The following is a 60,915-nucleotide window of genomic DNA, read 5'->3' as shown; positions in this document are numbered from 1 at the left end:
TACGGCAGTGTGAAAATTGCATACAGCAAGCTAGAACAACTTTTTAGGAAGGTACAAATCGGTTTTATCATCTCTCTTTACCAAACTTTACCCAAATTAAATACATTGTACGGGTTGGGTCGCACAGAGGGTTGATTAGATGTAAATTGCTTTGAAACACCTGCATGAACGATAACCATAAGGAGTGCCTAACAACCTATTCGGGTTATCATCCCAACAATATGTGGTACGGTGGCATGATTTGTGGTATCGTTCGTGTATCGTGCTTCCCCCACCCTTTATTAGGGCCGCTGACGCACATTACACGCTCTTTCGTGCTCCGGCTGATTGAATGGATGACGGAGTTTGACGTCACACTCCTTCAGACGTTTAGGCGGCGGGAGGGCGAGAGGGATGGCTGTTCAGTACACGGAGAAAATTTTACAAATGTATTTCTAATAGGTAAATCACAGTTTAAAACTCACTAATAATCTCTTTCAATCTCTTTTAATTTCTTTTTCATTGACGGTGTGATGTAATCGATGCGTCTTGATGGTTAGAAAGAACCGGAACAGCAAAGTTTAAAAGTAGAATGGATTTTATTTAACGACTAGCTTGAGTGGAGTCTTGAACAGGAATGAATAGTTTTTCACCGTTGTTTATTTAAGAAAACTTAGGTTGCTAGGGGTGACGTTCGGTCTCCAAGGAGGTGATCAGCACACTGCGTTACCGATTTACTCCAACACCCCCCCTGAATCGGTCAGTCCTAGGAGGGTCCTCAGTTCGCGGAAACGTCCAGGTTCCAGGGGCTTGGTGAACGTGTCCGCTATTTGGTTTGCTGTATCAATTGCTTCGATTTGAAGTCTTCCTTGTGCCACATGGTCGCGCAAAAAATGGTGCTTTACATCGATGTGCTTGACACGCTTGCTTTCGGTGTTTGTGGCCATTGCAATGCACCCACGGTTGTCTTCGTACACCTTGAATGCCGTGTCCGGTCGAACTTGCTTCAGGTCTTCAAGGATTTCGTGCAGCCACAGCCCTTCGGAGGCCGCGGCACTTAAAGCTGCATACTCGGCTTCACACGACGACAGTGCAACGGTTTGTTGCTTGCGGCTTGCCCAAGACACGGTGTTCCCAAAGACCTTAAAGACGAAGCCACTAACGGATTTCCTATCCTCAGCATCCGATGCCCAGTCAGCGTCTGCGTACCCGACAAGTGCCTCGGCGTCGTCGTTTTGCTTGTACTGGAGCTTCAAGTTCTTCGTTCCCTTCACGTAACGGACCACTCTCTTCAGGGCTTGCCAGTGGGCCTCATCAGGTTGAACTTGGAAGCGCCCTAGGTATCCAACAGCGTAGCATATGTCCGGTCGAACACACAGCATCGTATACATCAGGCTGCCCAGCAATTGACGGTATGGATGCGACACAGGATTCGCAGCTTGTGGTGGCAGGAAACAGCCTTTCTCCATTGGGGTTTTGACATGGTTACAGTCTTGCATGCCGAACTTCGTCAGCACACGGTCCACAGCAGCTTCTTGCGCCAGGTACATGCATCCGGTGGCGCGGTCGTATCGGATCTTCATTCCAAGGAAATGATTAACCACGCCGCAATCCGTCATCTGGAGCTTCTTGGAAAGAGCACGCTTGATCTCCTTCACCAGGTCCAGTCGATCGCCAGCAATGAGCAAATCGTCCACGTAGATGATTATGTATACCCCCCCCCCTCGATCGTCGATCCTGGTATATAGACAGTAATCATGCCGGGAACGGGTAAAGCCTAAATCCATTAGAAGGTCGTTCAGCTTGTTGTTCCAACAGCGGGGGCTTTGCTTGAGTCCGTACAGCGATCGATCCAGCTTGCAAACGAAGTTCGGCGGTGCTGCAACTCCTTCGGGTATGGCCATGTAGACGTCTTCTTCAAGCTCACCGTAGAGGAATGCGGTCTTCACATCGAGTTGGTGAACGTGCATCCTTCGGTGGGTTGCTACAGCAAGAACGGTTCGTATCGTGGCTAACTTTGCTACGGGGGAATATGTTTCGTTGTAGTCGACTCCGGGCTTCTGTTGGAATCCCTTCGCCACCAAGCGCGCCTTGTAACGGATCGGTTCGCCATGCTCGTCCGGCTTGATTCGGAAGACCCATTTCGATTTGAGCGGAACCACACCAGCAGGGCATCTCACCAATCGCCAAGCATGGTTGTCCGCTAGCGACTGCAGTTCCTCACGGACCGCTTGCTGCCAAAGAGCTTCGTCGGCTCGTCCAGCGATCTCCTTGTACGCCTCCAGGACATCGAAGATCGAACGCTCGGCCTCATCTCGTCCAACGGAACCGTCAAATAGTACATCGGAAACGTTATGGGGAACATCTGCAGAATGGGATTGCGCGGCAGTGAAAATTTTTCCAACCAGAAATTCTTTCAACTTACCGGGGAGTCTGCGCTCCCGTTCGCTGCGCCTCGGGGTTTCCATTTCGAGGTTTGAACCACGGTCTAGTTGCGAAGGGAGCGCTCCGGTTTCTTCAACACCGTCGTCTTCAACCTCGCCTTCTTCATCATCAGTCAGGATGTCGTCATGTTGAGCCACCAGCGGCTCATCGGGTTGAACGGACTGTTCAGGGGTTTGCACGTCTTCCTCATCTTGATCCTCGAACTCGTACGGAGCAACAACCAAAGGAGTTTCGTCACGGATCTGGGTGGCAAACGGAAAACTGTTTTCATCGAACTTGACATCTCTGGCTAGGAATAACTGCTTCTTCTCTTTGTTCCACAGGCGGTAGGCGTTCGGCGCATAGCCGATCATCACAGCAGGCTTGCTTTTCGGATCCAGTTTCTTCCTCTGTGCCGTGGACACCCAAGCAAATGCTTTACAGCCGAACACACGTAGTTTACTAACGTCCGGCTTGTGACCAGTCCACATTTCCGCAGGAGTCTTCCAATCAGATACCGCGGTGGTTGGACTTCTGTTCGTCAGGTATACCGCCGCTAGAACCGCTTCATTCCACAGATTCTTCGGAGTTTGGGCTTCAATCAGCATCGCACGCACCTTTTCGACGATTGTCCGATTGAACCGTTCGGACACTCCATTCTGCTGTGGTGTGTACGCTGCGGTTGGCTCGACTTGGATCCCCTTGGAAACGTACCAATCACGCTGGTCATTGGAGCAATACTCGCGCCCTTGGTCGACAGTCAGCTTCGAAATCGAATGTCCCAGAGCGGCACTCGCCATGGCCTCGTACTCTCGAAACTTCTGGAACACCTCGGACTTCTTCTTGATGGGATATACTACTGCAAAGTCCGTGTAATCATCAATAAAGGTGACGAAGTACCGAGAATCATCCCAAGCCGCTGGTGTAATTGGACCGCACACATCGGAGTGCACTCGTTCTAGAGGTCTTGTAGCACGGACTCTAGTACCCGTGAATGGTTCTCGGCACTGCTTTCCGAGAACACAAACATCACAAAAATCCAATTTATCTGGTTTCTCGGGAATACCTGTTACCATGCCATGCTTCGCGAGTGTCTGCAAACTCTTGCTCCCCAAATGAGTTAGTCGACGATGTCACAGGTTACCAGTCACAGCTCCACACATGTTGGCCGCCACCGTATCGACACGGAGATCGAGCTCGTAAAAATCGCCCCGCATGGGACATCTCGCAATCAGGTCACGACCTTGCTTCATGATCGCTTCCTTTTTCGTGAATGTGACATCAAGATCCGCTTTTGCCATCTTCTTCACAGATAGCAAGTTCGCTCGAAGATCTGGTACGAAGAGGACGTTCTTCAAGCTGATATAGTTACCTTCCTTGTTGACGCCGTTGATCGTGCCACTGTGCCGGGAAATCAGGGATTGATCATCCTTCGCCACGTTTATGACGACAGGGTGCTTCAGCTTCGTGAGGTCGGCGAAACAGTGCTTCACATTCACAAGGTGGTCCGAGGCTCCGGAATCCAGCTTAAAGGAAACTGCTCCCTCGTCCTTTGTTTGGGAGCATCTCCCGGTCATAAAAGCCACCGCCTTACCTCCAGCAGCAGCGTTAGCTTCAGCGCGCCCATTTGTCTTCAACTTCACACGACAGTCCTTGGCCTTGTGCCCTTTCTTCTGGCAACGGTTACACTTTCCGGTGAACTTACCAGGCTTCTGCTTCGATCCTTGGAATGCTGCAGGTTTCTCTTGGCAGGAATCCGCTGCCCGGTCGGTTTTCTTGAGCTCCTCGGCAAGAAGGCGCTCGCGAACAACATCCAATTTTAGGTTTTCCTCACCTAGATTTTCCAGTGCCGTAACCAACGGATCGAACGACTCGGGAAGGGTAGCAAACAGCTGGGACACAATATCGTTCTCTTCAAGCTTCGCTCCGGCCAGCTTCAGTTGTCGGATCAGCTCTTCGAAGGTTTTCAGGTGATCTTTCACAGACGAACCTTCCATCATTCGTAGCTTCGCAAGTTGCTTCCTGACGAATGTCTGCGACGAGACGGACTTCTTGGCGTAGGCGGATTCAAGGCTCATCCACATCTCCTTGGACGTCTTCTTGTCCCGCACCAAATGCAGCAAATCGTCATGAACAAATGACGTCAGCAGGAACGCCGCCTTACCGTCATCTTCCTGGAACTTCGTGAGCTCGGCCGCTTCCATCGGAGGATCCTTCTTGATGATATCCAACAGCTTCACGGACTTCAGATACTTCTCCACTCGAAATTGCCAATTGTCGAAACCGGTGCCCGAGAACTGCGGGATCCCGTGGACCAAATCCTTGCGTGAGTCGCCCATAACCTCTTGATGGTTAGAAAGAACCGGAACAGCAAAGTTTAAAAGTAGAATGGATTTTATTTAACGACTAGCTTGTTCATTATAGCTTGAGTGGAGTCTTGAACAGGAATGAATAGTTTTTCACCGTTGTTTATTTAAGAAAACTTAGGTTGCTAGGGGTGACGTTCGGTCTCCAAGGAGGTGATCAGCACACTGCGTTACCGATTTACTCCAACAATGCGCTATGTGACGAGAGCGCAAACCAAACGAGGCTATTTTTCAACGATACGATAATAACTTATGCGCTTTTCACACAAAACCTACCCAACCCTTTCCTTTCTACAATCCCTGAGCAGCTGGTTTACCATAAGTATACCTCGCAGAACATTGTGTAGTACTAGAATTTCGACTAGAATGGGGTACGTTAATCGTTTGGGAGCAATAGACTAGTCAAGTAGTGAGCCAATTTAAAATCGTTAGTTTCGTATTGATTGTTGGTATAACGATTTAAAATTGGCTCACTACTTGACTCGCCTATTGGTCCCAAGCAAATCGATTAACGTACCCCATTCTAGTCGAAATTCTAGTACTACACAATGTTTGTTTTGATTCGCTATGAAAGTTTGACAGATAAAATGTGGGGTTAGTGGGTTTTCCTATGTTTCGAGGGGTGAATCGATTAGCTTGGGACCGAAGAGAGTACCAGAGCTGAGCCAAAAAGTTGAGCACGTTTCTTCGGGACCTTCTAGTCTTATACCCCGTTCACATTACAGCGTATATCATGTAATATAGGCTGTCTGGCAATGAGCACTCATACATCTAGTTTTCACTGGAAATCCTATGTATGAGTGCTCATTACAAGACAGCCTATATTACATGATATAAGCCATAGTCTGTCCGGGGTATTACAGAACCCAATTAGAGTTCAAGTTTTCATTATTATTAAAGCACATTATTGGATAAATGTAGAAAGGAAAAATCAGCCCTACACGCTTATAATCCCAGTTACAATAATGTTACCCAGGCAAAAAAAAATCTTTGGAAAATGAAGGCCTTCACAAACATTGAAACACCAATTTACATGCTTGCAAATTCTGAAGGCAAAGGAGCTCTGTAATGATTTTAATGTATCATTTTAGTAATAAAATAGTGAATCGGAATTTGTTTGTTCGAAAGAGAAACTTTCGTTCAAAGAATAACAACCTTAAAGTGTACTACCGAAGACAAAGCGGTGACGAGCCTCAGCGCTGTTTATCGATGGAGAAATTTAATTTTCCCATTTTCTTCTTCTCTGCTCTGCGGTGTATCTGGGTGTGCCAGGTGATTCCAAAGCATCGGTCGAATTTCTCGCCACACTCGAGGCACTCATTCATCGGGAACCACCTCCGGCAGATTCGGCATTCTATGCGAACGGAAAACTTTTGACCCTTTGCTGCTTTGTAAACTTCCTTGCTATGTTCCTGCTCCAGGTGCTCCCGTATACGGTCTGGATCATCGAGGTTTCGTTGAAAACAGATTTGACACTCGGTCGTTACAAATAGCTGCGGATGTTTTTTGCTCTTTTTTAAATTATGGGTTAATACGTGTTGTTTGATCAAATCATGATTAGCGCATAGTTTATCGCAATTATCGCATGCATATATGTGGGTGAATTGGTTTTTAGCACCATTTAGTATCCTGGCCGCTCTTACACTGTATCCTCTGTAGGTGGTGGTTTTAATGAATCGCTTCAAAAAACTATTATGATAGATCCTTCGGGGGACACATTTATGTTCATAGTTATGGATTGCCGATGATTTTTGCAAGGTCCTTGGCGTGACTAGCGGTGGTGCTGGATCTGCATCTTTATAATGTACGATTTTCAGTGATTCATGTTGAATCACAGATGAACCGACATTTGATTCTTCGATACTAACAGCCTCATCCTCGGAATCATCAACGCAAATTGTAGCAATTCCCTTTTGGTTTGGTAAGACCTGCTCGATTGCATCACCCGGAACGACATCACTTGTATGAACGGGTTCTGGATCGACTTCTTCACTCTCATCATCATCCACAACAATGGTTTCGATCGGATCATCTTCTACCGACGAAGGATAGCTGTCCATATCGATATTTTGATGTTCATTGTCCGTCAGATCTAACTCTTCCTGCTTGATTTGAATAGGCTGTTCCGGAGGCTCAGCCTCAATCTCCTCCTGACTAATAGCAATCGCAGGCAACTCCAGGGTGTAATTTGGAGCAATGTCTTCTAAATCCAACTCTTCCTGCTTGATATGAACGGGCGGTTCCGAAGGCTCCGCTTTTATCTCCTGTTTAATTGTAACCCATTCGAAGTTGGGAGCAACATTGTTTGCGGGGTCTGGCTCTAGTTTTACTTCGATAATATATGGATTTAAGTCGTCGAAATCTTCAGCTTCCAATCCCCATTGGTATTCGTTTTCAATCTTGATCTGTGCGACAATTTCCTCTCGGGGAGCAGCTGTGGTGCACTGTAATATTTGATCACATGAACCGTTACGATCTGGAATTGTTTGTTCGATTGGCTTGGTGGAACCGATGCGCTTGTGAACCGGATTCCGGGATGATTTCTTGGGACGATACTGACGCGGATTTGGTGGACGATGTTGCTTTAGGAATAGAGGTTCGCTGGTTTAGATTTCTTGATTAGGAAAAATGACTAGTAACTTACTAATTCATCGTTGGTTGATGTTTTACTTTTGGTTTTGGAGGACTTTTTTCTCATACTGGAAACATTGAAACATAGACGAAACAATACAAAAATCACTATACAATTTCAAAACAATCACTATTTTTTTTTGCCTGTTGAGTCGGTCTACCAATGTTGTTGTTTTAGTCGTGGGCTGCATACTGTGTACACGGTGTTTCGCGAAAACCCATTAATGGGTATAAAAATACCCATTTCCGCTAAAAGTTCCTCTCCTCATTTAATGGGTAAACTATACCATGCGAATAGTTTATTCTGCACTGATAAATTAAACTATTCCCATTTTGCTTGAAATTTAATCAATTTGACATTAAACTCAGTTTAATCATAATGATTAAAAATTAATACTCTCTTTTTAAAAAATAGACATTTGATGGAGTTGGTTGGAAATGCTAACATGAAGCTTTAGTGTGATAATTTATTAGCTAGAGAATGATCTTTTAGAAGAGGGTAGGTCGATAGTTCCGTTAGAGTACGGCAGTATGAAAATTGAATAGAAGTTAAAAATGAGCGAAGTTCCATTAATGCGACAGTTTTTAAAGTTAGACGCACATCTTTTGCCTAACCCGTACGATGTACGCGGAGACTTGAAGTATGTCTCCAAGTCTACAGGCAAAAAATGTGCGTCCTTCTTTTGCTCATAAACTGGCTGCGGCTGTGGAATAGTTCTAGCGACGTTTTCATCACTACCTAAAGCCCCACGTTGCGAGAGCATTTCCAGTCCATGGTGTGTTATAATGCAATTCTTCTTTACCCAACTATTGTGTTGCTCCTCTCGTCATGACCAACTTGGTCATCTCAGAGAGAAGGCAGTAGGGTGGTTGTTGCGTGCTGTACCATCATCAGCATTGTTGACGGCTACTCCCTCTGAAAATCGCTAACTTCGCGTATAAAGTAACATAAAAAACACTTTGAATGTAACAACTCAAGGCCCACTCTAGAACCTACATTTCGTATTTAGATCTCTAAGTGAACTGCTGGTCTGAGCGAGGGTCTGAGTTCCCTGGTACACAGCAAAAAAAATGTAATATCGATCAATTCATTGGACGTAATTTTGTTCGCAAAATCGATGTACATCGTACAACGTTATATTACACAACCGATGGATTGACCTGGTTGCAGCAGTTTGGATGTAATATTCAACAACTTTTTTTTTTCTGTGTAACGGGATAACATTATAGTCGGTATATTCATAGTCTGGCGACCTATCAAAAAGCGGAACCATTTCAATATATTGTAGACCAACAATTGTAAAGGTACTTTCAACTTTTATAAACAAAACGTTGATTATTCTTTCCTCGACAATCGAAGGTAAATTAGCATCATCGGATAGGGCAGGGCTGGTAGCGTGTCACTTTTTAGTGACTTGGTCACTTTTTTCAAGCCAATCACTAAAAAGTCTCCTTTTTTAAGGCCAAGTCACTAAAGTCACTTTTTCTTGTAATCAGTCACTATTTTCAACTTTTTTAGCGTGAATTTATTTCAAGATTGATGCTTTGTGACGTATCTTTGATCGTCTTTCTCTGTCTACTGGGTTTTTACTCGATTTTCTAAATAAAATTACCTGAGTTTTCCTGTTTTTTTCCCCAGAACTTTAACGGATAAGTTCCAGGCTTGTAATAAGAAAGCTATGTTTTAAATGCGTTAGAAATATGCTTTTTTTGGTTGATCGAAAATAACACAAATTAACCAGTTTTATAGAAACAGCTTTACAATGAAATGCATTTAATGTTGAAGTTTAACGCTTAACTTTAACGTTTAACTTAATTTCTCACTTTCAAAAAGTTATAATAACTTACTTAATTTGAGTAAGTCCAAGATCTAAAAATATTCAATGTCTTGAAGTTTCGTATTCCATGTACAAGTTCTAGATATTAAAAATTCTCAAAGTGCCAGAATTATAGAAAAAAGAAGAAGATTTATTTCATGTTTGTAATAAACTTTATGCATGATTAGAGATCTTCATGGCAGTCCCATTAACTTCACAACAATTGTAGGAACTTTTGAGAAGCTCGGATGAATGAAAGGAAATGCTGAGAATTTCAGTGAAGCTCCATAAATTGTTAGAACATAAGGGAAGTTAACTCGCTGAAAATATGGGGAACTTACTGGAAGCCTTAAGAACCTCAAAGCTGTTCTTTTAGCATCCAAAAATGTTCAGGAACTTTTATGAAGTTCCTAGAATGTCAGAGAACTTCACAAGTGTCAAGCGAACCTGAAAAATATAGAAAACTTGAGGGGTATTGGGCAAATGTTTAATAAGTTCTAAGCACATTAGAAAAGCTAGATCTAGAGATCTTTGGGGAATTTCAGAACTTAAGAGCAGTTAACGTAGCTTTAGTCCAGACTTTTGGAGCAGTTTAATGATGTATAATCGTAAATTATACAAATTCAGCATAGTTCCATGATGTGGTGAAAAAAAATCGAGAACCCTTAAGATGTTCCGAGAATTTCCTAAAAGTACAGAGACCTTCAGAAAATTTATGAAAACTTCAGGAATATTTCAGAAACTTCACAGAAGTCCACAAAATTTCAAGGAAATTTAAAGGTGTTTACGGGAATTCAATTTTTTGCCGATCAGAACCGAGATCTTCAATAGAATTGAGAGCTTTCAGGGAGCATCGAGAACATCAAAAAAGATCAGAGAATCAAAGGGCAGTTCAAATAATTTAGTTTCGAGAAACTCAGGGAATTTCCGAAAACTTCAGCAAAGCTCCGAGAGAATTTCTGGAACGTGATAAAAATTATATAAACATCCGGAAAACGTGAGAGTATTTTCAGGGTGAAGAAGAACTTAAAAAATGCAAAAAATTACCTAAGTTGATAAGAGAACATCAACAAAGTTCCATTAATTAAAGAAAAATTTGAGAACTTTTAGCAAGCAGCGATATCTTCAAGACATTTCAGAGAACTTCTAATAAATTTAGGTGTTTTTTTCATAGTTTCATGATATTCAGTTTCGAGTTTCGAGTACTTCGAGGACGATCAGATAGCTTCAGAATAATCCCATTAACTTAAGAAAATATGCAGCGACTTACAAGGAGTTCCATAGAATTCTATGATTAATCCAAAAACGTCAGAAGCGTCAGGGAATTAAGAAAACATATCAGAAATTTTCCGGATTATTAAACAAATTTAGAGAATTTCAGATAAGCATAGACAAGTTCAGGGAAAATGAGGGAGCGTTTAAAATGGTTATAATACTAAAGGAAAAAATTGCCGAAACTTCAAGGCATATCAAGGAAAATAATTTCAGTAATGTTGCGGGTTCTTAAAAAATACTGATAAATTCAGAACAGGCTAGAGAACTTTAAAGAAATTCAGTAATCGTTAAGGCAGTTTTAATAACACCAGGACAGTCTAGGCTATTGAAGAAGTTTTAAATTAGTGTCGATATTTTAATATATAAGTGAAAATCATAGAACTATATTAATTATTTCATTCTAATTCCATGAAAATTGCGGGAGCACCAAAGTTCCAGAAATTTAGAAAAAACTCCGAAAACTTTACAGAAGGACAGTGGTCTTCAGAAACATTTCGAGAACTTCTTAGAAATCTATCAAGCTTAAGAAGAGATCCGCAAACTTTTTTATGAACATTACCAAAATTCGGGAGCATCAAAAAATTGGAAGAATCTTATTAGTGGGAAATTTAAAGCAGTTCCCAGTTTTTCAGATTCTTAGGACCGTTCAATCAAATTCAGCGCAGTACAACAAGCTGCATGAGAACTGCCAAAACTTTAGAGAAGTTTTGAGAATTTCAGAAAAGAACAGAGAACCTCAGAGCAGTTCCGTTAACATTAAAGAAGTCACATAAATTTTAAAGAAGAAGAGAGAACTTCAGCAAATAGTTAAACCTTCAGAGGAGATCCATGATCGTAAGAAAAATTGGGGAAACTTTAGGAATTCCTAAAAAGTTAAGGGAAGTTTGAGAATTTGATGAGAAGTATTGTGAACATCAGGCTAGTTTCTCAAACTACAAAAGAACTTTAAGGCAGTTTAATTAAATTCAAGAAAAAATTGGGAACTTTCAAGTAATTCTGAGGACCTCTGAATAGTCCATTCCATATTCAATGGAGATTTCCATTGAAATATTCCTCAAAATTTCGATGCAGCTATCTTTCGATTTTTTTTTGTTTTCGTCGAAAATTACATTGAAATTCTCCACAATTTTGGAAAGGTTCTCCCTAGGGTTCTCCAAATATTCATTGAATTCATTTCCGATTTCTTTTTGAATCTCACTCCTTCCCTTGGCATTCTACTTATATTGAAAGTCTCCTAAGAATTCATTGGCATTTCTTCTCACAAATACCTTTGATTTCTTCTCATAATTTGTTTGGCAAACTCTCCTGAACTTAATTTCTGAATTCCTTTGAAGATGTCCTGGAGTTATTCTCAGATTTCTTGCAATCCTCTTTTCAGTATTTTAATACAAATTCCAAGGATTTATGCTCTGGATTCGTTTTCTACCACTAACTTTATGAATACCCTTGGAATTTTCGACTACTACTACGACTACTTTTCTTCTCTTAGGTCACTTTTTTAGTCACTATTTTAACAACTATAAGTCACTATTTGGTCACTTATTTCTTCAATATTGTCGCTAAAATCACTATTTTTGAAAGCAGAGATCGCTACCAGCCCTGATAGGGGAAACTTTCCACAACCTAAAGATAGCATTAGTTTGTGTAGGTGAGCCTGTAGTCACGAGAAAACGGTTTCCGAAATTTTATTCGCAAGCTGATGTGCTCTTTTCTGTTGTTGGTCGTGATTTGCTCGATTGGTTCCGCTATTTGACAGCTCAATTGATTCCAGAAATTCTATCCGCCAGACTATGAATATAGCGACTACACAGAAACAAAATCCATTGGCAAAAATACTATATTGATGGTTTAAATTAAATACTCCCACCAATAGATTTGTGCAGAAACGAAATTCATTTAATTTTACTATTTTTTCTATCAAAACTACTATGCCGTTTGAGTAAGCATAGTAGTTTTGACAGAATGGTAGTAAATTTGATTATATTTTTAGTCAATTATACTGAAATCATGCTTAGATTTTTTTGCCGAGATGGGCACCACCGAGCAGCTCGGCATTTTATTTTACTGGAAATTCAGCAAAAAATATGTTTGTTAGCTGAGATCTCGGCAAATTTCTCGTTTGTTAGCTGAATCTCGGCAAGTTTTTCACTGAGATCCAGTAAAATAAAATGCCGAGCTACTCGGTGGTGCCCATCTCGGCAAAAAAATCTAAGTGTGTGGTAGATTTAACGGCATTAAGCGTAGTTATACTGAAAATAAGTGTTTTCTGCAAAATACTATTCCTAACTATGGTCTTTGTTTCAGTGTATAGATAACATCAGGATGTAGCTCTCGGCAAGTCATGCACACCAACAGAACGCAGCCAGTAGTTGACGCGTCGTAAACAAACCAAATAATGATCCAAAAGATGAGAGTATTATTTTTTAATCATCACAAAAGTAGTTTTGCACAATTTTATTAAAAACATTGGTGTTCTTTGGCTAAAATAATGTCGGAAAGCCACCCAGCAGAAGCTGTAGTGGCCAATATTAGTAAAACTAGTAAGGAAGAAACGGAAGACCCTCCAGTTCGAGATAATTTGCTGTATAAAGTAAATGGTAAGGAGGGGAACAAGCAGGAGAACGAGAAAGAGACTAGGAAGGGTCGAGGACCAGGTCGACCGAGGAAACCCCGACCGGAAATTTTGTCATTGGAAGAATACGACCGAGAGGTGGGAGGGATCGAAAATTCTGGCGATGATGGAGATTATGACCCGGAGGAGGATAGCGACGCCAACGAGAAGCAGGAGAAAGTTTCAGCTCGCAAAAAGGGTCGGCCTCGGATGAAGTCCGTTGAGCCCCCGGTGGAAAAGAAGGTTTGTGATTGAAGCGGCAGGAAGAGTGTTATAATGAGAATTTTTAATTTCAGAAACGAGGTCGACCCAAAGACGAAACTAGATCTAACGTCACCTGTGATCTTTGTGGCAAATTTTTCAAGTATCGTGTACTCCTGAAGCGCCACGAGCAAACCCATTACGGGATTAAAGAATTTGAATGCGAGTACTGCCACAAGCGTTTTCTGCAAAAAGGCGGCCTAACGGTGCACCTTCGGCAACACACTGGCGAAAGGCCCTACAAGTGTCCATACTGTCCGGCAAGTTTCCGGGGTCAATCCTCGTTGGATTGTCACGTGTTTCGGCACACCAAGCAAGGAACGAAGTGTCCCCAGTGTCCGTCGGTGTTTGCAACACCGGCGATCGTCAAGCAGCATATCCGGGAAGTTCACACTACGGAGAAGCCACACGTGTGTCAAATCTGTGGCGAAAGTTACAAACATCGAAAAAGTTTAACAACTCATCTGGAGGACCATGACAAGCGTATTTGCTCGGTTTGCGGAAAGGTATTCAACACGATGTTTGCCTTGATGACCCACCGGCATATTCATGAGGTGAATCCAAAGTGCAACTATTGCAATCGGTCGTTTAAATCGGAGGAAGAATTGCAGGCCCACAGCAAACTCCGAGGGCGGGTGTATCAGTGTGAAATGTGCTGTTACAGTTTTAATAAGGCTGAATTTTTGAACAATCATAATCGAAGAGATCACTGGAAAGAAATGGGACTGGAACGGTTACCTAGAAAGATTGTACCGCGGCCTAAGAAACCCAAACCTGAAGGTCCGAAGGTGAGGAAATCAAAAGCAAAACTTCCTATTATGCAGATCGGCGAGCAATCGGTTACCGATTATTCTGGATCGTTGGCATGGGGGAATCAAAGCATATCCTCAGCAGAGTGTCCCACGTTGCCAGTACCACTACCTCCAGATGCGACTCAGCATCAAATGCTGCCGCTGGTTGATCAACATGTTCAGTCAGAATTCACACCAAAACTTGAACTGCCAGCAACAACTGCGAAGGAAAACATTGCAGTTGTTTCGCCGAAAACGGAACCGAAGGTTTCAACTGAACAAGAAGCAGAACTGCAAACTCAACCGGATTCAGACCAAGACTTCAGCACTCATCTCGGCGAAGTGGATGATTACCATTCCGATCCGGAGGAAGACAGAACTGTCGAGAAAAAGAACGTCGAAGAAGCGGAAGATAGTGCAACGAAGGTGGAGGTCAAGGTCGAACCGGAAGTTCATTGTTATATAGCTGCTGTACCTACCCTGGAAGCTGGGGTTTTCGTCAAAGTTGAGATTACCGAAACGGACAGACCGGCGGAAGGGGAGGATGCACCTTTGCCGAAGGAAGACCCAATTGAGAATAAACCGGAGGAATTGGAAGAGAAAAAGGAGGATTTGTCCGATAGTGAAGATGACGAGGTTCCATTGGCGGTGAGTACACAATTCGATTTGAAACTTGAAGTCGCAATCAATACGCGTTTGATGCATTTTGCAGAGCTTACGTTCAACTCCAGGACAAAAAGGAAAGCTAGAGAAAATAGTCTCAACCAAGAAGAAAGAGAAAATTGATCACGATCGTAAGAAGAAACCACAAGCAAAGGCCGTCGAAGATTCTTCCGACGATGATGGCAGGTTGTACTCAATCGGTGGTTCGTCTGACGGTGACCTATCGGATTCTTCTGATTCATCCCGATCGATGACGAGCGAGGATAATGACGATGATGATGTTCAAGCCGAGCAGCCCAAGCCGAAACGTAAACGAAGACGGAAACAAGATGGCGAAGGACCTCGGAAAGGGCCTTACCAAAAGCGTGACATGCACTGCCTTATTTGCGATGATGTATTCAAGGGTCGTGCCGCACTCAAGGAACACAAGGAATCCGCTCATCCGGATGTCAAAACCAATGCTGGAGTAATTTCATTGATAGTTCTTCTCGCTTTGAATAATTCACAATATTTTCACTTTCAGCCCTTGATCTGCGAGCTGTGTGGAAAGTCTTACGCCACCGTAACGTCCTTAGCCGTCCACCGAGGTCAGCATGAGGAATATCAACGGTTCAAGTGCGACGAGTGCCCAAAAGCGTTCACATTCCAATGCTACCTCGAGAATCACATACGAATAGAACATCGTCGGGAACGGCTCATTTGTCCGCTCTGTGGCAAACAGTTCAAGTACGGTCCGGATCTGAAACGGCACTCTCTACAGCACGAGGAAGAAAAGCCCTTCAAGTGTGAAGAATGTCCCGCAGCGTTCCGGCATCCCAGTGCCCTGCACAGTCACAAAGCTATCCACGAAAAGACTGTGTTCACTTGTACCGTTTGCAATAAGAACTTCCGGTACGCCAATAGCTTGCGGGTACACAAGCGTCTCCACAGTGGAGTCAAGCGTTTCCGGTGTGAGATCTGTGATCGAGAGTTTAGCCAGAAGGCACCGCTGATGAAGCACATGGCAATCCACTCGGTAGATCGACAGGTAAAGTGTGTCGTTTGCGATAAGGTTTACTACAAGAAGGTCGAACTGATCATCCATCAGGCGAAGGAGCACCCAAATCATCCGCTAATTGGAAAGACGATCAAGGTTCATACCTGCAACGTGTGTGGGATGGAGTTTACGAAGGAGGGTCACCTCAGGATACACTCCGATATCCATGGGAACGAGTATAGGTTCAAGTGTGATATGTGCGACGATCAGAAGTTTAAACAGAAAGCTGGACTGCGACACCATTGGAAGCACTTTCACCAGATGGAACCACCCAAGAGGAATCTGGGGAAGAAACCGGAAGAGAGGAAAGCCGAAAAGGCGGTCGTTCGTACGGTGACAAGTGTCACCGTAAGGCCACCAGCTGGGGAGTTTCATAACGAGTTCGAGTTCATGATGCAGCGGATGGAGTGCGAGTCAAATGTTTCGAACTAGGCGACATTCGTGGTCAATATGAGACTGGCGTCGTAAGGCATCTTAGAGGAGACGAAGATTGCCTGTTGTTGCGGCCTTTTCACCTTCGTTGGTCAGGGAACTCACTTGTCCCGTCTGCAAGAGAGCTTGAATTTCTTGGTTGACGATATAGACATCGGTCTTGGCTTTGCTGGCTGTCGGCCGCTTTTACTCTTCTAAGCTGCTCAAGTTACCGGCAGGTTTCATCCGGGATCAATGCTTTTATCTGAGAGCGCAGATCACACAGGTTGTTCTCACTTGTCTCGATAAAGGTGTTCTTCATGGCCGTCCATTGCTACGTCCATGCTCATCCGCTGTTTGGGTCTCAAGTTGTTCAACGAAAGACCTTTTCACTGTTGGATCTTCTGGATCTCATCGATTAGAAAATGTTGCTGGGTATCCGCTTTCGATTGATAAACAGATGGGGCCGATTTGATTTTCGGTATGTCCCAGCACCATGCCGTTATCGCCAGTTGCCACACAATTCTGCAAATAGTTCAGCGTTCTCGTTGATTTATCGGAGCCCATGGCGGTCCTTGGCTTACGCAGAGTCCGTGGTGTCGAAGCGGATCTTCACAATGAAGACGCTAGTGTAGACAAGGATACCAGGTGTTTCATAAAACTCAGTTTTACAGAAGTTAAGGGTAGTCGAGAGAATTTCGTAGGAAAAAAGGGCATTCGTTAGAACGATGCTCTCCTCATTTGATTTCAGGGAACTTTGAAAGAAGTTCGGGGGAGCTTTGTAGAAGTTTATTGGAACGTTGTAGAACTTTAACGAACTTCATAACGTAGAAGTTCTGGCAACTATGTAGAAGGTTTAGAAATTTTCTAGAAGTGCAACAAATTTTAACTTTATTAAAGCTCAACGAACTTCGTAGAACTTAGGTAAACTTCGTTGAAGTGCAGATAATGTTATAGAACATCAGTAAATTTTATTTGAAGCTCAAAGAACATTGTAGAAACTTCGTTGAAGTTCAGGGATTTTTCTTTAATTTCTTTAAATTTCATAAAACTTCGTAGATTTTCATGGATAGAGATTCAGGGAATAAAAGTTTCTTATTCAGCCATTGGTTGCCAGTCAAACGTGTTTGGAGCAATTTTATGAGCGTAACTTTTTTCTAAACAACTTTGTCTCAGACGTCATTTCGATTAGATGTGACGATTTCGTGCTACAATTTATTGAAAAAGACGCCATTTTGGAAAATGGCCGAAGTTTTGCAAAAATGTGAATGACTGCTCATAAAACACAATAATGCAAATCAAAGTAGGACCTGGAACTGGTCCACAGTGATAGGAAAATGAAGTGACGTGACGTTGATAATAATAGACCCCCAAAGCTGGTCCATTCCATTTACTCTGTAATTATGCTCATCTTCTGAAATTACTTACATCAGTTGGAAATTCATTGACCTCGGATACTTACGTCGATACGCTCAACTGATAGCCTATAGTCACTAGAGGCGCTAAATCGAACTCGGCGTTGCGAGTTCGATTCACGTTTCGGTTGAAATTGTCTCGACTTCTCTGGACTCTGAGTAGGTATATTGTGCAGTTAGATAAAAATTAACTGTATGTCGCTGATGAATTAAGTTCCGACGTGACTGGTAGCATTGCAAATGAGCTGTCGAAAGGATCAACAACAACAATATTAAAGATCATGATTTCCGTAAAAGTCGGAAGTAGGTTCGAATTTCGGAAGTCAGACTTCCGAATTTCAAAAGCGAAACAATATGATTGTGATTCAACACAATATACAAATACAATCGTCAAGACCCAAGAAGAAGACACAGAGTATTGAAATACTCCCCACGTGACTCTCTGTCACCGGTGAGTTGACTCTCCGTGCAAATCAAACAGAGAGTCATCTCATACGAGGTGACTATTGTCACCTCACCGGTCAGAAAGAGTCACGTGACTCGCAGAATAGGGGGGAGTGACGTTGTAGATAGTAGTTACTATTTAATAGCAATAATTCGCAAAATTAATTGATCTGAATGGCGGGGGCGACCCGGCGTAGTGGTTAGCATCCCAAGTCACAAATGATCCAAAAGCGTTAAATCGACTATAATAAAAAAAATAAAAAAAGATCTAAATGGCTTCCGGCTTAAGTAACCTATAGGGTGTAGCACTACGTCTTTATATTGGGCCCATATCCGTCATGCTCGTCAAGAACAATGAAGACAAACAGTTCCATGTAACATTTTCGCATCATGTTACGACTGAAGTTAAAACCAATTCAACCGGATCTAGGGGTGATAAAATTCAGTTCATCTTTACGATTATGTACTATCGTCAAATTTGAGCAAAACCTTACGCAGCGGCAAACATTTTACGATACATTAAAGCAATTCAATGGTAAAGAATACAGTTTTGTATGATTGTGCAAATAGATAAGTATAATAAAATAATATTTAATGTTTCTAATAATAGCAGAATAATAATGTTCAATTTGAATTGAATTGAAAAATCCTTATCTAAGTTGATCTTTGAATTTTATACCGAGACAGAACAAAAAGAAAATCCTAAGTGACCCTATTTCAAACATCGCTTCCGAATGCTATTATGGCGGTAAGCTCCACGGATACGAATTTTGTTCATTTAAAATAAAAATATAAATGTTTACGAATTATACAAAGTAAATTGAAAGCATGTTTAAAACTAAAATATTTATGTTTGAATTAAATCAGTCTTCACGAAACATAGACGGCGTTGAGCTTGAGTTTCAATTTCTTCAGTGCACGTTCATTGAATGCGCGTGTTTCCTTTCGAACTCAGGTGTACTCTGCACATCGAACGTGATACTTCGTACCTGCATGCAAGTGTGAAGGCTTGCTATGTTGCAACAGAAAGGGCAGACGAAATCGATGAACGCTTCTTATACGCCTTTAGCCTACACATCTTTCAAAGCAACAACAGACGAGAGGTGAACATGCCAGTCTGATACACTCAAACTTCATGGTTCCAGCTTGAATTGTTCCGTTTTATATATTTTTTTAAATTCTAGAGTAATCTTTGAAATGGGCCTACGTCCAAAACGTAAACAAATCGGGTTTTGATACCATTCTTTAGCACCGCTTGATAGCTACTAATCGTGTAGGAAAGTTCCGCATAATCGAGAAAAATCCCGGATGCTAAAACGGCCAAGCATTCATTTATTTCATTTCATTGATACGCCTAGTAGAAGGGCCGATGATTGAAAAATTTCAAACCAAAGCTAGGCCCTACAGCTTAAGGCAGGGCCGATGATTTGTTTTAAATTTATTTGACGTTGCGAAAAGGCTTAGCAAAGGGCCTACCATTTCTGATGACAAGCACAACGGCTTAACAAAAAGGGCCTATCCATTGAAAAATTCACAAAAAAGGCTTATTAATTTATGAAATTATATTGTTATCGATTTCATATATTTTTGAAAGCTTTTCGTATATTTTGGATGTTGTATACTGAGATACAGTTACTATTGTTATTGTGAACAATATAAATGCCTAAAATACTTCAATTTTCTTAAATATGAATTGAATAGAGGCGGTCAAAATTTAAAATTCATTTTCTGGTTTGTTTACGTTTTGGACATAGGCCCATTTCAAATGTTACTCTAGAATTCATTCATTCTTTCCAATGCCAACGCCTGTTTGCTGCACTTGAATTAGGTTTTGCACCGTCGGGGTTAACCTCAATCTGATGACAGTTCAGTGGTACTGTTTACGTGGACTTAGCTGATTTTTTCTTGGGTAGATTTTCTCGATAATTTTTTAGACTGCAGTGAGATGTAAACCACATATCTGCAATGTCCACGAGCAACGTCCTTTCACCGCTGTTCCTCGACAATTCTCGCTTCACTTTTCAAATAGACCAATGTAACAAATGTAAACAAATCGAGTTAAGCGATTCAAGCTATTGCTCTTCTATCATTGTATGTGATACAAAAACACCCATCCAAATTTACTTTCATTGATTTAAGAAAATCATTGATCAAAAATTGTCCAATGTACAGTTTGAAATGATGGTTACTTGATTGTTACTTCGGTCATTCGGACTGCCTAACATGATTGGTGCTCATTTTCCAAAGGCGGGGCCAATCTAAAGTTAGATACTATACTCTGAAATCTGTGAAAGGGAATCTAGTATCATGTAGACAAAACGTCCAATGTAACACTCATTGATTATGTCATTGAGAAAAATCGTCCAATGTAACATGTCCGATGTACAACTCGACTTGTCAAAACGTCCTATGTGGTTTTTTCTATGTTGTAGCATGAAATTCAAAGTAAAATTGTGATTTTATCGTTTCTTCTGAATTTTCAACGTTATTATACACTGACTACATTAAAAATAGTATTGCAAAATGTATTGTTTTTAAACAGTTAAAATAATAATCTGTCGAACTTCAACTTCGATTTTCTCAAAATGGTGGATATGTTACATTGGTCTATTTGAAAAGTGACGCGACTAAGTGCTTGTAAACAGTACCACCATAGAGGTAACTCTAAGACTAGAAGGTCCCGAAATAACGTGCTCAACTTTTTGGCTTAGCTCTGGTACTCTCTTCGGTCCCAAGCTAATCGATTCACCCCTCGAAACATAGACAAATCCACTAACCCCTCATTTTATCTGTCAAATTTTCATAGCGAATCAAAACAAACATTGTGTGGTACTAGAATTTTGACTAGAATGGGGTAAGTTAATCGATTTGCTTGGGACCAATAGGCTAGTCAAGTAGTGAGCCAATTTAAAATCGTTAGTTTCGTATTGATTGTTGGTACCACTGAACTGTCAAAAAGGTTCAGCCGGCTAACACTGAGTTCATTTATGACGTCACGCTGCAGTACCTATAATTAGGTTTTGCACCGTCGGGGTTAACCTCAATCTGATGACAGTTTAGTGGTACTGTTTACGTGGACTTAGCCGATTTTTTCTTGGGTGGATTTTCTCGATAATTTTTCAGACTGCAGTGAGATGTAAACCACATTTCTGCAATGTTCACGAGCAACATCCTTGCAATGCGCTGTTCCTCGACAATTTTCAAGTTAAAATTCGGAAATTTTAGAATTTTTTTTTCGAAAAAACGACTAAGTGCTTGTAAACAGTACCACTGAACTGTCAAAAAGGTTCAGCCGATTAACACTGAGTTCATTTGTGACGTCACGCTGCAGTACCTATAATTAGGTTTTGCACCGTCGGGGTTAACCTCAATCTGATGACAGTTTAGTGGTACTGTTTACGTGGACTTAGTCGTTTTTTTCTTGGGTAGATTTTCTCGATAATTTTTCAGACTGCAGTGAGATGTAAACCACACTTCTGCATTGTCCACGAGCAACATCCTTTCACCGCGCTGTTCCTCGACAATTTTCAAGTTAAAATTCGGAAATTTTAGAATTTTTTTTTCGAAAAAACGACTAAGTGCTTGTAAACAGTACCACTGAACTGTCAAAAAGGTTCAGCCTATTAACACTGAGTTCATTTGTGACGTCACGCTGCAGAACCTAATTAGCTACTGCAGCGTGACGTCACAAATGAACTCAGTGTTAATCGGCTGAACCTTTTTGACAGTTCAGTGGTACTGTTTACAAGCACTTAGTCGTTTTTTCAAAAAAAATATATTTTTGAATTTCCGAATTTTAACTTGAAAATTATCGAGGAAATGCGTGGTGAAAGGATGTTGCTCGTGGATAATGCAAAAGTGTGGTTTACATCTCACTGCAATCTGAAAAAATATCCAGAAAATCTACCCAAGAAAAAATCGACTAAGTCCACGTAAACAGTACAACTGAACTGTCATCAGATTGAGGTTAACCCCGACGGTGCAAAACCTAATGGGGGTACACTTTGTGAAAACCGAAAATGGAACATGTAACAAATTAAGAAAGATTTTGAACGTTAATAACCCGCATAAACGCGAACCATAAATTGATCTTACCTAAAATGGTTAAAAATTGTTTATAATCCCTGCTAAACTTTAAATGAAATGGTTATGGAACTTTACATGAACGTTTAATGATAAAGTTTCAACCTTATGTATTATGGTTTTTTGGAACTGGACCTTACAAATAATGGGTTGTTAAGAACCATTACCATTCCAAATTCTTGTTTTCTCCATACATTTTCAGAACGAGAACTATATAAGAACGTTTTTACTTATGATTTGAGAACATTGATGGTAATGGTTATGGTAGTCAGTAAGGTCCATTAATGGTTTTGTATTATCGCTCAACTTTACGTGGAATATATCGTGAATTGGTAATCAGTAAATTACAGGCAACCAATTCGCGATATATTCCACATAAAGTTGATTGATGTTACAAAACCATTCATGGACCTTACTGACTACCATAACCATTACCATTAAAGTTTTCAAACCATAAGTTAAAAGGTTCTAATATAGTTCTCTTTCCGAAAATGTATGGAGAAAACAAGAATTTGGAACGGTAATGGTTCTTAACAACCCATTATTTGTAAGGTCCAGTTCCAAAAAACCATAATATATAAGGTTGAAACTTTATCATTAAACGTTCATGTAAAGTTCCATAACCATTTCAGTTAAAGTTTAGCAGGGATTATAAACAATTTTTAACCATTTTAGGTAAGGTCAATTTATGGTTCGCGTTTATGCGGGAACTCAGCTGCCCCTGGTCCAATTTCAATAATTTTATCACCAATCGATCAGAAATATGGCTACGCATCGATAACAATGCTTTCGAATGTTGATTTTCAACAAAAAACAATTGAAAAACTGGTAAATGTCCAGCATTGTCCAAAAGCGTCAAGGTGATATCACGGCGAATGAGATCGACCCAAATTTGAGTTTAGTTATCTCAAAAATAAGAAATAAAGTGCAGGAACTCAGCGATGAGTAAATTTGCCTCATGTTTTCCCAGGTTTTTCCAGGGAAAAATTCCAGAATTTGAGAAAAGTAAAGATTGGATTCACTCAGTCTATTGGTACTACTCCGAGACTGAATAAAATTTTCGTCAATTTCCTCATTTTCTGGCAGATTTTTAAGGTTTTCCACAGGAAATCATGAGACAAATTTACTCATCGCTGAGCACCTGCACTTTTGGCGATTATGAGTGAACTAAACTCAAATTTGGGTCGTTCTCATTCGCCGTGTACGCAAAAGTAAAAGAGCCAGTGTCGCTACTTGATAGCAAACTATTCATAATGGGAGTATTTGTAGCTTTGGGATCGTCCATTAATTATGTCACTTTTTTAGAGGGGAGGGGGGGTTTTGGATACTGTGACAAGCCATACAAAAAAAAAATTAGGATCCATACAAAAAATGTGATAAAGGGGGGAGGGGGGCAATATTGCGTGACATAATTAATGGACCATCCCTTTTATACAACTTGGTTGCACATAATTCTGCTTTAACCTGAAAAGATATAAAAGAGCGCTGCTGTATGGCTTTAACTCATTTTCGCTTCGGACGGCGTGGTGAACAGCAATAGCAGCAGTACACCGAGGTGAAATTCCATATACCTTTTATGTGTGAAACCACATAGTTTTTTGCAATTAGACTTCACAAATAAAAAATATGTTTGAAGAACATATAAATTATTTGGTTTCCCACCAATACATTCAATGGCATATAAGAAATGAATTTAATTTGCTTTGGTAAATAGAATTTATGTGTGACGTTTATAACATTTATTTCTTCAGAACACATAAAGATTGTGTCTAATTCAAATGAAAGTCATGGTACAAATAATAACGCTTACGTGTCAATTTCATATATTTTATGTGCTAAAAATATAAATAAAATAATAACAATACAGACTCTGGTAAATTATTTATTTTCCTGAAGATTTTACACCGTCACTGACGTCAGTGGATTGTATATTCCCGCGTGAAGGCGTTTTTGGTTTGAGTCCTCCGATGTATGTCGAAGGCGAGGTCGAAGGTGCCTCGGAGGGTCTAGCGTATACATCGCCGCCTTTAGTCTCTACGTCCTCTTCCTGCGCGTCCTCCTCCTGCACTTCCTCCTCCTGCACGTCATCCTCCTGCAAGTCTTCCTCCTACACGTCCTCCTCCTGCACGTCCAGCAGGAAGAATCCCTGTGTAGGATTCACAAAAAAAAATAATCTCAAACAAATAATATTTATTGCACTAACTCACGTTTGCCTTACGCCATTTAGGTATCCGACGGAAGATTTAGGTTTCCTCTGATTTTAAAGCTTCTCCGAGCTCATCACGGCTGTTGGCTAATGTTTATGTGAGTTTTGTTTCGCTGAAAACAATCGAAAATAATAGTTTTATGGTAAATAGTTAAAGATAAATGAGATAAATTATTATTTACCTTTGAGAATGCTCAAGTTTTGTTGGAAGATGGAGACGATTTAGCACAAGTTGTGCAATAGTGTGCACTGAATTGAAGCACTTAAACATTATGTGTGAAAACACATAACCTTCATCTATGAGATTCGAACCATAATTTTTATGGCAGTATACATATAAATAAAATTTGTCACGCATATACGTGATATGGGCTAGCTTATAGTAGGTAAGGGGTTTATTATGAAAATTATGTTAACACGTATAAACATAATGTTTTGAATATCTTATAAAAATTATGTGCACAGACAAAATAAACATTAAGTTTAGAATTTTATTAGTGTAGGAAGGTGGTGGCTACCCGAAAAAAAAATTACAGTGAAATTTTCAGTGGAAACAATGCTCTTACATTAATATTTATTGTCGACAATAAAAATTATTGTTATAATGTGGTACCCTTCCGACAACGGCAAAACTGCTACCTAGCTGTACAATGAATGTACATAATAAAATGTTGTTACAATGATTTTTATCGTATTTTTCATTTATTTTATTGTTAACATGATTCGATCATGAACAATAATGAACAACTCTATTACAATAAAAATTCTTGTTACATTAAATATTGGTGTATTTTCATTGTGGGCTACTTCACGAACAATAAAAATAAATCTGATTGAAGCATGCAGACTATGAGAGGGTCAGCAACACTGCCAATGTAATTAAGATAGGCGCTGCTCGTATGGCTCTGGCTTTGACAGTTCGTTTGGCTCAAAACCAGGCAGTCCGCGTCCGCTCATATCTTATCCTAGACCCTCTCTAAAGTTTAATGGAGATCTTTTCCGTGCAGTCAATAATCATACAATAATAATAAAAAATTCCACCACTTGAAGATGTCAGGAAGGAACTCTCAGGTGGAAGCATATTTCATGGGCGATTTTCTCCAGTCGAATGCATTAACTTATCAACGACGCTCAACCACCAAGGAGACGTGACCTAGGGATATCGAGCGCAGGGGAGTTGGCCTGCATTTCTCACAAGTTCCGGATCGAATCTCGATCCATAACCAGTAAAAAAAGGACCACCCGTAACAGACATACCACCCTCTTCCCTTCCCGGGGCAATGTCCCACATACAGCGGGCTAGTCGCCCACGGCTCGCCCCCGGACCGCTCGGCGGACGGGGCGGACTTGGGCGACTCGAACTTCGCGGCGCCACTTGGTGCAAATTTGGTCGCCGGCGCGCCGGGGGCGACCATATTTGCAACATTTGGGCGCCTGAGGCGAAAACGATACCTGTCAAAAAACTGATCGTTTCGGCCATTTTGTCCGCCCCCAGGCGCCCCGGCGCGCTTCCGGTTGTTCACCACCATTTTCTTTTTCAATGGGTTTTAAATTAATAAAAATTAAAACAGTTGAAGCATGAACATGACTTCATTAATAAACTTTATTTATCTTAGTCTTATAACTAACATATATGTTTTTATTATTAAATAGATCTTAACCTAACAATAATATATTACAAGCTAAGTCAACCGCATCATGCGACAATTCAAAATATATGAGAATTTAATTACTAGTTCAATGGAACTCAAAACTTGTTCCAAGAACCACTTTGGCCACATCGGGACACATTCAGGGTGTCCCGGGGGATGCAGCCAGCATCTGATTAGGGTAAAACCCACCATGCGACACATCAAATTACATGAGAATTCAAAGACTAGTTCAATGGAACCCAAATTTAGTTCCAAGAACCACTTTGGCCACATCCGGACATATTCCGGGTGTCTCGGGAGAAGAGGCCAACATCTGATTAGGGTCAAACCCATCATGCGACACATCAAATTACATGAGAATTCAATTTCTGGTTCAATGGAACTCAAATCTAGTTCCAAGAACCAAAGTGGCCACATCCGGACATATTCCGGGTGTCCCGGTGGAATAAGCCATCATTTGATTAGGGTCAAACCCATCATGCAACACATCAAATTACATGAGAATTCTATGACTGGTTCAATGGAACTCAAATTTAGTTTCAAGAACCACTTTGGCCAGATCCGGACATATTACGGGTGTCCCGGGGGAAGAGGCCAACATCTGATTGGGGTCAAACCCACGATGCGACACATCAAATTAAATGAGAATTCTATGACTGGTTCAATGGAACTCAAATTTAGTTCCAAGAACCACTTTGGCCACATCCGGACATATTACGGGTGTCCCGGGGGAAGAGGCCAACATCTGATTAGGGTCAAACCCACGATGCGACTCATCAAATTACATGAGAATTCTATGGCTGGTTCAATGGAACTCAAACTTAGTTCCAAGAACCGCTTTGGCCAAATCCGGACATATTATGGGTGTCCCGGGGGAAGAAGCCAACATCTGATTAGGGTCAAATCCATGATGCGACACATCAAATTATATGAGAATTTTATGACTTGTTCAATGGAACTCAAATTTAGTTCCAATAACCGCTTTGGCCACATCTGGACATTGTCCGGGTGTCCCGGGGGAAGAAGCCAACATCTGATAAGGGTCAAACCCATCGTGCGACACATCAAATTACATGAGAATTCAAAGACTAGTTCAATGAAAATCAAATTTAGTTCCAAGAACCACTTTGACCACATCCAGACATATTCCGGGTGTCCCGGGGGAAGAGACTAACATCTGATTAGGGTCAAACCCATCATGCGACACATTAAAATACATGAGAATTCAATTTCTGGTTCAATGGAACTCAAATTTAGTTCCTAGAACCATTTTGGCCACATCCGGACATATTCCGGGTGTCCCGGGGGAAGAGGCCAACATCTGATTAGGGTCAAACCCATCATGTGACAAATCAAAATACATGAGAATTCAATTTCTGGTTCAATGGAACTCAAATATAGTTCCTAGCACCATTTTGGCCACATCCGGACATATTCCGGGTGTTCCGGGGGAAGAGGCCAACATCTGATTGGGGTCAAACCCATCATGCGACACATCGAATTACATGAGAATTCAACGACTGGTTCGATGGAACTCAAATCTAGTTCCTATAACCACTTTAGAATCTAACTTTTTTCAAATGCTTTCAACCATACAACACATTAGAATTACAAACATGATTTTGTAAACAGTACACACCATTGTTGTTAGATAACGTTATAGAAATGCATACATAATAGTCATTGCTAAAGCTCCCGTTCCCCACCAGTCAGTTAACTGACCTTAGCTAACCTAATATCATTGTAGCAACTCTCTATGCGGCATTGGAACCATGCCATCAGCGCGCTAAGAGTTATTAGACTACTGACATAGGCTCCAATTCGTGGATGACGAGGCACTAGGTGACGTTACAGCGAGCTTGACGATTGTTGTAGCATTTTTTAACGAACTACCAGACAATGCTGCGTAATGTTTACATATTCAAGTTTTCAACTCCTACAATCTAAAATCAACTGGAAATCGATATCCGACGCCATTTTTAAATCAAATATGGCCTCTTCCTGTTTTAGAAAAAGTGGGATATATTGTCATATACCCATCGATATGGGTATTTTTGGAATCGGGGTGACGTGTACAGATAGGAAATCGATATCCGACGCTATTTTGAAATCCAAGGTGTAGGATACCTGTTTCATAAAACGTGGGAAATAATGTCAAATATCCATAAATATGGCTATTTTAAGAATCGGGGTAATGACTAGAGGCCGCTAATCAATATCCGATGAGATTTTTAAATCAAAGATGGCGGCTTCTGGTTTAAGACAAATTGGGAATACTGTCAATTAGCTATAAAATGGGTATTTTTAGGATCGGGTGACGTCTATAGATTGGAAATAGGTATCCGACGTCATTTTGAATTCCAAGATCCAAGAAGAGGTGGCTTCAGGTTTCAGAAAAAGTGGGAATTACTGTCAAATATCAATCAATATGGGAATTTTTTGAATCAGGTTGTCGTCTAGAGATAATCGATATCCGATGCCATTGAAAATCGATTTCAGGCGCCTATGATCCGGGAGGCTAGTGAACTCTGGAACTCTGGATGAAGTTGGACGACTGTGACATCAGTTGGAGGAGTTCCATTCGTCAATTTGACAGTAGAGTACTATTCTGTACAGGATGAATAAAATGAAATCAAGGATAAGTAATGTTATAAAAACTTATTTGTCCTATTTGTACCTTGTTGGACTGAGTTAATGATCCAGATTCGTTAGGTCCACCGTCGAGATGGTGCAACCTAAACTAACGCTGTCCGGTGACTTGAAGATAAGCTCGGTGACATTGATGTGGTATATGGAATACATAAAATTTAATTAATATTTATGTAGAGAAAATTTTATAAAATTTATCTAGCAATACCGAGGTTACACAGGCGTAAAAAGTGACTCACAGACTGAGTCAAGTTTACTCACTTTCTATTTTTTCCATACAACATTTTACTCACGAAAGTAAGTAAAATTGTGTAATTAAGTAAGTAAAAATTGCGAAATTACAGTGAAGTTGAATTTGAGATTCAAAAAGCATTAAATTTATGAATATGATTCATTCCAAACATTATCAATTTTGAAAGTGATGAATTGGGTTGTAACATAGACTCCCTCGGTAACTATTTATTATATTCCTAAAACTTCCTTTGGAACTACTTAAGAACTTTCCTTGAAACTTTCACTAGAAGTCCTACTAAGTTGTTTAATTTTAAAAATTTATAAATTTTTAAATTTGATGATTTTTTTTTTCGGTTTTGAAACATAGATTTAAGTTAAGTTTAAGTTAAGGTAAATTTGAGTTAATGTTTAGTTAAAGCTAAGTTGTAGCTAAGGAAACTTCAGTTCTTGGATGTTTTTGTAACTTCTTGGAAGTTCTAGTTAAGATAAAATTAAGTCAAAGTTAAATCAAAATTGAGAATTAAAAATTTGATTAGTTCAAGTTGAGTAATAGTTAATATTTTAGTAAAACATAAGTTTATGTTTTATGAAAGATAAAATCAAGTTCAGTTAAGCTAAAATTTAGTGAAGGTTGGTTAAGGTTAAGTTAAAGTTTAATTAAAGTAAATGATATGTTGAATTCAAGTTAAAGTTATGATAAAATTATGCTAAATTATGTTAAAGTTCAGTAAAAAATAAGTGGAGGTTAATTTAAACTTAAAGTTATGTTAATTTAATAAGATAATGTTTAATTAAAGTTAAGTTAAAGTATAGTAAAAGTTTAGTTGAAGTTTTTTCAAGAGAGCTTCTGTTCAAGTTATGTTGATGTTAATTAAAATTTAAGTTAAGATAAATTTATGTAAAACTATTAAGTTCAGCTTAAGTCATGGAAAAGTTATTTCCAGGGAATTTCAGGAAAATTTCCAGAGAACTTCAGGGAAACTCCACTTATTGAAAATTCTTGAAAGATGTTGGAATAGCTTTTGAAATTTTTTGAATGCTCTTCGAACTTTTGAAAGTTCTTGGAAGTTTTGAAACTTTTAGAAATTTCTTGACACTTCACATGGAAGTTCTTACTACGTTAAAATTAAGTCAAAGTTAAAGTTAAGTAAATGTTTAGTTAAAGTTAAATGAATGTTTAGTTAAAGTTAAAGTAAAGTTGAGGTTATAAGTTAAACTTTAGTAAATTTTAAGTTGAAGTCTGGCTGAAGATAAAATCAAGTTGTGTTCAAATTAACTATAAGTAAAATTTTAATGAAATTTTAAATAAACTTAAGATAAAGTTCAAATAAACTTATGTATTAAAACTGAGTCAAATTTTTACAAAATTTTAAAGTTATATTAAGTTAAAGTTATGTTAAGGAACTTCATGGAAGGAGTTTCCATAAAGTTCACATGAATGTTTAGTTAAAGCTATGTTGTAGTTAAAGCATAGACAAACAGACATAACACTGGCAAGGTGTTCATCCAATTTAAATGTTTTTAGTTGGTAATATCGGCACCTGTAGCAACAATCAATATGAAACTATCGATTTGAAATTGGCTCACTACTTGACTAGCCTATTGGTCCCAAGCAAATAGATTAACGTACCCCATTATAGTCAAAATTCTAGTACTGCACAATGTTTGTTTTGATTCGCTATGAAAGTTTGACAGATAAAATGAGGGGTTAGTGGAATTTCCTATGTTTCAAGAGGTGAATCGATTAGCTTGGGACCAAAGATAGTACCAGAGCTGAGCCAAAAAGTAGAGCTCGTTTCTTCGAAACCGACTAGTCTTAGAGTTACCTCTATGCCTGTAGCGCGCTTAGTAAATTCACTTGCGTTTGACGTATACACACTAGCGCCATCTGTTCAGCGTACTACCCATCAAAGGATACTCAATAGATGGCGGTAGTGTTTAAGTGACTATGTTTTACCGTGAAAAATAACTAATGTGTTATGTCTGCTTGCCTGTGGTTAAAGTAAAGTGAAGCTAATTAAAGTTAGGTTATATATAATAAAGTTAAGTTATAATTAAGTTAAAATTTAGTGAACGTTACGATCAAACTAATTTAAAGTTTAGTTAAAATGAAGTGAAAGGTATGATAAAGCTAATTACAAGTAATGATAATTTTAAGTTGAAGTTGCGTTTTAGTTGAAGTTAAGTTAAAGAAAAAGTAAATTTAAGGTATTATTAGTTATTGGTTTATTTAAAGTTTAGCTAATGATATGTTAAGATTAAATAAGAGCTATAATAAAGTTAAATTTAAGCCAAGTTAAATTTACATTAATTTTCAGTACAAATTTAATTGAAGATAAGTTAAAGTTGTTAAAATTGAGCTAAAGATATGTAAAAACTAAGTTATAGTTCTGTTTAAGTTAAGTTAGTTCCTAGAAACTTCTATGTTGCTCTTGGATGGCTGGGAACTTCTTGTCTTTAAGTCCAGCCTAGCTTCGATTTGAATATTACGTAGCAAAAACATAACTTCTAACAAGTTTTAACTGTTTACTTAATTTAAGTTTATTTTAGCTTTCATTTAACATTTACTAAACGTTAGTTATATTAATTAATTTTAATTGAACAGAACTTCCAAGATTTTCAAAGAATGAAGTTTCTCTGAAGTTGCCTGGAAATAACTTTCACATAACTTCAACTTGACTTTATCATAACTAATGAAATTTTAAAATAACATCAAAATATATTAAGTTAAACTTCAGCTTATCTTCAATTAAACTTTAACTAAATACACCTTTAATAAAAATTTACTTTAATTTAACTGCCACTGAGCATTAACTTATCTTTAACATAACTTCAACATTACTTTAACTTAGCTTTAACATATTTTTAACTTAGCTTTTACTTAATTTTAACTTAATTTAATCTTAACCTTCACTAAATTTTAACTTAACTTTGACTTAATTGTAAGTCAGCTTGATTTTATGTAACCAAATTTCAACTTAACTTTAATTAAACATTAACTTGTTAAATTAACTTAACTTTAATTTCAACGTAACAGTAACTTAAATTTAACAAAATTTAGACCTAATCTTAACTTAACAAGAACATCCAAGTGAGATGTAATGAAGTTTAAAGAAGCTCCATGAACTTCTAAAAAGTTAAATAAAATTCAAGATGTTCCAAGAGATTTCAATAACTTCCAAGAACTGAAGTATTCCTGATGTGCTCTGAAAGGATCCCTGAAGTTCCCTTGTAATAACTTCAACTTCTCTTATTTATAACATGTACTGCAATCTAACTTAAGTGTCAACTAATTCTATAACAATTTAAACATAGCTTTAGTTTAAGTTTAACATAACTATCTTAACTTTAACCAAACTTTAAATTAATCTCAACTTTAGCTTCAACATATCTAACTTAACTTCAATACATACTTAACTTAAGCTTAAGTATCTATTAACATATCTTTACTTTAACTTTTACTAAACTTTAGCTTAACCTTTCCTAAACTTTAACTAATGTCTAACTTTAATTTGATTTAATATTAACTTAACTTGAGCTTAGCTTTAACTAAACTTTATTATATTTTTACTAATTTTTACTAATTTATCGTAACTTTGAATTAGTTTTGACTTAACTTAAACTAAATCTTCACTAAACTTTAACTTAAATTTGTCAAAATTTGATCCTAACTTTATCTTTAACTTAACTTAAATTTAACTTAAAATAATGTAAACTTTACTTAACTTGAACTTAACTTTAAATTAACTTTAACTTAAATTTAACTTAAATTTAATTTAACTTTTTTCAGAAAAAGTGAAAAATAATTTCAAAAGTCCATAAATATAAAGATCTCACAACAAATCACCTTAATATGATGAGATCAAATTTGTTCTAGAAAAATCAACCCCCCTTTTTTACTGTAAATTTATCAAATACCATGATTTTCATTGTTGTGAACCATGAACTTCGTTGTGATTTTGACAATAGATATCATGGTTACAATGACAATGAAAATCATTGTATTTTTATTGGAATTTTTCACGCGTTAAACTTCAACTCCTTAATAATCTTAACTTTGAATTGACTTTATCAGAAATTTACCTAACACTTATCTAATTAGTTTAACATTAAACTAATTCAGCATTAACATGTAAACATTAATAATTTAGCTAAATCTTACCTAATTAATTTAACATATATCTCACTTAACTTTAACTTCACTTTGACTTAACTTTAATTAACCTTTAACTTAACTTTAACTTCACTTTATCGTCACTTTAACTTTACTTTATCTTAACTTTAACTTTACTTTTACCTAACTAGAACATTATTTAATATGAACTTGATTATCTACTACCAAACTTTAACATAATTTTACTTAAACTTAAATTTAACTTTCCTTTAACTTAAATTTAGCTAATCACTAACCTGACTTTATCCTAAACTTTCGGGATCTGGCATCGGATTCCCTATTGGAATCCGGCTTAGGATTCCCAATCCGGCATTGGATTTCCTTTCGGAAGAACTTCCAATAAGTTCCAAGAACTGTCTACGAAACTTCCAGGAAGTTCCCAAGGTAATTAACATAACTTAACTTTTCCTTAACTTTAACATAACTTTCACTCAATTTTAACTTAATTTTAACTTAACGTCGACCTAACTTATCTAACTTTATCTAAAATTTAACTTAATTATAACTTAACTTAAATTAATTTAAACTCTACTTGAGTTTATCATTCACCAATCTTTAACAGAACTTTTACTAATTAACTTAACTTTAACTTTATTCAAACTCAACTTGATTTTAGACATAACTTTAACTATTTAACTTAACTTTACTGTAACATAAATTTAACTATTTTTTTTAACTATTTTTATCTAAATTTGACTTTTACTTTACCTTAAATTTAACTTGACTTTTACTTTACTTGAATTTAAATTTCATTTATCTTTAACTTAACTTTAAATTTACTGTAGCTTAACTTTAACATATTTTTAACTTTACATTAACTTAACTCTAACTTTATTTAAACTCAACTTGATTATATATTTTACCCAAATTTAGCAAAAGAAAAATTAAATTCAAGTTAAATTAAAGTTAATTTAATATTATTATTATTTTTATTTAGCTAAACTTTAACTAAAAACTAACATTAATTTATCCAAAACTTTCGGGATCCGGCAACAAATTTCCTTTTGGGGTTCAGCTTCGGATTCCCTCCCAAAATAACAGTTTAGTTCACACTTGGGAAGTAATCTTAAAGTAAATCACTCCCAAAAACTTAAAACAGTTCAGTTCACACTTCCAACTCATCCTCAGGGTTGCTGGAGTGCAGCCGGATGTGTACCGGAAGCCCTCTTATGGGAAGTAATTTTAATGTGAATCACTCCCAAAAACAACTAACAGTTCAGTTTACACTTCCAACGCATCCGGGAATTCAACCGGATGTGTTTGGGCAGACCACTTCTGAAAACTAATTTCAATATAAACACTCTCGAAAACTAAAATTAAATTTGCACACCCTACACATTCTCAGGGGTGCTGTAATTCAGCCGGATGTGTTCCGGCAAACCCCTAATGAGCACTAATTCCAAAGGTAATCACTCCTAAAAAAATCAAACAGTTACAATCACACTTCCAACGCATCCTCAGGGGTGCTGGAATTGAGCAGGAGGTGTTTCGGCAGACCATTTCTGAGATAAAATTCCAACGTGAACCACTCCCAAAAACTAAAGATATTTCAATTTACACGTCCTACGCATCCTCCGAGGTGCTGGAATTGAGCCGGATGTGTACCGGAAGATCATTCATGGGAAGTAATTTCATAATGAATCACTCCCAAAAACTCCCAAAAACAGTTCAATTACATCTTCAACTCATCCTCAGGGGTGCTGGAATGCAGCCGCATGTGTACCGGAAGACCACTTATGGGAAGTAATTTCAAGGTGAATAACTCCCAAAAACAACTAACAGTTCATTAAACCCTTCCAACGAATTCGGGGGTGCTAGAATTCAGCCGGATGTGTTTGGACAGACCACTTCTGAGATCTAATTTCAAAATGAATCACACCTGAAAACTAAAATTTAATTTACACGTCCTACGCATTCTCAGGGGTGCTGTAATTCAGCCGGATGTGTTCCGACAGACTACTTAATAGAAGTAATTCCAACGTTCAGTTCCCTTTTTCAACTCTTCCTCAGGGGTGCTGGAATCCAGCTGGATGTGTGCTGGCATACCACTTGTGGGAATATTAATCACTCCCAAAAACAACAAACATTTCATTTTACTAACCAGAATGTCGTGGATTAATTTTGGAGGTGACGGACCACCACAGATTTAGAAGCAGCAGATACAGCAGCAGTTCGTGTAGCCGTGGCCAAGGCTAGAAACCTCGGTCTGATGGTCACGACACTTCTCTGCTACTACACTCTCCAGCAGCCGGCTGAAAAAAATATTTGCAAAAATAACCAACATTGTTTTGATTTTTTTCATTAAAAAACAGTTTACTTACCTTGAGAATAAATATGCCTGTTGATTCGTCCCGCCGGGAGACCAACCACTCAGGAAGATGGCCATCGGAGGCCAATTTCGCGGCCCGGATTAAAACAAACAATCTCCTGACACGACCGAAATTCAAACATGGCTGACCACACAATCAGCCGACGCGAAAAAAATCACAAAAAAATGCTAAGTTCCATCCGCCATTTGGTAGCCCGGCGGATGAAATTGCTCTAGCGGGGCGAGTCGCCTTTCGTCCGGATCCCGGAGCGCCATTTGGTCGCCCGGCGGATGAAATTACTCTAGCGGGGCGAGTCGCCCTTCGTCCGCATCCCGGACAAAGGGCGAACGATCAGTCTTCAAGTCGCTCAATGTCAAATGACGTCACTTTTTCGCCGGCAATTCGTGTGGGGTTTTATTTTCTCGATTTATTTTTAAAGTCGATAAAGTAGATCTGTCAAGCCAAAGTACACTGTTATTTTTATTAATCAATAAATTCGCCAACCAACAGTAAAATAACAATAATATATAATGTTATTGAAAAAAAATTATATGGGAAAAACACGAAAATTTCATTGTTAAGATACTTAACAACCCCCCTTTTTTATTGTAAATTTTCCATTTACCATGAAATTTATTGTTTTGTACAACATAAATCAAGGTAAATTTATTGTAGACGTAACAATATAAATCATTGTTAAGACAATAATTTTCGTCTTATTGTTACATTGTTTTTTAATGTATTTTTGTTGTTATTTTTTTTCGGGTAGTCCACTTCTTCACACCTAACAAGCAACAATTGACTGGTCGTGGCAAAGGAGGAAAAGGTCTGGTAAAGGAGGCGCCAAGCGTCATCGCAAAGTTCTTCGAGATAACCGCCATCGGTCGTCTGGCTCGCCGTGGTGGTGTCAAACGTATCTCCGGTCTGATCTACGAGGTGTGCTGAAGGTGTTCCTAGAAAATGAGGTCCGTGATGCTGTCACCTACACTAAACACGCCAAGTGTAAGTGGCCATCGATGTCCTCTTCAATAAAACGGCCCTTTTCAGGGCCATCAAGCTTACATCAGTAAAAAGTTGGAATAGAATTTAACCAACAATCAATACGAAACTAACGATTTTAAATTGGCTCACCACTTTAGTAGCCTATTGGTCCCAAGCAAACGATTAACGTACCCTATTCTAGTTGAAATTCTTTTACTACACTATGTTTGTTTTGATTCGCTATGAAAGTTTGACAGATAACATCAGGGGTGTGTGGATTCATGCAGAATATGCAGGGGTGAGTGAAATAGCTTGGGACTGCTTGGGACCGTTGTTCTGGTACTGAGTGAGCCAAAAATAATAATGATTTTCTTCGGGACCCAGTGGTCTTAGAGTTACCTCTATGATTTAACTGTGCTTGTTTGTCCATATTCAGAATCACAAGCCCCCAACGACCACACAAAATGCTCTCCAGAGTTGTAATCTTGTAACCAAACTTGGAAGCAGGGGTGCAAGTGATTTTGATTGATTCTCTTAATCAACTTTCTCTTTGAAAAAAATTACTACAAATTTGGTACGCTTAAAATTCAAAAACGGAAAGTGTTGAGATATTAGATAATTGATCAATTAAAAGAACTAAATGCTTACCTCACCTTACCAATCAGGCTAAGGCCTTGTTGTCCTCTACTGTCCGAAGAAGTCGTCTCCACTCTACTCGATCCATGGCCACAGTTCGCCAGCCTCGTAGTCTGCGAAGGGTCCGCAGGTCACCTTCTACTTGGTCGATCCACCTTGCCCGCTGCGCGCCTCTTCTTCTTGTTCCTGTTGGGTCGCTTTCTAGAACCATTTTCACTGGGTCGTCGTGCGGCATTCTTACGACGTGCCCAGCCCACCGTAGTCGCCCAATTTTTGCAATGTGGACGATGGATGGTTCTCCCAGCAGCTGGTGCAGTTCGTGGTTCATTCGCCTCCTCCACGTTCCGTCATCCATCTGCACTGCACCGTAGATGGTACGCTGTTGCCTTCCGTTCGAAAACAACTTCACGAGCATAGTCCAGGTCTCGTGGCCGTAGAAGACCACCGGTCTAATCAGCGTCTTTTAGATAGTCAACTTCGTGCGACGGCGAATTTTATTCGACCGGAGCGTCCTCTGGAGTCCAAAGTAGGCACGATTCCCTGCCATAATGCGTCTTTGAATTTCTCTGCTGGTATCATTTTCGGCGGTCACCAGTGAGCCCAAATACACGAACTCATCGACCACCTCGATTTCGTCGCCGTCAATCTGAACTCGGGGTGGGAGGCTAACATTGTCTTCCCTAGAACCTCTTGCTTTCATGTATTTTGTCTTTGATGCGTTGATGGCAAGTCCAATCCGTCTAGCTTCAGCCTTCAGTCTGATGTACGTTTCCGCCATCATCTCAAAGTTCCGTGCCATAATGTCAATGTCATCGGCGAAACCAAGGAGCTGGCTGGACTTCCTGAATATCGTGCCACTCGTGTCTATCCCAGCTCTTCTGATCACACCTTCTAACGCGATGTTGAACAGCAGACACGAAAGTCCATCACCCTGCCGTAACCCCCTTCGAGATTCAAAGGGACTCGAGAGTGTCCCCGATACTCGAACAACGCACATCACTCGATCCATCGTCGCCTTGACCAATCGGGTCAGTTTATCCGGAAATCCGTACTCGTGCATAATCTGCCATAGCTGATCTCGATCGATTGTGTCGTATGCGGATTTGAAATCGATGAACAAATGGTGTGTGGGCACGTTGTATTCGCGGCATTTCTGCAGAACCTGCCGAATCGCGAAAATTTGGTCCGTGGTAGCGCGGGCACCCATGAATCCCGCCTGGTATTGCCCCACGAACTCTCTTGCAAATGGTGACAGGCGGCGGCATAGCATTTGGGAGAGTACCTTGTAGGCGGCGCTCAGCAGTGTGATCGCGCGGTAGTTGCAGCAATCCAACTTGTCGCCCTTTTAAATTGGGCAGATTGGGCATACGACACCTTCCATCCACTCCTCCGGTAAAATCTTCTCCTCTCAAATCTTGGCAATTACCCAGCGCAGCGCTCTGGCCAGTGCTTCACCAGCGTATTTTAATAGCTCACTTGGTAGTTGATCTACACCAGTTGCTTTGTTGTTCTTCAGCCGACCGATCTCCTCCTCAACTTCTTGAAGATCAGGGGCCGGTGGCCTGTCGTCTTCTGCGCGTGCTCCAAGGTCTGTTGCCGTGCCACCTTCGTTTTCTGCTGTTTCACCGTTGAGGTGCTCGTCATAGTACCATAGAGGTAACTCTAAGACCACTGGGTCCCGAAGAAAATCATTATTATTTTTGGCTCACTCAGTACCAGAACAACGGTCCCAAGCAGTCCCAAGCTATTTCACTCACCCCTGCATGTTCTGCATGAATCCACACACCCCTGATGTTATCTGTCAAACTTTCATAGCGAATCAAAACAAACATAGTGTAGTAATAGAATTTCAACTAGAATAGGGTACGTTAATCGTTTGCTTGGGACCAATAGGCTACTAAAGTGGTGAGCCAATTTAAAATCGTTAGTTTCGTATTGATTGTTGATAGTACTGCTTCCACCTCTCAATCACCTCATACTCGTTCGTGAGAAGGTTACCGTCCAAGTCCTTGCACATATCGGCTTGCGGCACGTAGCCTTTGCGCGAACTATTTAGCTTCTCGTAGAACTTCCGTGTGTCATTTACGCGGTACAGATTTTCCATCGCCTCGCGATCTCGGTCTTCCTGCTGACGCTTCTTCCTTCGGAAAACCGAGTTTTGTCTGTTCCGCGCTTGTCTGTATCGCTCCACATTCAATCTCGTGCGGTGTTGCAGCATTCTCGCCCGTGCTGCATTCTTCTCCTCTACTAACAGTTTGCATTCGCCGTCAAACCAGTCATTTCTTCGGTCCGGGATTGCAGTACCTAGTGCCGCTGCAGCAGTACTACCTATGGCTGAACGGATGTCCCTCCAGCCATCTTCAAGAGAAGCTGCGCCAAGCTGCTCTTCCGTAGGTAGTGCAACTTCCAGCGGCTGCGCGTAGTCCTGGGCAACTCCGGTGTCCCGTAGTTGCTCAATGTTGGGTCGTGGCGTTCGACTTCGACGTGTGTTATGCACCGTCGAGAGTTTTGAGCGCATGCATACTGCAACTAGGTAGTGGTCCGAATCTCTCCGGTTCGCACTGCGGTACGTGCGGACGTTGATAATGTCGGAGAAGAATTTCTCGTCGATTAGAACGTGATCGATTTGGTTTTCTGTGTGTTGGTCAGGTGATCTCCATGTGACTTTGTGGATATCCTTGCGGGGGAAAAGGTACTTCGAACTACCATACCCCGAGAGGCTGCAAAGTTCACGCATCGTTGGCCGTTGTCGTTCGATACGGCATGCAGGCTGTTTGGCCCGATTGCCGGTCTATACATTGCCTCCCGTCCTACCTGAGCATTCATGTCGCCGATGACGATTTTGACGTCCCGTTGCGAACAGCCGTCGTACACCTGCTCCAGCTGCGCATAGAACGCTTCTTTCTCGTCGTCGGGTCTCCCTTCGTGTGGGCAGTGCACGTTGATGATGCTGTAGTTGAAGAAACGGCCCTTAATCCTCAACTTGCACATCCTCGCGTTGATCGGCTGCCAACCAATCACGCGTTGGCGCATCTTACCCAGCACTACAAAGCCGGTTCCCAGCTCGTTGGTGGTGCCACAGCTCTGGTAGAAAGTAGCCGCTCGATGCCCGCTTTTCCATACTTTTTGTCCCGTCCAGCAAAGTTCCTGCAGTGCTCCGACTTCGAAGTTGCGTGGTTGAAGCATAGAGGTAACTCTAAGACCACTGGGTCCCGAAGAAAATCATTATTATTTTTGGCTCACTCAGTACCAGAACAACGGTCCCAAGCAGTCCCAAGCTATTTCACTCACCCCTGCATGTTCTGCATGAATCCACACACCCCTGATGTTATCTGTCAAACTTTCATAGCTAATCAAAACAAACATAGTGTAGTAATAGAATTTCAACTAGAATAGGGTACGTTAATCGTTTGCTTGGGACCAATAGGCTACTAAAGTGGTGAGCCAATTTAAAATCGTTAGTTTCGTATTGATTGTTGGTTGAAGTTCGTCATAGATTAACCTATCGCAACCCGGGAAGCCGAGCGATTTGCAGTTCCATGTTCCGAGTTTCCAATCGTAGGACTACGATTGGAAACTCGGAACATGGAACTGTAAATCGCTCGGCTTCCCGGGTTGCGATAGGTTAATCTATGACGAACTTCAACCACGCAACTTCGAAGTCGTAGCACTGCAGGAACTTTGCTGGACGGGACAAAAAGTAGGTCTGTGCCGATTGTTCCGATCCGTATTTCTTTCTTCGGTATTTGCAACTTTGTTTTTTTTTCCAGGGCGGCTTGTTGGGCCTGCCCCAACCCACAGTCTCGCCAGGGGACCATCGTGCACAGCTCTGTTTAGAGTCCCTCGCTGGCACTAGGACGGTGATCAGCCGCTCCTAACATGGAGAACAGACGCCGTTTGGAGCCGCACCTCCATGGTGAGCAGACGCTCAGGTTTGGTGAAGCATTTCCTCTATCACCGTACTATGGTTACCGCGCCAGTGTTCGCGTCGCACCTCTTCACTTTGCTATTGCCGGACTGGCAACATTGCCCAGGCTACGCCAACCAACTGTGTCCATGTTTCAGCTGGTAGTCTTTTGTTATCATATGACTCGAGGAGGCGTGAAGTAGGAACTTATGAGGACCAGGGCTAGGTATTCCGCTCCTTCCAGGTTGTCAACTCACCATTTTGTAGCCCTTCACATTTATTCCGTCCACTAGCGGTCCTACGTCAAGCTTCCGTTTGTGCCCCTAGGCACAGACCCTTCTACTTTTTTGCAAACAAAATCAGCTGGATGAATTAGAAAGAATGGGTCCAAAGTACACATAACATAAAAAACAACAAATGAATAAAGCCCAAGATTGAAAGGGTGTTTAGCAAAATTTGAGGACGATGAAATTAAAATCGCTTAGGTTTAAATAAGGACATATTTTTGGGATAGTGGAATACCATTTTGTTTATCATTTTTTAATATGATTTAGAAGGAATTCAATGATAACATTTGATAAAACATAAACAACAACATAAAAAGAGTTTTATTTTCTCCTTTGGTAATTTAAGCGTTTTGTTTTTTTAAATGTCTTATAAAAAAAATTAAATGAGTAAAAAATCGATTCTGTCAAACATCGAACAGAAAAAGATCGGATGAAAAAAATCGATTTTTCGAGGCAAAAAAATAACACCAACCGGTGGAAACTAACGATTTTAAATTGGCTCACTACTTGACTGGCCTATTGGTCCCAAGTACATCTATAAGCGTATCCCATTCTATTCCTTTAGGCTTATGCAAATTGCACGTCTCAATTATGATTTTCATACGAACCTCGACAAAATACGGTCCTAGTCTTGAAACCGTTGCTCGACGATATGATTAATTTTACCAGGCTTGGAATTTCGGACAATGATTTCTCCGCGTTATGTTGCTTTTCCAGAATAAACTTCCTATATACAATCATTATGCAATCTACTAACGAACCCATCACACCTACTCACAATCGACCTGCTGCACCAGAAACTCTATCCCGTTGTGAATGACGCTAACTGCCGGCGTTAGGGTAGCATCCACCGTCGAAATCTCCTCCCTATCCTTCGTTACCGTCGCGCCGGCCTTTCTCTCACAGACCGATTTTGCACTCCTCCGGGAAAGATTCATCTTGTGGAAATGTATCAAATGATGCCTCAGGCCAGCGTGCTGCTTGAACTGCTGATCCTTGCACAGCCTACACTTGTACTTGTACACGTCCCCGTGGATGTAGGCATGGGCCTTCATATTGCTCTTCTTGGCAAATTCCTGTCCGCAAACGTCACATGTGTGGATCTTGACCGTCTTCCCAATGGCCGGATTGTTCGGGTGCTCCTTCGACTGATGGATCACGAGATCAACTTTCTTGTAGAAAATCTTATCACAGACTACGCACTTCATTTCCCGCTCGACCGAATGTGTAGCCAAGTGCCTCACCAGCGGTGCCTTGGTATTGAACTCGCGCTCGCAGATTTCGCACCGGAACCGCTTGATTCCACTGTGCAAACGCTTGTGCACCCGTAGACTGTTGGCGTACTTGAAGGCTTTGTTGCAGATGTCGCAGGAGAACACAGTTTTCTCGTGGCATGCCTTATGGCTGCGCAAGGCACTCGGATATCGGAACTCCGACGGACATTGATCGCACTTGAACGGTTTGTCATCCTCGTGCTGCCTGGTGTGAACCTTCAAGTCCTGACTATACTTGAACTGCTTGCCACAGAGGGAACAAATCAGCCGCTCGCGCAGGTGTTCGGCCCGTTTGTGCGTCTCCAGATAGCAACGGAAAGTAAAAGCTTTCGGACATTCGTCACACTTGAACCGTTGGTACTCTTCGTGCCGACTCCGGTGACAAACGAGCGACGTACTGGTGGCATAGGTCTTTCCACACACCTCGCAGATGAAAGGCTAAAAATATAAAATTTAGGATACAGACGTACTTCAGTTAGATTAGCACAGCATTTCAGTACCCCTTCTTTCCACTTGATATCCGGATGAACAGTCTTTTTGTGTTTTTTGAGAGCAGATCGCCATTTAAAGGAATCGCCACAGAATGAACAGAAGATTTCCTGCTTTCGTTTGCGACTTTTCATAGGTTTCTCATCAACGTCGGATGGTTCCGTTCGAGAGCCTTCGTTTGAACATTCTTCTAGTTCTGTCTTGATGCTGAGCGGTTCTTTTTCGATGCATCGAGGTGGGGATTTCGAAGGTATTTCCTCTTTTTTGAGGAACGAATCATTCCTTTTCAGTCGAAGTTTTGGAAGCAAAGCCTGTTGAGGAATAGTAATAAAATTGGGTTTCCCCATTGTAGTGAATATTATACAAACTTACCGCCAGTGGCTTCTCGTCGTCGTCTGAATCCGAGTCTGGTTCGTTCCTTGCACTCATCTCCGGGGATTCCTCCGCTTTTTCCACTAAAAAAGGTTCAAACACATTATGCGTGTCAGACAACCGACTCCCATCGATTTCGGGATCCGATTCCACTTTGATTCTCATTTCCGATTCTTGACTTTCCACACCCAATGCATCATCTGCTACTTCATCGTCGTCGTCATCATTGTCTTGGCAGTGATCATCGCCCGCGTAGTCGTGGTCGGATTCCAATCGTGGTTCGTCCTGTATTGATTCAATTTGAACACTTTCCCCCAATTTAAAGTTCGACTCCCGATACGGCAAAACTGGCTCAATTTCAGTTGTGATCGTTTTCAAAATCCTGGCCGGTTGCCCATCAGAAGGTGCCTCCAGAATCTCAATCAGCACGTTTTGATCCGCTCTGGCTATAATATCTTCGGAATTGCTGATCGCTTCCACAGTTATTGGCACATTCGGCGGAACGCCGTGCATCGAATAACCACCGATTTCCGACAGTGGAACATTGTAATTGTGCCACGTTTCCGGACCAGATGGAACGTCCACATTGTAACCCACCTCAATTGGTTCGGCAGTTTGCTCCTCCAGTGGAACGTTTTCCTCTTCCTCAGTTTCCTTTTTCTTCGGTTTTGGAACACCCTTCCGGTTCCAACCATTCTTCGGTGGGGCAACCTTCAGCTGTTCCAATCCCAACTCTTTCCAGTGGTTGCGCCGGTTGTGATTCTCCAGGTAATCAGGCTTATTGAAACTGTGGCAGCACATCTCGCACTGATAGGTCCGTCCGCGAAGCTTATTGTGAGACTCCAGTTCGTCTTCCTTTTCAAACTTGCGATCGCAAAACGCACATTTGAACTTAAAATGATCCTGAGCATGAATCTTCCGATGGGTCATCATGACGTACACACTATGGAAAACTTTCCCACAATCCGGACAGATTCGTTTCTGGTGGTTTCTCAAATGCAACCGTAGACTCTTCAGGTGTTTGTACGTGACTCCACAGATTTGGCAAGTATTCAGTCGCTCCGTGGTGTGAACTTCCCGAATGTGCTGCTTGACGATGGACGGCGTTGCAAAAACCGACGAACACTGGGGACACTTGGTGCCCTGTTTGGTGTGCCTGAAGACGTGGCAATCCAACGCAGTCTGGCCCCGGAACTGCTTCGGACAGTGAGGGCACTTGTAAGGCATCTCTCCGGTGTGCAACCGAAGGTGCACTTTCAGTGTTCCTTTGTGGAGAAACCGCCGGTAACAGATCTCACACTCGAACTCCTTGATCCCATAGTGTATCTGTTCATGTTGCTTAAGTGTGGCGCGAAATTTGAAAAACTTTCCGCAAAACTCGCAATTTAGGTTGGATTTCTTTTCGTCTTTTTGGCGGCCTTTTCTCTGAAACAATTATTCATTAAAATAAATCCCCTTAAATAGTTTTCCACACAATGCAACAAACCTTCCTCCCTATTGGGAGTTCGTGCGCATCCTGCTGCTCCTGTGTAGGTTGTTCGTTTTCATCTTCATCATCTCCAGGCTCTTCTTTCGGGTTCAAAACCTCCGGACGGGGTTGGCGAGGCCGGCCCCGGCTTTTACCTTTGGCAATTTGATTTGTTACGCTCGCTTCATTATCCTTACCAGCAGTGCCTTTGTCGTTTGCAGCGGTCTCAAAACCCGGAAATAACTTCGGTTTCCGAGGACGTCCCCGCGGCATCGCGTACTAGCGGCGCGCTCGGATTTTACCAGCAACAAGGTTGTTTACTAAAATCTTACTAAAATGCGAATAAATGGAATAAAACGAATTAAACTCATGCTCAGTTGCTGCTCACGGCAAATAAGTTTTCTGCTAGATTGATTCGTGAAAAAATGCTAACAAAAGAATAACTGCGGTGTGGCTGCGTTCTGATGTTTACATTTTCGGATACAGTGTTGGCAAAACTAAAACTAGCGAGAAATAATCAAACGGAAGAACTTTAAATTCCGTAGGATAAATTGGCGTCTTGCAGTGAAACTGTTCCAAGCTTTCGCCTCCTACATTTCGAAGTGAGAACTACTAGAAGGAGGATAGTTTCCAAATTCTCCAAGTAGAACAGACGATTTTTGGGGCAAATCGGTCCATAAAGAAAAACTAATAATTTCCCGTGGAAACTTTTGCTTGAATCGTGTAAGAAAACGTGTTTGAAAACTAATTGTTATTATTTCGGTATGGATCGGAGAGGTTTTCATGGAAAATAATGCATAACAAGTTTGCACCCACAGCGAGAGGTTACCGCCTGCGCAGCTGCATTTTTCGGAAAATGTTGAATATGTGCGATTTCCACTAAGATGAAAGTGGAAATAAAGTTAATTTACTTAGGAAAGGTTGTATCATGCTGGTGGTAATGGAGAATTGGTTGTATAGGACGCCAATATTCAATAAATGTTCATTTTGGCCTTTTCTAAGCAAACATATTGATACTCACAATTTTCGACGGAAAACGCAACGGAACTTGATTTACTCAACACGCACCATACTATAAAATGGTGCTAGATGGTCTGCAAAGTGATAACAAGATGACAAATCATCTTTATTTTGAGTAATTGAGCAATTTACTTCTGTTTACCATCATATTTACGATGCAGCATTGATAGAGCCGTGAAATGAAATGAATATATCTTATGAAAGTTCACCTGGAAAAGTCAAAGATGCACATAAGTCTGATCGTAAAAACGTTTTCTTCTTCAATTCGAATGTTATATTGGAAGGATTTCACGTAGGCTTGATGAAAATTATGATTTAATGCTAATTTTCACGAATTTTATATGCAGTCTGTCAACATTATCATCATCATGCAGTGGCGACATCTGCGTTGAGCTTTTGCGGCAATCTTCCAATAACGGCATCGGCAATTGACAAACCCAAGTTTCAATCGGCCACCGTGATAAGTCCGAAATAATGTGTCAAACTGAATACATTTTTGAAATTTCAACCAAAAAACTATTATTTTGTATTTATTCTAGCGAGTTTCTGTGGGAGTCAAAACATGATCCGAGCAAAAAAGTAGTACTCGTAATAATGGTATCCAGCTTTCCATGCTCGGTAATAGCGGCCTGTTTGTATGAATAAATGTATCCTTCACTGTGCTGTTTGACACTAACTGGAGGGCGTATGTTGTTGCATTTTCTTCTGTTCCTGCGAGAGGGAAAGGGAGAGGTCAAAATCTGAACCTCCAGATAGCACAGTGAAGGATACATTTATTCATACAAACAGGTCGCCATTACCGAGCATGAAAAGCTGGATATAATTCTGAATTTTATCGTGCTTTGTTTCGAAAATATCTTCCAAATAAACAAACATCATCCAGATTACCCGATTCGTCCACCGACTAAATCTATTACCACTTAAAAATTAATTTCAGTCGGTGTATTAATCAGCAGATTAAATCGTTTTTCGTCTGGTGCTACACCGAGCAATCGGCCTATTTAATAGTTTTTCGTCGATGGATTTATTCGGCCAACTTTGTCTGCTGTTTAATCGGCAGATGATTTCAAACCTTAACATGTTTTCTGTAATTTAACTGTCTTGAAGTAGCTTTTTATTTGGGAACAATGCATAACAAAATAATTTTATGCATTTTGTACAAAGTTCATCCATTCTGACAAGAAATTTGCATGAAATTATACTGAAATTAAACAATTTTGCAAACCATCAATGAAATTGTCAAGGGCTGTCACAGACTTATCACCGTCGGTTAGTGCTTATTCCTGCCACCAGGCGCGCAGGAGTTTAAGTTGGATTTCTCAATACTTACACATATTGCTGATTGCATCTGAAATTGGACCGATGTCAATTATACAAGGTCTGGCCCAACCTCGGGCCCAACCGGATTATTGGTATTAGTGAAATGTGAAAATGTCTAGTGGTGGTCGTATTGCATCGCAATGTTTATCTTTTTACACGAAACAGCTGTTTTCTGTGACGACACGTCTGCTATTCGCAGTATGGAATGTTGTGCTGCCGTGACATCGGCATTCGCTTGCTCAGCAATGTTTACAACATTTTTGCTTCTAACACCAGCAAGCTACTTGTTGTTCCAGACCTTGTATGATTGACATCGAAATTGGAGTGCCACGAAAATGCAACAAGTGTGATAAAAGTGCACATTTTCATCAAATCGTTTTTGTATCTTCGGAGCATCATAAGGAATAAGTCGAGGATTTGCTCTTGTGCGCATCGGTGTTCTTTTGTGGCCATTCTCCAAAGCTTTGACGAACTGTTCAACGGCTTCCGTGTTCAGCTGAAACTGTGATACGACCGGTCCCAGCTGTCCCGATTGAATGGCATTGGAAAGCATGGACAGCGCTTGTTGAGCAGTGAGGATAGGGTTTCCTTGAGTTGGTTGGTTGGTTGTCTTTATTAAGGAGATTTTCAGCCAGACGCTGGTTCATCTCCGCTCCTTGAGTTGTTATTTCTTGTTTTTATAGCCTTCGATGTTGGGTAAATGTTCCACCAGGGCGTCAACATTGTCCTGATTGGCGACAACCGACGAAAGGGATTCTGAATTGATCGTCGTAGATACATCAACATTGCGTCGCTGTCCGGCACCCTCAGTAGTTGGGTTCATTCCTGCCAGATAGTCTGCAGATCCGAAACACGGTTACTGATGCTGCCACTGGTGCTGCTGCCTCCGTTTCCTCCATTGGTGCACGGCGAATGAGAACGACTCAAATTTGAGTTTAGTTCACTCATAATCGCCAAAAGTGCAGGAACTCAGCGATGAGTAAAATTTGTCTCATGGTTTCCTGTGGAAAAACCTTAAAAATCTGCCGGAAAATGAGGAAATTGACGAAAATTTTATTCAGTCTCGGAGTAGTACCAATAGACTGAGTGAATCCAATCTTTACTTTTCTCAAATTTCGGAATTTTTCCCTGGAAAATCCTGAAAAAAAACTGGGAAAACATGAGGCAAATTAACTCATCGCTGAGTTCCTGCACTTTTGGCGATTATGAGTGAACTAAACTCAAATTTGAGTCGTTCTCATTCGCCGTGCACGTATCGAATTATCTGTTGATGATCACAAACCTGTAGAGTGTACAAGAATAATAATTCAAGTTGATGCTACAAATAATCACACATACGAGCATAACGTTCACACTGTGACATCCTGTCCTGTTGTAATAATGTTGTGTTGTCATTCGTAAAAAACCGACGATCCACACAGCAAAAAAAAAATGTAATATCGATCAACGTAATTCAAGCTGATGTATGAAATAATGATGTAATAGCAAAAAGCAGATACAAATTTACGTCAATGGATGTAATTTTGTTCGCAAAGTCGATGTACATCGTACAACGTTATATTACACAACCGATGGATTGACCTGGTTGCAGCAGTTTGGATGTAATATTCAACAATTTTTTTTTCTGCGCAAGTCATTGTTTACGTTTCGTGTTAGACCCTTCTGACATGTTTCCCCTGCTTTCATCTCGATTTTGAGTTATTTCATCTTTCCGTGTTGGTTATGCCAGAAAAAACAGGAACAACTGGAAAGGGACCGAGAGGCAATGAACTGTCAAACAGAACCAAAATAAAACCGACACTGAGCATGCATAAGGGCCTATACGCGATGATCGATTCTCTTGGTCGATTTTCTCTTTTATAAATAACTCGCTAGATTCAACGTTTCTCGGTGCGTTTGTTGTTGCTTTTGATAGCCAATACAACCTGTTACTACTCTGAATTGAACAAATTCTAGAAAATTGTTTCGCTTAGCTGTAGCAATGCAAAGAGAAAATCGATGAAGAGAATCGAACAACTGGAAAGGGACCGAGAGGCAATGAACTGTCAAACAGAACCAAAATAAAACTATAATTATTCATGCTGAATATTGCATTAGGTCCTAAGTATCACTGATCGATTCTCATCGTCGACTTTCTCTTTCGTTAAAAACTAGAGCACATAACCGTTTCTTGATGTGTTTGTCTTATTAGATGCTAGATAAAATCTTCTTTTATCGATATGTGTGCTGAAAATACCATGGGAATGTCTTTACATGGCCGTGGGAATGCAAAGAGAAAATCGACGAAGATGTATCAACTTAACTTAAAACCTAATGCAATGTTCAGCTTGAATAATTCAAAACTTGCCCGCATCGCAACAAGCAAACAACAAAAATACTAAAGTGCGTCGCGCGTGAATAACACAAGATGCCGAAAATTTTCACTCCAACAAATCAAATCCGGCTTACGAATGTGGCCGTCGTGCGAATCAAGAAGGGTGGCAAGCGGTTCGAAATAGCTTGCTACAAAAACAAGGTCGTCTCGTGGAGAAACGGAGCGGAAAAGGACCTGGACGAAGTGCTGCAATCCGGATCGGTGTTCACCAATGTGTCCAAGGGCGAAGTGGCTAAGAAGGAAGATTTGCTGAAGGCATTCGGCAAGGATGATATCGCCGAGATTTGTAAGGAGATTCTGGCCAAGGGCGAGCTGCAGATTTCCGAGAAGGAACGTCACGATCAACAGGATTCGATGCTCAAGGAAATTGCGACGAACGTGGCCGATCGGTGCGTGAATCCGGAAACCAAGCGGCCCTACCCGGTGTCAATCATCGAAAAGTGCATGAAGGACATTCACTTTTCTATCAAACCAAATCGGAATGCCAAACAACAAGCCCTGGAAGTAATCAAGCTGCTGCAGGAGACGATTCCGCTGGAGAGGGCTAAAATGCGGCTGAAGGTCACCCTGCCGGGAAAGGATGCCAAGCGTTTGAAGGAAAAGGTCACCAAGTTGTGCTCTCCCGTTGAAGGCGAGGAATGGGAAGGGGACAAGTTGGTGCTGACGTGCCTGATCAATCCGGGACACTACCGGGAGATGGATGAAATTGTCCGAAGGGACACGAAGGGAGCTGGAGTGCTGGAAGTTTTGAATCTGAAGGAGATCAAGGAGGGAGAGGAGGTTCTCGAGTAGATGATTAAGTTTTTTTTATATGTTCTTTTCGGAGTTAATAAAATTTATTTGATGTTCAGCTCAACCCCTTATTAGGCATTTCAACGATTCAACTTGTTGCGAAAAATCCATTTTTATCTACGCAGTTCTGAGGAATGGGAAAGCTGCTGATTATTTGAAGATGATCATGTAAAAAGGGCCAATGAGTCAAATGTAAACAATGACTATACGACGATTTCTTATGAATCATAGCACACTCACGCAAACTAACTATACCAGCTGATAGAGGAAATTTCCACTACCAGATGCTGCTTTTGGTTTGCCTGGATGAGAGAAATCGACGTAAGTAATTATTGTTAACATGGTTAATTGGTCTTTTTCACATGTTCATCTAGATTTTGTTTTTTTGTTGTGCTCGAATGATTCGCATTTTATTCAAGAATCCGATGCACGCAGCCATTCCCGAAAGCTCACTCGTTGGAACGAATTTTGACAACTTGGCTGTATGCTTCGTGTTTTGTTTTTGTTTACAACAATCACCGTAAAGTTGAATCGCGTTGTGCAGGTTGTTACGAGAAAATCAAAATTTTACTCGAAAAATTGCTAAATTAGTTGGTTTTGCCGGTGGTTGGTGACTGGAACGTGCCCAGCATCAGAGTTTTTTCTCGGAAATGAGTGATTCCGACGAGGATTCGGTGAACGAGTCTAACTTCGAAGAGGACGGACAAGATTCGCCGAAATCTTCCACCAAAAGCAGTTCAGCAAAGGATGCAATTGAAATTGGTGTGGATAAGGATGGGGTAAGTTCGTGAGATAATTTTGATGTTAGAAATCGGATTTATTATCAGCAGAAATCGAGGAAAATTTAATGATTGGCGCGATGCCCATGCAGTGTGCTGAATAAAGCCCTGTTCCAATCGAGCAAAGCGGTGCATTTTGACGGTTTGATTGGAACAACTTTTGACAGACGTCCATACTTTTGGCTTTAATCGAAGACAATATATCAAGAAGACTGACAACTTTTCTCAATCGACTGGTATGAGACAAGCACAATCGCGTCATCTACCGCTCAAAGGTAAATGCCCCGAACGAATTGGATAGCAAAGGTTCCATCATCTGAAGAAAGGTTTGTTTATTTGCTCACATTTCTTGCTGAAACCAAGGCCGCCATAAAATCGAGGAGAAAAACCCTGAGAAAATTTAAACGAACCCCGAGAAACCACCCTGACGCCGAGGCTGTAGCTACAGAGTACACACTAAAACGCAATGTTTGCCGGGACACAATCCGTTCCGCCAAGCGTAAAACGTGGGACGACTTCCTGAACGGAATAAGCAGCGAAAGCACAACTTCCGAACTGTGGCAAAGCATAAACGCCTTGCAAGGGAAACGCAAGACCAACGGCATCGCCATCAACACAGGAAGCGGCATCACTAGGGACCCGAAGAAAATTGCAAACATCTTTGGCGGTTTCTTCACTAAACTCAACGCTCGGAGTGGTAACAGCCACGATTTCACTCGGCTCGATGCATTTTCAGTAACAATCGAATCCGTTCAAACTCCGAATACCCAGGGCGATCCTTTGGATAGACCTTTCTCTCAAGCCGAATTGTCCTTCGCACTAGCCAGTGGAAAAGGAAAATCAGCTGGTTCTGATGAAGTCGGGTACCCATTCCTTCGCCACCTTCCACCTATCGGCAGAAGGATCCTGCTGAAAAACTACAACCGAATTTGGACAGACTGAACCTTCCCCGCTCAGTGGCGACATAGTCTTGTTATCCCTATTCCTAAGAAGGACTCCGTGCGAACGGAACCGAGTGGATATCGTCTCATATCCCATACTTATTTCGCCACTCTCGGACAAGTTCTGGATGACGCCCTCGAAAATGACCTCCACGTAGACTTGGCCACGCTGGACCTTTCGAAGGCGTACAACCGCACTTGGACTCCGGGGGTTTTAACAACGCTGGCCAGCTGGGGCATTGGCGGTAGCACCTTTGCCTTCATTCGCAACTTCGTCACGAACAGAACTTTCCAGGTGTGCATCGGAAATACAAAATCAAACTCTTTTTCGGAGGAAACCGGCGTTCCCCAAGGCTCCGTGCTGGCGGTAACGCTCTTCCTCATCGCCATGAATGGAATCTTCGAATGCTTACCAAAAGGTGTTTTCAATTTTGGGTTTGCGGATGACATCGTCATTCTCACAACAGGGCATAGACCCACCCTGATCCGCAGGAAACTCCAAAGCGCTATCGAAGCAGTGCATGCTTGGGCATCATCCGTCGGATTCGAACTATTGCCATCCAAGAATCAATTCTCCCACTTATGCCTAGGAAAACACCGCGCGAAAAAGAATCCCCCCAAAATCGACGGAGAAGAAATACCTTTCGAACCTGTTACGAATTATCGCCAGCAAGCACACCAACAACAACCGTGACGTTGGGCTGCGTATCACGAAGGCACTCATCTGTAGCAAACTGCTCTACGGTGCCGAGCTACTGTATAGAAATTTCGATAATGTAACCGATAAACTCGCACAAACTTTCAACCGATACATCCGCCGTGTGTCCGGTCTTCTTCCTTGCACTCCCGCAGCATCCACGTGTGTCGAGGCTGGAATCCTCCCCTTTCGATACATATTCGCAAAAGCCGTATGTTCCAAAGCCACTAGTTTCCTGGAGAAGACGACCGGTGATGACGAGGGAGTGTTCCTCCTCAAAGAGGCAAACAAGCTCCTTCAAGTTTTCACCCACCAGAACCTCCCCCCAGTGTCCAGGGTCCACTGGGTCGGAGACGAAGCGTGGGACTACTCTCCACCTAAGATCATATGGGCATTAAATAAACCAAAAATCTGAACCCCCACACTGTGGTCCCGCGCTTCAACGTGCTCATTAGAGCAACGCTGAATGGATATGAGCTCATTTATACGGATGGTTCAAAAACAGCGACCGAAGTCGGCTATGGCGTATTCGGCGCCAACCTAGATACCAGCAGAGGCCTTCCTAAGCCTACATCGATCATCTCGGCTGAGGCAGCTGCCATCTTCTCAGCCGTTACGGAGTCCAGTTCTTCCTGGAAGGCCATCATTACGGATTCGGCCAGTGTGCTGAAGACCCTTGAGAGTCCGAAGAACCGACACCCGTTGGTGCAAGCAATCAGAATGGCTTCGAACAGTAACACCGTATATGTCTGGGTTCCCAGCCACTGCAATATCAGTGGAAACGAGGCTGCGGACAAGCTGGCAGCGATCGGCAGATCGAAAACCCCAGTGAAACCGGAAGTCCCTGCAGTGGATTTAAAAATCTGGATCAAAACGATCATCGCTTCGGCATGGGACAAGGAATGGGTTAATACCCGAGACCCTTTCTTACGCAAAATAAAAGGAGATACGAAATGCTGGTCCGACACCAAAAACTGGAAGGACCAGAGAGTACTGTCCAGATTACGCTGCGGCTACACCAGGTTCTCACACGATCTCGGATCCCGTGATGGATTCCACAAACAATGTATGGGGTGCTCAACCAAAATGTCAGTTGAGCATCTCATAATAATATCGGTATCGGTCTCAGCATCAGAGACGCATTATCCAATGACCCAAACAGGGAAAGATCACCTCTCGACTTCCTTAAAGAAACAGGCTATTATCAATATGCGTAGAACCCCGCAACGAACAATGACACGACAACGGACGAACAACGGCACTTGGACAACACCAGCTCTCTAAATGACATGTCAAACGGAAGAACAACGATGACAACCCCGCAGGCTACGGACATTGACTCTCTCTCTCGGAAATTAACCACAACTTCGTTCACCTTCCTTTCTGTTATAACAATCGACACAGAACTCTGAGATACTTAAACTCTGTAACAAACATTATGTAATTTATTTATTTTCTCTCTCCGGGACCCCCTCAGGAGCCCCAACTCTTGAAAGAGACGAACCAGCTACAGGTTGAAAGTCTCTATAATAAAGCAAAAAAAAAAGAATATTTATTTATACTAATATAACAGACAAATATATTATATATTAGTTGTAACGAGTTATAGATTTTTTAGAGCCAGAGAGTTTGTTTTAAGACATTTATTCGTACACTTTAAAAAATAGTGTTTTGGATTAGGTTTTCTTTTACAGTTTTTCTAAATAACTGATCACTCTCTCTCTCTCTCTCTCTCTCTCTTCCGCTTTCAGACCAAATCCTTCATGTGTCCCAATTGTCCCAAACAGTTTCGAACGAAGGTACAGTGCCAGCTGCACATCAGTGCCAACCACCACCGGGGACAACCGTTCGGTTGTAAGGACTGCGATGCCAATTTTCAACAGTATTCCAAATATCGCCAGCACAGAAAGAAGGAGCACTGCGCAACCCGTAAGCACCAATGTACGCTGTGTGAAGCACGGTTTGCACGAGTCTACCTGCTTCGGACGCATTGGAATGGGAAGCATCGTCGAGAGCATGGTCCGTTCAAAGCTAGTCCTATTCCCAAAGACGAACAGTACCAGTGTAAGCAGTGCGATCAGCTACTGACGAATAAGTACACCCTGGCAGCCCATGAGAAGACTCATGTGGTGGCGGATGGCGGCGACTCGGAATCCAGTGGTAATCAGTGTAAAATTTGCTCAGCAGTTTTCAAATCAATAGGCACGCTGAAGAAGCACTTGAACAAGCATGCAGGAGTCGATAAGAAGTCTCATCCCTGCACGATGTGCGACGCAATGTTCACGAGTCGTGAAGGTCGACGGGTGCACATGATTTTGAAGCACAATGCTGGGAAGACTTATAAATGTGAGCAGTGTCCCATGGTATTCGCCCGTAAGGGTAATCTTCGATTGCACATGACTACTCACGGTGTACGGCTGCATGTTTGCAGTGTTTGTGGTCAATCCTTTGCTCGCATAGAGAGTTTAAAGAACCACGAAGGAGCCTGTGCTAAAGGAAAGCGAGGTTTGTTCTGTGAAGTGTGTGGGCAGCGTTTCCGGAAGCAAGAACTGCTGGACAAACATCTGGAGCAAGGCCATCCGGAGAAGGAATTCCAGTGCAACCATTGTGGTCAGGGTTTCGAAACGAAACGAGCCTTGAGCCACCATGTACGGGTGCATGAGGGATCGTTCCGCTGCGAACACTGTCCACGGCAGTTTGTAACGGAACAGGCGCTGCGTAATCACGAAAAGAGTCGCCATTGGGATATTTTGGGGATTGAGCGAGTTATCGGGAAGCAGGGTAGGCGGAAAGATGCACCGCCGAAGCAACCGAAGGAGCGCGTGAGGAGGAATAAAAACCGCCCATTCTTGGGCTTGGAGCACTTGGCCGAGCTGGCTGAACAGAGCACTGAGAATGCGGACGATACGAAAGTTGACGATGATGATGCTGGCGGAGATAGCTGTATACCATCATCGGAAGGCGAGAACTCTCTAGGGTTGGAATTGCAAGCGGTAAAAAATGAATCCATAGAGGTGAAAAACGACGACCAGCAGACAGTTGCAGACGTGAGTTGAATGATGCTTTTGAATACAGTTTCTAAACAATGTTTCTTGCAGATACATTTCCAAGCCGTTGCGGATGACCTAGTTGATGCAAAGTTTTCGAAAGACGAAACTCTGGCATCCGAAATGTTATTTGAAAAGGTAAGAATTATAATACTATTAGGTACAAATGAAAAGTAAACCTTTCGCTAATTTTATCTCAAATTCCAATGAACGGAAATGGGTACCTACATGTCAATTTCTTTCAGACTGATCTCGTTGATATAAAATACAATCCTGTTGCCGAAGAGGATATAAAAGAAAATCAGCCCGAATTGTCCGATCGCGAGGTTCCTGATCTTCGCGTAGAGAATGATACTGATAACGATCACGACTCGACAAACGATTCAAATAACAGTAAACATCTCACCCCTGATCATCCAACTTCTAGTTCTTCCGACACGGAGCAAGTTCCAAGTAGTCCCAAGTCACGGGGAAACCGTTATACCCGTCGGAAACGTGAGTCGGACCCAGCCAAGGGTTCGATTAAAAGCCGAGTGCCGAAAAAGCTGAAATGCAATGACTGCGACAAAAGCTTCGTCCACTACAACTGGTGGAGCGCCCATCGAGCGAAAGCACATGGCGTTCAGGAGGAGGACATACCGCCGAAAAGACAGCGGATACACATTTGCAACGAATGTCCGAAGAGTTTCAGCGATTGGCGTAATTTGATCTATCATATGAAGCATATTCACAAGAAAGACTTCGATGAAAGGCAGATGATACATTGCTCCTCGTGCAAGAAGAAATTGCTCTGCTCAAAGTATTTGAAGGATCACACGTGCATCAAAGGAGTTTACTCGAACCGGGAGCCCAAATTCAAATGCGACCTGTGCGACAAGGCTTATGTTACTCGTCATGGCTTAGAGAGCCACCGGTCGGTACATCCAGAGTACCACAGGGTCAACTGTGACGTATGCTTCAAACCTTTCTCCAATGACAAGGATATGCAGTACCACAAGAAGCGGGTGCACGTGGATGCGAGCTTTGTGTGCGAAGTCTGCGGCAAGGCTTTTAAAGTTCAAAGTCAGTTGAAAACTCACATTCTGATCCACCAGGACTCGAAGGGATACCAGTGCGAGTACTGTGGGCGATCATTTGCGCAACGGAACGGCATGACTGCTCACCTGAGGATAGCCCATGCCGAACAGCTAGGCGAACAAGCAGTGGCTGAAAGAGAAATCACCTGCACTATCTGCGCGAAAAAGTTGAAGGGAAAAATCTGCTACCGACTCCACATGAAAACGCACACCAATGATAGGCAGTTTTCCTGCTCTTACTGTGATAAGAGATTTGTTGCGAATCAGGACAAGCTTCGGCACGAGCAAACCCATACGAAGGAGTACAAATTCAAGTGTCGTTTCTGCGACAAAGGCTCGACCAGGAGAAAGTTGATTCTTCTGCATGAAGCAAAAGAACACAACGAAATGAGTGGGCAAGTGATTGGCCTGCAGCACAAGTGTTCATTCTGTGCGAGGTGCTTCAGTTCTCCTTCGGCTGTCGCGATCCACGAATCGTTGCATAGCGATGATCTGCCAGTGTCCTGTGAGCTGTGCGATCGTAGATTTAAGAATGTGAAATATATGAAATACCATCTGAAAGCTCACCATAAGCCATCGGAAGACAAGAATGGGGACGGAACGCTTCAGGTGGTTGCCGAGGAAAAGTTTTCGGAGGTTGTTGAACAACAAGTGCAAAGTATTACAAGTGTCGATGATGTTGATAATAAAATGATAATTTATACAAGTTTAACTGTGGAACTGCCGGTAAGTTGAACGTTGACGTCGTATTCAATTTATATCAATGAACTTTTTTAAAACATGTAAACCGTGGCTTTTCTATTTCAAAACAAAAAGAACAATGCCTTGCTGTTAGTTGGTTTAAAATGTCGATGAAATGTTGCTTACTTTGACTTTTCATACGAATTTCTATAATAGTATGTGACTGGTGGGCGTTGGCCAAAATTGGATTTTTCAGATATAATCCTAAATAGGACCTAGATTATTTAATACTCTAGTAACCTCAGGTCCGTGCTCTGTGACAATGTTTCATTGTGATTAATCAACACTCAAAGGTGTAAAATATAAAATATGGGGTGAATTTGAAAGAAAGGGAACTTGGAGTGTAGAGCGCACTGCCCACTGGACGATTCTGAAGCCTGGCCAATAGAGTGGGGTATGGGTTTAATAGATTGAACGTCATTTCCAATGTATACATTGATACATTCAAACCATTGACATTTAAGATAAGAGAGAGATAAGACAGGATGCGGAGAGCCCGCTTAGGGGGAGCGTAACCCATTTATTAAATAGTTCAGATAGGCTAGAAATGACAGGTTCATAGTGAGAAAATGTACCATATGGAGCCCGTTCACTGATCAAAATCAGATTCACATCGTCAGGCCCTGCCCAAGAATAAGGGGATTGACGATGTTTTGTCAAGTTTTATTTTGCATTTGCATTTTGCATTTAATACTCTAGTAAATCTCACGGCCGTGCTCCATCACAACATTGTGATGTGTCAATACTCACTGGGTTATATGTCTTAGACCAGTTCCAGATTAGTTTGCTATTAATATCTTCTGCATCGCAGTTCGCGAGAGATTACTGAATATGGGTTCTCTTTTCCGACCATAATAGTGTGAGGGAAGGGGGTGAGTTAAACGTTGCGATCTGAGAGCGAAATAGAGGCAAATAAATAGGGAACACAACACCATGCCCAAATAAGTAAACAATGCATGCGGCTCACACTTAACTTGTTCTATTTCTTTCTTCCTATCATGTACTAATATTAACTGCCTGAGGACAAATGGGAACACGACCAGAAGTTCAATAGGAGGAAAGTAGCACGAAAAGAAGAATTAAACTTGCACCGGTAACAGGAAGCAGACAGAAAGGATCATGCCGGTTGGAGACAGCCAATGTATACTGGATGAAGCTTGTATCTAGGAAAAAGTCGTATGTGCAGGAAACCCAAACGTATCAAATGATCCCCAATGGAAATTGTTGCTGGCAGCGTACTGGCAGCCGAAAAACAATATAAAAATAAAAATCATATACAACCGACAATATCACTGCAGGCAAGCGTGTGAAGCATGTGAATCCAATTCATCAGTACGTCACAGCAAAGGCACAGGGGCTTATGGCAGCAAAACCCCAACAAGGAAATCAAGCAAGCCAATAGGAATTTGACCTGGGCCCAGGTCAAGCAACCGCTCAGAATGGAGGTTTCTCATGTTGGCCCTCTGCACCTCTGGAGGTTCCCAGGATACTTGAGTGAGTGAGCACGTGAAGAGGGACGTAACCCGCAGGACCGGGAATGAAAGCGGACATAGCTCATGCAGCACAACAAGTCGGCGTGCTGTTTTTGTTTTTGTTCTTCTCTTTTCAGAAAACAACAAATATGTACTCTATCGCTCTTCTCTATTGTTTTATTCTTTTACTAACCCCTACAAATCTGAAGCTGGGACTGCCTACCGGCCTGCTGGTGGAAGAAAGTCGTTATGCAATACGGTCTAGCATAGGCCACGACCAACATTTCCGTAGGTTCATACCTAGCTTAAGTGCAGATGGGCGGGCGATAGTCGGCCAGGGTGTGAGCTGAGCAATAACAATAACAATTTCTATAATTGTATGTTACTGTTTTCAACTAATTTTAACGTTAAGTTTGTCAATGTAATTATTCCATTCTAACTCCCACTGTTAAGCAGTGATATGGAAGAAATCTGCTTGCAATGATCATATTGGAGACAAATAAAATCAGCCTCAGTCTGGGATTTAAATGTCTAAAACATAGTAATTTTTACTCGTGAATCCAAATCAGTATTCCTTTCACGTTGGATTTTAGTTCTTATTTGTCCAGAATAAAAAGTAGAAGGTTCTGTGCCTAGAGGCACGAACGGAAACTTGACGTATGACCGCTAGTGGACGGAACAAATGTGAATACAATTTAGTTCTTTTAATTGATCGATCATCTACAGGGTGCGTGACGAATTTTGGAGTAAATTTTAAATAGTAATTTCTCATGCTTGTGCATCATGATTTAGATATATTTGGCAGCACTGGATAGCTTATACTGTTAGGTGTAAGATTTAAACAAACAATGTTGAGTAAACGTAAAGATGTCGAAACAAGAGAGCAATCTGTCAGCCGTTGTCGCTTTGTTGCGCGCCGGAGTATGCATGAAAGAAATAATTCGGTCGGTAAATGTGTCTGAAAGAACAGTGTATAATATTAAAAAAGGCTTGGGAAAGTGATAAGACGGAGCACCTGCTCATACCGCTAATAAAGCACAGAAATGGCTTACGGAAAATATTTCGTAAATTTGGGAGGAAGAAATTTGGCCCCCAAGCAGTCCCGATATCAATCCGTTGGATTATTTTGTATAGGGCGTCGTCCAACGGGATACCAATAGAACCCCTCACACCACACTTAAGTCGCTAAAAGCTAAAATCAAGGCAGTGATGACATCTATGGATCGAAACATTTTAAAACGTGCATACTGCAGTTTCCGGAAGCGTCTAACTACAGTCGTCGAAAGGGAAGGCAATTTTTTTGAATAAATTTACTTACAACTATCATATGTTGCGAAAGAAAATAAATCGCACAAAATTCATTGCTAGAATAACTAACTGGTGTATTTTTTCTCAAATATGCCATTTACTGTTGTAGACTAGACTAGACTAGACTAGACTAAATATGCCATTTACTGCAAAAATTCGTCACGCACCCTGTATTATCTTAACTCTTTCCGTTTTTTTTTAATTGTAGGCGTACCAAATTTGTAGTAATTTTTTTTTCAAAGAGAAATTTGATGAAGAAAATCGATCAAAATCACCCCTACTCCCAAGTTTGGTTACACGATTACAACTCTGGAGAGCATTTTGTGTGGTCGTTGGGGGCCTGTGGTTCTGAATATGGACAAACAGGCACAGATAAATTATATTCCAACGCTTTACTGTTATAAGCTTGTTGGCCGTTTGTTGCCAAAGTTGGTGATAATTTAACCTCCGAAACCGTACAGAGTGCGTCTCTGTCGCCTCAAAGCGTAGATGACATCCATGGT

General features: G+C 41.2%; 4 protein-coding genes across 4 annotated transcripts; 2 read left to right on the top strand and 2 right to left on the bottom strand.

Annotated features, from left to right (window-relative positions):
• Positions 1-5,813: 5,813 nt before the first annotated feature.
• LOC135699428 (uncharacterized) lies at positions 5,814-7,546 on the bottom strand. The gene is made up of 2 exons (XM_065219692.1): positions 7,414-7,546; positions 5,814-7,351 (listed from the first exon to the last, which is right to left on the bottom strand). The coding sequence occupies exons 1-2, from the start codon at positions 7,465-7,467 to the stop codon at positions 5,963-5,965; spliced, it is 1,443 nt and encodes a 480-aa protein (XP_065075764.1). The 5' UTR covers positions 7,468-7,546; the 3' UTR covers positions 5,814-5,962.
• Positions 7,547-12,967: 5,421 nt separating this feature from the next.
• Positions 12,968-57,626, top strand: LOC135699441 (uncharacterized). Its single transcript, XM_065219706.1, has 8 exons — positions 12,968-13,346; positions 13,400-14,803; positions 14,868-15,284; positions 15,342-16,274; positions 50,981-51,130; positions 54,520-55,815; positions 55,867-55,953; positions 56,061-57,626. Exons 1-8 carry the CDS (start codon positions 12,981-12,983, stop codon positions 57,624-57,626), a joined length of 6,219 nt encoding a protein of 2,072 aa, XP_065075778.1. The 5' UTR covers positions 12,968-12,980.
• LOC135699422 (zinc finger protein 62 homolog) lies at positions 41,798-45,185 on the bottom strand. The gene is made up of 4 exons (XM_065219685.1): positions 44,864-45,185; positions 43,378-44,802; positions 43,017-43,316; positions 41,798-42,954 (listed from the first exon to the last, which is right to left on the bottom strand). The coding sequence occupies exons 1-4, from the start codon at positions 45,116-45,118 to the stop codon at positions 42,013-42,015; spliced, it is 2,922 nt and encodes a 973-aa protein (XP_065075757.1). The 5' UTR covers positions 45,119-45,185; the 3' UTR covers positions 41,798-42,012.
• Positions 49,528-50,408, top strand: Sbds (SBDS ribosome maturation factor). The gene has a single exon (XM_065219699.1). It carries the CDS (start codon positions 49,593-49,595, stop codon positions 50,349-50,351), a length of 759 nt encoding a protein of 252 aa, XP_065075771.1. The 5' UTR covers positions 49,528-49,592; the 3' UTR covers positions 50,352-50,408.
• Positions 57,627-60,915: the final 3,289 nt, after the last annotated feature.

This window comes from Ochlerotatus camptorhynchus, unplaced genomic scaffold (assembly GCF_037179485.1).
Source record: "Ochlerotatus camptorhynchus isolate MF236.1 unplaced genomic scaffold, CSIRO-AGI_Acam_v1.1 ptg000108l, whole genome shotgun sequence".
NCBI classification, from domain to species: Eukaryota; Metazoa; Arthropoda; class Insecta; order Diptera; family Culicidae; genus Ochlerotatus; species Ochlerotatus camptorhynchus.
The sequence above is the reverse complement of the archived record's forward strand: the minus strand, read 5'-3'. Positions and strand labels throughout refer to the sequence as shown.

What these genes read in the sequence shown, in the direction of transcription:
- LOC135699428 (XM_065219692.1), bottom strand. Translation starts at nt 7,467, where the DNA reads ATGAGAAAAAAGTCCTCCAAAACCAAAAGTAAAACATCAACCAACGAT. An exon ending in CATCAACCAACGATGAATTA is followed by an intron (nt 7,352 to 7,413) that starts GTAAGTTACTAG and finishes CTATTCCTAAAG; the next exon opens with CAACATCGTCCACCAAATCC.
- LOC135699441 (XM_065219706.1), top strand. Translation starts at nt 12,981, where the DNA reads ATGTCGGAAAGCCACCCAGCAGAAGCTGTAGTGGCCAATATTAGTAAA. An exon ending in GGATGGAGTGCGAGTCAAAT is followed by an intron (nt 16,275 to 50,980) that starts GTTTCGAACTAG and finishes GAACGTGCCCAG; the next exon opens with CATCAGAGTTTTTTCTCGGA. An exon ending in CCGAAATGTTATTTGAAAAG is followed by an intron (nt 55,954 to 56,060) that starts GTAAGAATTATA and finishes AATTTCTTTCAG; the next exon opens with ACTGATCTCGTTGATATAAA.
- LOC135699422 (XM_065219685.1), bottom strand. Translation starts at nt 45,118, where the DNA reads ATGCCGCGGGGACGTCCTCGGAAACCGAAGTTATTTCCGGGTTTTGAG. An exon ending in ACGACGAGAAGCCACTGGCG is followed by an intron (nt 43,317 to 43,377) that starts GTAAGTTTGTAT and finishes ATTCCTCAACAG; the next exon opens with GCTTTGCTTCCAAAACTTCG. An exon ending in ATATCAAGTGGAAAGAAGGG is followed by an intron (nt 42,955 to 43,016) that starts GTACTGAAATGC and finishes TTATATTTTTAG; the next exon opens with CCTTTCATCTGCGAGGTGTG.
- Sbds (XM_065219699.1), top strand. Translation starts at nt 49,593, where the DNA reads ATGCCGAAAATTTTCACTCCAACAAATCAAATCCGGCTTACGAATGTG.